Genomic DNA, 72089 nt, shown 5'->3' with positions numbered 1-72089 from the left:
GAAGGTGCTATGGGTAATGTTCATGTAGAGTCTAAAAAAAATTTGCCCTGCATTTCATGACTCCAAATCTTTTAAAGATCTGATGCTATTTCCTTTACTGAGCTGTAATACCTAGATCAGAATCTGGCATAGGCAAAGATTGCCCTTGACAGGCTGGCTGCACCTTTTCAAGCATCTGGCAGTGACCTGCATCAGAGAGGGAAAACTGAGGTAGGCTGGCAGGCTGGCCACAGCCAGGAAAGGGATTTCAGTTCACCAACGCAAAAAGAGGAACTAGAGGATGCTCTTGATTTTTATTTTATTTTTCACTTTCTCTCCAGCTCATTTTGATTCTGTCTTTGGAGAAGTATAGTCTCTCATGACACCCAGGGTTAAATTTCCAGCATGATATGAGGATTAGTTGCATTCTCCTCCCTACACCAGTAATGAGTTGTTCAGCTCAATGCCTGCATACTGTGCTGAACATTTACCCCCAGGGTCTCAAGTATCAGCGAGGAGGGAGGGTGAGAGCTCAGGAGACTTCTTCAGCTTGAGAGATCCCAGGACAGGAGAATGGAAAATGGCAATTATTGCATGTGGCAGAGAGAAAAGCTCAGGACTGAAATAGCAGGGGGATTGCAGTTCAGGATTAAGTCGCATTGCCAGAATGGTATGGGGGAGGTATAACATAATGTGTACTCTCACTGTGCCCGGCGCTAGCCACTCTGAGTTGTGACCCTGCGATCCTGCATGTTGGACAAGGGCAAAAACACCGACATCATGGTAGATCAAACAAATTAGGTGAGCCCAGTTTTTAATACTCATTTCCATATGCATTGCTCACCAGGGAACCTTCCGTGGGCAAAAGCAAGTATCTGATTTGCACACTCAGATTTTGCCTTCGTATTCTGCACTGGCTCATTGCATGCAAATGTATGCATTCAGTTGCATGCACCCAGGTTTGGAAATCATTCCTCTGGTTTCAAGGAAGAAAAAGACAGAATAATAATCACTCCCTCCTTGTCCCCCCACCCTCCCCTGGCCTATTGTCAACAAATTTCAATTCATCACTGTTGATTTTGCTGAAACCTACTTTGGAACGTTACAGCTGGGATTGATGTTATCCAATGCCATTTTTATCAGGGTTTCACTGTGCAATACAGAGTATTCAGGGGAGTCACTGCAGGCTGCTGGTGCCCATGATTGCCTCTGACATGTACAGCTGAAAGGACTCTTATTCCAAGAATGATCTTCTTTTTCAGACTGTATTGAGTTGGGACTGATTTTGATAGCCAGTTTCAGTCAAGAATCATAAAGTTATTGCACATTTAAGACCGTCAGTATGAGAATCATTCTCTGTCTCTCTCTCTCTCCCTCCCCCTCTCACTGTTCTTTCCCCTCCCTTTCTCTCTCTCATCATTTCACAGGACTGCAAGGTTACAGAAAGGTCTAATCAATTGTCAAACTCTCCTTTATCTCTGAGAAGGTGGTAAAAAAATCTAACTGCCCTGCTGTAGGGGGTTCTTCTGACTACACAGCACCCTTTTTCACATACAATGCTACCATGATTAATGTCCTCCCACCTCAGACCTTGTTAAAACCTGTTCTTTAAAGCAGGCTGGTGCACCACAGTGAGAGCAAGAGCAAGGTTGCATAAATCAACGTGTTCTCACAGCCCCCAGGATATCCATTATAGATGCCAGCTGGATGACTGGAAGATAGAGAAAAATGAATATTGTATCCTGTGGCCTTTTGCCTCTAATGACCACTTTTCAACATTTTTGAAGGCATGATTAAATTTTGATAACTGGGGAAGTCACTCTGAGCAGGCTGAAATAGAGATAAATTGACTGAGGGTCTGACATCCCAGTGGAGAGCAGGCAACTAATTAGTGTGTGAATCGCACTCTGAAAGAGATGTAAAAGGGAGGCTGGTTTAATCAGAGGAGCTGCTGAGGTACAGGAATAGTCAGGGATAATTGCGGCCTAGGTAGAAATCACAGGCTCAACGAGCAGCTTTTTCTGTCCGCTTGATTGGCAGCCGCTGACCTAGTGTCCAAAACCTTTGAACTCTTACAACAGTAACAGCCTTGTCAAGGCAATTTGCTTGCAGCTTTCTATGACCAGTTATTTCAGCTGTGAAGCTGGGACACCCAATTTGAAAGGGCACTTTGCTCCTCTGCTGCAGTGGAAGCTGGGCGGAACAGCCTCATTATTTTTGATGACTTTACTTTTGAACCCTTTATCTCTCCCCCTTTTCCCCCCCTCCTCTCCGCCTCCCCCTGCCCCCCCCAAGTCCTCTCTTCCCTGATGCACTCCACACACTGCATACGTACCCTCTCCCCGGGGACCTTGCTGTGCGGATGAAGTGTCAGATCAATTTAGCTGTTGATTGCAGCAAGGGAAACCGGGGCAGGAGGAAGGACAAACCCCCACCACCCCGTGTAACACTGTGGTTTTATTGCGGGAACAGAGCTTCCCCGATGCCTCAACTGGTGATGCTGTTGGGCACAGGAAACACGAGCATATCTGGAGGTCCTTTCGCCGTGTTTAGAGGAATTAAAGACAACATACTTAATCCCTTTAAAGAGTGGCTGGGGTGGCACCTCCTTTAGCTGGAAATGAAGGATATTACATCTGTGCAAGAGATTACTAAGAAAACGTCTTTCCCATAATGCTTCCTATTTACCCAGCACACACATGTAGCATTTTGTTTGTGGTAGCAAGAATGTTCCGACTTAAACTGGTGTTTAGGGGAATAATAATAATCCCCTGAAACCGCAGTAGCTGGTGAGGCAGATTTTTTTTCTTTTTGTTTTTTTTTCTCTGGGAGGGAGGGAGGGTAGCTGAAGAGAGAGCGAGAAGATAGAGTGGAAAGCTTGCTGTCTTATTCCATTTGGTAGTGTGAATTAGTGTTGTTCTGAATTATTTTTTTGCCTGGGGCAGACTAGTTTCTCTTTTTAAACTGATCAGTCCCCCTGGGTCTCGTATTATACCAAGGACCAGGATACCTGATGTGACTGGGTTTTGATGTGACAGCGTACTGTTTCTGCAAAGCCTTCAGCTAGGATTTTCAAAAACACAATTTTTCACATGAAAATGAGGGCCAGTTGTAACTTGGTCTACATAATTAGGCCCCTGCTGTATATTAATACTTTATTACTAGGTGGTTTAGTCTAGTGGTAGCTTGGGGCATGGCTACATGAATAAGGTAAGCTCAGTTGCTGATTGATAACACGCTGGCTACTCCATGGTCCTTGCCCGTGTCCACGCTCTTACCTGCAGTACATGACTGAAACCGCCGCGTTTATGCTCACACAAATCTCCGGTGAACAGTATGAGGCTGTCAAGGCAGGACGGCTCCTGACCCTTCAGGGCTGCGACTGTGTCTCTCCTGCCATTTCTTTTTGAATGGAGGAGGGTTTCTTTATCAAACACATGGGAAGACTTTGGGCCCTCTTATAGGCTGCTATAGCTACTTTTACTTTTGTAGGACATAGTCTCCAAAATAGGTACTTTTCAACCTCTGTGACTCTGTCCTCTCACTATGGAGGTATACATTGCGGGGCACATGAACATCCATTTCTCAAATATTCTTACAATCTAGAGAGGCAACTTGGAGGCTCTTATCAGAAAGATGTGATTGTAATAACTTTCCTGAGATGTCACAAAATTGTCAGGCACATGAGGAGAAACTTGATTTATGTTTAATTTTGGATTGTTGGGAAAGCCTTGTGGAAGGCAAGGAGTGCAGGTGTTTTGCTGAACCAGGGTGAAAGATCTCAGAGTTTTGACTTTCTGGGTCACTACTATCACTACTGCTCAAAACAAATAGGGAAAACAAGGTACAGAAAAGGTAAGTGTTTTGTCTAAGGCCCTGCAAAAGGCCAGGCATAATGCAAATCATTATGGCCTAATTGTTGGCTTCCTTTCCTGATCTGTTTAGGAATACTAGAAAGAAAGAATGAAATCTTCAAATTGCTAAGTAGACTGGGAGGAAAGGCTTGGACTACTGTGTGTATTAAATACAAGGCTTGTGAAATTAAAAGAAAAAACTCCAACAAACCCACCACAACTAGAATGACACCAGTTTGTAGCAAAAGTTATTTATGCATCAGGACATTGGCTTCTATGAAAAAACAAGAGACTGGCATGCCAGAAATATGGGAATCTTATATAAACATTGCTCATAAACAAACCAAGAATTAAAAGGTGAGCTATACAGCTCAGACACCTTAAAAATAGATGATTCTGGTGATGTGTTCCTGTGTGTATTCTTCGTTCAGAATGAGAAATGTATTTGAACAGACACATACCTGCAGCAATGATGATTGCATGAGGAAACTTAATGTTTGAGATGCGGAGCCACTTACTACTGTGTTAATATCAGCGGAACATAATAAAAAACAAGAGTTTCAATTAATGACCTTTCCTTTTCTAACAGTTTTCCCTTCATGATTTCTGACTTTGGCGTCAGATTGTGCGGCAAAAACGTTCTGAAGGTATGAGCAATAAAAACAGATGCAATAAATTTGTGTAGGCCAGGCAACTGTGATGACTTAATTGCTACTTTAGTGAAAAGGCTGCAGCCATTATGTTAAATTATTAAAAATAACACCCACTGTAATTTATCAGAATTTTAGCCATTACTGCATTTTTTTAAAAAGTATCAGCAATTTTAACATTACAATGCTTGAGATAATAAAAGTAAGCAGGGGTAGTTTAAGTATGGCACAATGGCGGTAGATATAAGATATATATACTTACATCAGCCTTACCACTTCTTACAGCTTTAGCTCTTGTGGCTGGAAAACTTAGAAGAAACATACATTTTGTGCCCATTTGAGAGGAAAAGGGAGGGATTGCCATGGCTAGGGAGGAGGCTTTGAGGCCAGGAACTGCAGTCCCCACTTTCACATGCTTTTGTTAATAGTTCTGCTTTTTTCTTCTCAAGCAGAACATTTATGTGAAGATTAAGGCTGTGTGAATGCATGCCAGTTGTTCATTTGCCAAGCAAGGTAACTGCAAACTTACACTTCGTTGGGGAGTGAGCTATCTCTGCCTGTGTGTTTATAAGACCTTGTCTATCCAAACTCTGAAAGTAGCAGCCTTTATCAAGAAGGTGGTCTTCAGAAAGCAAGACTTATGTTGAAAGACTTATGTCTTGCCATTTATGAATATCTGGATATTTCAAATATTGCAAGCGAGTTTTCTGAGAGGCACCCCGGAGACACAGGTGAGTCTTGAGAGATGCTGCTTAGCAGAGGAGGAATAACGTATACGATCCTGATTTGCACTCCTTTGAAACCTCTGCCTTGATTAACAGAAATGTTTTCATGAGTGAAATGAGAGCAGTTAGAGTTGCCAGTCTCTCAGTGCTCCCATGACCAGCACAACCCAGGAAACTTACTGCTTTTGCTTTTAAGCAGAACCAAAGGTTCTCAAATAACCACACACGTCAAGGAACTGGGGCATACGGAGAATTACCAAAGATGGAAAGACTGAGGAAAGAAAGGGCTGGAGTTGTTAGAGTCAGTTGTAGCTGTACAAAGGGGCTTAAACATTGATTTTACTGTGTGTGCCAGTTATGATGCAAGTATCCCACAATCCCCCCACTCATGCTTCAAGGAAGAACGGGGGGGAGCAGAAAAAGCATTTAAAAAAGCTATGACAGAAAATGGCATTGCTATCTGGAACTCTGGCAATATTATAAAGCAGGATTTTAAAACAAAATTTTGCAGTGGCTGTATGTCCTTTTCCCAGATAAGTGTTTCCACAGCGTACATATTTATATGCATGTATATATAAACACGTGTTTCAGTATGTGTGCATCTTTACATGGAGATACATGATTGAAGAAATTAATTCCACTTAATAGCAATCTATAAAATATTGTGCCTTACATGGCTCATTGTAAAACCTGTCATAATGGCAATTCAATTAAATGATACTGCATTATTATTCCTTACCCTATGTGAAAAATCTAGTGGAAACATTACTGAAATTGGGAGAAACCATTCTAAACATCAGCAGAAAGAACTGTTTGATTAGAATCAGAACAGTGCCTTTCAAAACCTCTGACAGGTAAATTATGAATATTTACAGATATGCTTTCATTATATAATGTTAATTTGAAGTAAGCAGTTCAGACTACCCATGGGGCTTTAAAAATACCAAAATATGCATTCAAAGACTCAGATAATTGGCACATATATTTCCCAAAAAATAAAAATAAGAGCTTCAGGTAGTTTTGACATCTCCTTCACAAACATCTAAAAACAACCTGGAATTTGTCCCAACTCCTCATTTCTGCATTAATACAGAGAATAATGAGAAGCATCTTTATTTCCCCCCACACTGAATCCTAACTTAGAATTTTTTTCTTAAGTGCAACTTGTGCTAGAATTATTGCAGTTTCGGAATCCTGTTTTCTTGGAGATTTATAGCTACCACAGTCTCCAAACTGTATTTGCTGAATTTACTGAGTTAACTCTTCTGTGTGATAGGTCAACACATTTTAACAAATGTGGTGCTCAGCCACTGGGAGAAAAATAGAAGATCTCTTTTAAAGGGCTACAAGGATGAAGATAATTACAGACGAGACAGAGCTCTTAAATATTTTTCACTGAGTGAATTACATACTAGTTGGAAAACTAGTTGGAAAACACAGGGCTAAAGCATGGAGAAACAAGGCATTAGAAATGTTGTTCAGAGGACAAGATATAACAATAATTGGCACCAAAAAAATGAAAAAAAGGGAAAGGTGATCCAATACAGTTATATGACATCTCCAGCAGGTGAGAAGTGCACAGTCAAATTTACGATCACTCATGGGTTGTTATGTGGCACGCTCACATTCACACATACATCCAATAAATATTCAATAGGTGACTCTATTCTTATAAGTTTTAAAGTTCAAAAACTTGCATATAGCTTTAAAACTAAAAATCAGTGTTCATAACCTGGCTGCAGATCTTGATCCACAATCAGGGAACTATGCGGGCCCCTCCACGTCTTTGAAGCACAGGGCTTTAGCAGACAGATAAGGTTTTTAGTTCGAAAATGCAGCAGAGTGGAAGTATGTTGTTTAAAGAGTTGAATGGTGACTTACCTCAGTGAACTATGGGGCCACGTGGTGGGTTGACCCTGGCTGAATGCCAGGTGCTCACCAAAGCCACCCCATCACTCTCCTCCTCAGCTGGGCAGGGGAGAGAAAATAGAATGAAAGGCTTGTGGGTCGAGATAAGGACCGGGAGAGATCACTCAGCAACTACCACCATGGGCAAAACAAACTTGAGGAGAATTAATTTAATTTATTACCGATCAATTCAGAATAGGATAACGAGAAATAAAAACTAAATCTTAAAGAGCTTCTCCCCCGCTGGCACCACCCTGCTTCTTCCTGGTGCAGGGGGACAGGGAACGGGAGTTGAGGTCTCTTCATCACACTTCGTCTCTGCCACTTCTTCGTCCTCACACTCTTCACCTGCTTCAGTGTGGGGTCCATCCCAGAGGAGACAGTTCTCCGCAAAATTCTTGAACATGGGTCCTTCCCATGGGCTCCTCCAGCGTGGGTCCCTTCCACAGGGTGCAGTCCTTCAGGAACAGACTGCTCCAGTGTGGGTCCCCCACAGGCTCTCAACTACTGCCAGCTAACCTGCTTCAGTGTGGCCTCCTCACTCCATGGGTCCACAGTAGCTGCCAGGAGCCTGCTCCAGCACAGGCTTCCCATGGGGTCACAGCCTTCTTCAGGCACCCACCTGCTCTGGCGTGGAGTCTTCCATGGGCTGCAGGTGGATATCTGCTCTGCTGTTAACCTCCATGAGCTGCAGGGGCACAGCCTGCCTCACCATGGTCATCACCATGGGCTGCTGGGGAATCTCTGCTTCAGCTCCTGGGGCACCTCCTCCCCCTCCTTCACTGACCTTGGTGTCTGCAGTGTTGTTTCTCTCACATATTCTCACTCCTCTCTCCAGCTGTGGTTGTGCATGTTTTTGCCCCTTCTTAAATAAGTTATCCCAGAGGTTCTACCACTATCCCTGATGGACTCAGCCTTGGCCAGTGATGGGTCCATCTTGGAGCCAGCTGGTATTGGCTTGATCAGACATAGGGGAAGCTTCTAGCAGCTTCTAACAGAAGCCACCCCTGTAGCCCACCCTGCTACCAAAACCTTGCTATGCGAACCTAATGCAGGCCAATTTCTGAAGAGACATCACACCCGCCTGTGGCATGAGGGAGCACAAACTAGTATAGCTTGTGTAAAAACTGTCATGTGAAGAGTTGATCTATCCTCGTGAGTAGAATATGTGTTGCTCTTTGCCAGGTAGTATTGATAAAGAATAAGGCATTGCCGTGGCTTAACCCCAGCTGGCAACTAGAAGCATGCAGCTACCATCTCACCCCCTCTTCTTTCACCCCCCACTGAAGGGTGGTGAGAAGAGGCAAAAAAAAGAGGGGAAAGGGAGAAAAAATCCCCTTGTGAGTTAAGATAAAGACAGTTTAACAGAAACAGTAAGAGAAAAGGAAAAATAGCAACAATAATAAGAATAATAACAATGACACAGGCCACTCTCACTGCTCAGCGAATTGTCATTGTCCCGAGCAATGATGGCGGATTCTCACCCTCCAGCTAACCCCCACTTACATACTGAACATGACGTCTATGGTAAGGAATATTTCATTGGCCAATAGTTGTTCTGTCTATGCTCCTATGGGAAGCTGTAAAAAAAGTCCTTGAATAGTGTAAACATCACTTAGCAACAACCAAAACCAATATGCATTATTGGATTTCCTTTCACAGCAACCACTAGAAAGAAAATTAACTCAGAAGTGGCTGCCACCAAAACTACCCTATATCTTATAATGCTTCATGAGGGTATATCAGAGGAGTTTTCCAGGCTGTAAGAACGTCATCTCACTTCATTGTGGTAATTATTTTTTTATTTCCTTCTGTGGCTAAGCAGGGCAGGTTTTGGTATTTTCTGTGCCATGAATAGTTACAGTATAAAGTAAATTAGACCCAAGTAGCAAATACAAATAGAAGGAAAATTTTATAGACTTACATATCAAGGGTTAACACTGAAACCCTGAGCAAAATAATTAGTGGACTTTCCTTGCCCTTGGAAATGTGGCTGGGCTCAGCTGGAGAGAATTATGCTATTAAGAAAGGGACTATGAGAAGTGCTTTAATTTTTACTACTGTCTTGTTTCTGTGTTGACCTGGGAAGTGGAGGGAGGGGGAGAGTAATCTGGCTGTGAAAAGTCCTTTTGACTCGATTTAGCAGCTGTTACTTCTTCTAACCTTACCTTTCCTCAGAAAAGAAGACAGATTGATGGTAGTGGAATGTAAGCGTTCTTAGATCTAACAGTCGAATAAAGATAACTTTAAGCAATTATAATAAAATTCAGAAAGCAGAAAGGAAGATCAAATAACTGTGATGCAAGCCATGAGAAAACTGGAGTTTATGCAGATAATATAAAAGTACAGGACAGTGAAAGGATGGGAAATCCCTTTATTTCTAGGGCTGGTTAATTGAGGTCACATAATTAAACATTACGGCTGTCAAGGGGGACAGCAAGTTATATTACTTTTGGCACAAAGCTGCCAGTGGCTATCACTGGTAGCTCTATGCCTTTTTGGATTGTCAGGGAATAATTTTAATACATATGAAGTTATAAATAGACGGGTGCAATCTGATTTTAGACATTGAATTTTCAGTGTGTGTACTTTTACTGGAGAAGTGCTGCGGGAGGGATGTCCATGCTGCAAGACTACTAATCAACTTGTGCTCATTAGTTCATTATGTAGGTGCATAATTTGACAAGCAACACTGGGAGAGGTTTACTTCTGAAGATGAAATGAGTTATTAAAAATATTACTGACAGTACTCAAAACGTATTTTGAAGTTTTTAAGGATTATCTTGGTACTCGGGGAGGAAAAGATGATTGGGCTTCTCTACCTGTGCCTGCAGTGCTGCTTCAGGTGAGGATGAACAAAGAGGTTTAGGTAGTACCACAACTCAGCACTGTAGTGGAGAAAATAGGTACTCTGCCTCCCACTGTGAGATGAGAGCCCTTCTGCAAATAGTTTCCTTGTGGCCAGCTGTTCCAAAAGGAAGAGAGTGAAGAAAGTAAAATGGTGTTTCTCCTAAAAATCCATTTGTCTCATGTCTTCTCCAAAAGAGAAAAGTATTTTCACAGGACCACAAACTACTCGTTACTGAGCATAGAAGATAGAAATACAGCTAATAGAACTGACTTTTTGTTTTCAAGTGCCAGGTAACTGTTGAGCTGTTTTAATGATTCCTTAATGCATTTCAAATATGACCATTGTTAGTGCAGGGTTTTATTGTGCTTACCTTGTGAAACATTCGTGATTTGCTCCTAAAATAACTTAATACTTTACACAGAGTTTTGGGACAGCTTATCCACAGTGTCTGGCTTCCTCTTGAGTGCAAGATAGACAAAAGACTACATGAGCTGAAATTTCAATATTAATTCAATTAACTGTCCTAAGGTAAGAAATGTTTTCTTGCCTCTGAGAATGAGATTCGCATAGATGGAGTTATTTAATTATTAAAAACCAGACTGTCATAAAGCCAAACATTGCATTTGGGTTTCTAGCTTGGAATCCTTTGCAATATTTTGAGGAAAAATCCCTTCTTACGCACACTGCTTGGTGAATTTTAAGCCACTAACAGAGTGTAAGGCAGTGGGCCATCTCCACCATATGCTATTACAAAAGAGAGAAAGACAGCAAATATTCAGGGTGGATGAGGAGAGCATATTAGGCATGTAACGGCCATCAGCCTGCTGTCTCCTGGCAGATACATCTGAATGCTGTGTCTGCTGTGGTAAGAAGCTGCAGTGGCACACCCAAACTGAAGATATAACCAATAATCCTGTTCTGACTGCTGTTGATAATACCTCCTTTTTTTTTTGTGTGGTAGTACTGGAACTGTAGCTGCCTTTCTCAACACTCTGCTTTTCACTCCATCTTGTTTCTTTACTTTTTGCAGGATGTACAGATGGAAAACAAGTATTGGGTCATCTGGTCTTAGCTTTGTTATCACCAGACTCTAAATACTTCTGCTACAGGATTGTGGATATTGTAGTTCAAAAATAAGTTGAAAAAGGGAAGTAAGTAGTAAAACATCTATTTTCTGTTGCAGACTCTATTTCTTTTGCTAAAAATGTCAAATATGACAACAGCTTCTTTCTCTTTCTGCTATTCTGTTATCGTATTTTCTCTTTACTGTTGAAGGAAAACCATCTCCAACAAAAGGGGAGAAGGCAGTGGGAAAAGGAGACTCAGAATGTTATTCCTCCATTGAGAAAACAAAGTCAAATAATCCTTGCTAGCAGTCTTTACTCTGACTGCCATCATTGACAAGAAAATAAATAAACTCTGCCAGCAGAAGTTACAGCTAAGGCGGTCAAAAGGGCAGGAAGGTATTGGAGAAAGGCGAGTATCTGATGTGACCATGTCTAATTCAATACACACAATATAATTATGGATGAAAACTTTAACAGTAGAATGTAAAAGAGTATGTGTGGCCTAATGTGGTCAATACTGGCTCAGTATATGAGAATACTTTCAGTCATAGCAGGCATCTGTGCCATCTGATAAGTGCTCCAGGAAGTTAGCTTGAAGAGCAGCAAACAATCCCAAGGAGGTCAGCACATATATTGAGTAAACATGAAGAGAGATCACCTTTTATTGCTTTATTCCTTGCTAAGGGAAGTGGTTCAAGTGTGAGCATGAAACCTGATCATGAGACAAGCTAGGAAAACCCCCCCACTTTCGACACTTACAGACCTCCTCTCTTGTCAACTAACAAGTGTTATGTGAAGACTCCTTGTGAGTCCCAGGATGACAGCGGCAATGGGAATGATGCTATTCCCTGGAAACACCATTGCAGAATCAAGTTGTCAATAGCTAAATAGGACTGCTTTCACACAGCTGTGCACAGGGAGAGAGAGGTGGACAGAAAGACAAATTCTATCACTGGTCTTGAGTGCCGAGTGAGAGCAGCTGCTGCATCTTCTCCATATACACATTTAGTCCCTGAGCTCCCTATATTGCCTTGGTATAGCAGTTATAACATATATATATATATTATACATACATATACACACAGATATACTCACCGAGAGCAATGCAAGGCCTTTGGGAATAAGCGTCCTATATAAGTGAGGCCTTCTATCTACTTTACTTTTTTACAAACTTCTACCTACTCAGTAGAAGTTTGTAAAAAAAAACCTCCTCACCCAGTGAGTGAAATAACAGACAAGTTATTTTACTTGAATAATACATCGAGCTCCGAGACCAAATTCACGCTGGTTATTCATGTGGATGGGTGATGAAATCCTGAAAATTCTGGGATGTGCAGTCTCTATTGTGGTTACCATGGCTATTACAACATTACTAGGCAGGTGAACGTGGAATTGTCCCCTGAAAAACCATCAAAGGCAAAGCAGTGAAGAGAGCTGTTTCAGAGAATGCTGTTCCTTTGGGTGTCATGTATCTGCTTACATGGACATTTGTGTTTATCTGTTTACCTATATAGACCATCCCGTGTTCATGGGCAGAACATTCTGTGGAATGGGAAATTGCCACTGCATCACTCTTGATGGACTATAGTTCCTGTAAGGACTGACAATTCTGAATCTGTAAATAAAGTTTCTGCCTAAAATAGAAGGCTTCTGTTCAGATCTTTTCTGATCTGAGTTAGTGTCTGATGGATCTTGCTGTGAAACTGTATGGGTGCTAACCTGCTGCCTCCCGTGGGTGCCTGTGAAGCAGAAGCAGCACAAAGGGTCATTTAAAAGAGTATGTCAGTGTCTCCTCCGCATGATTTAAACTACTGTTAACTCAAATCCTTTGGTACTGAGCTTTACAATCTCCTTCCAGAGTTTCTCATAAAAATGGAGAGTGATTGGTGAGAGCTTAGGCACTGTGGGAACCTGCCACAATTAAGCTCTCTGGGACCAATAGTCTCCACCTCTATCCTTGGCCTTTGGTGGATCCACTAAGATCTGCGTAGCTTGGTTTTCAACATTGCCTTTTCTTGAGGCCAGGCATTCATATTTATGCCTAAAGGAAGGGTCAGGAATGATTTAGCTTCCAGATGTGTTTCTCAAGAAGCACTACTGTGTTAATCGACCTGCCTATGGTGATCTTCAGACTGCATATAAATTACATTCGAGTGCCCAGTTACTTGAACTCGCTTAATAAATATCTAGCCCTTTTCTGAAACACTGGAAACATAAGGGTATATTCAGTGGGAGACTAATGATTTGGCTGTACCAGGTAATTCCCTGTTATCAAGATACCCAAGACTGCATAGCTTTTGGAATCACAAAATTATGGAATATATGTCATCTGGACTGATCTCCTGCTCAAAGGAAAACCGACTTCATGGTCAGTTCAGGTTACTCCAGTTGTCCAGTCTAATTTGGAATATCTCCGAAGGTATTCCACAGCTACTTTGAGTAACCTGTTCCGATGTTCGACCATCCTCACTGTGACTTTTTTTTCCCTATATCTAATTAGAATTTCCCTTGATGCAGCTTTTGTCCATGGCCTCTTGTCCTTTCACTGTGTACCTCTGAGAAGAGCCTGGCTCTGTCAAAGTAGTCAAAGTCATCAGTTAGCTCATCTCCCCTTAGCCTTCCCTCCCTTCTTCATTCAGACTGAAGGAACATAATGGGTAATTATGTTGCTTCTGGTCTGCACCAAAGTTAGTAAGAGAGATGTGAATTCAGTCTTCGCTGATTATTCTTCTTTCTCTCATTGTAACATATACAATGATGATGCTGACAACTGAAACCTGTTGGATTGAATCTTTATTACTGTGTCAGTTTCCTTAGTGCTAGATGAAACCATATAAGGCCTCTATCTCTAGACAAGTGTCATTCTTTTCCAGTCTTTGTGTATGGGTGGGCGTCTTTCCCTGCAACTGTCATTCTGTGTACCTATCTTCATTATGGAGTGATAGGAAAAGTCTGCTTATTTGCATAAATGAAACAAGTAGAAGGTGTGCAGTAACTATATGGAATCTGATTAGGCCATGAAATTACTAATTGCTTTTGCTTCTGAAAGTAAGATAATTTAATGCTGAACTGCCAGGATGCTTGAGCAATTAACTTGCTTTTCATGTCTTAAAGTGTATTTTATTAATTCCTTTTTTTTAAACATCCTTTAAAAGATTTTCTAACATACTCAGTTTTAACTGCACATCTTCAGAACTATTACGTAATGATTCCTCGGTTTATTTTCTCACCAGTGTCACCATACTTGCTAAGCATAAAGGACAAACTTGGCTTCTAAATCCTGTGTTATTTTCCATGGAGAATTAGGATTAACTGGACACAAAGAACACATACCAGGGTTTAATTTCTTACTTTTCATCAATGTCATCAGAATTTTATTTTGTATTAAAAAACATACGGAAGATAAAAAACAATCTTTCTAGCATCCCTAATCACAAAGAAAAGCTTGAAAGTGCAACCTTAGTTTAGTACTTATCCACTTCTGCATGTTTCTAGTCTTCTTCCTCAAGGAAATATATCCCACTTCCCTAACTGTTTGTCCTCTGAAATAAATGATGGTGGGAACATGGGACTCTGGTGGCCTTTATTCAGTGTAAAAATTACTAAAAAATACATTATGGTTCTGCAGACAAGCCTAAGAAAGAACCTTAGCAACTGCAGATGAGATGTTCCTCACCAAGTATTCTCTACCCTAACTTTTTATTTTTTCCCCTGCATGGGAAACCAAGTAGATAGAAATAAACAGTAAAACTCAAAGAAGGTATGGTCCCTTAAAGAAACCTCACTGAGATATTCAGATATCTTACAGTATTGCCATTTGTTTAAAAATATGCTTGCTTGGTTTTTTGTTTCTTTTTTACTGTGGCAACTGTCTAATTAACTAAATGAACCGATCTCGCCTTTGCTGGTTTTTATGATTCTGGTACAAAGTATCTAAATGAAATAAAATATTTCTACTCATATTGATTTTGCATTTTGAAATAAAATGATACAAAATATGTTACTGACCCCCATGAGGTTCACTGCAGCTGAATGGTAATATCACAAAATTGCTAATAAAACTCAGTGCTCTTTTTTGGCAGCTGCTACAGAGAGCTCTCATGCTTACTTTTTGGAGAAGGAATTGGCTGTCCTTGTGTAGGGTATGGTTTCCTTGTAGCAAGGCTGAGGTTCTGCACCAAGTATCTTCCCTCAAAGGCAGTGTTGCTTCTTACATGGAAGGGGGCACTACGTGTGCTGCACCTTTTCTGTGGACAGTGAGTTTCAAAGGCTATCAATCCAGCCGCTTCTGTAAGCTCTAAATGAGAAGGAGCGAAGAGGAAAGGCAGAGACAGGGAAAAGGCACAAGACCTCACAGCCATGAATGTCTGTTGTGGTTTCAGCTGGGATGGGGCTGACTTTCTTACTAGCAAAATTAGGAATAAAGCTAAACCTGGCATTTGAGTTCCATGTTGTGGGAATTATTACAGCAACAACCCCCTGTTTCTAGCCTCCCCTAGCCAGCGAGGGGAGGAGTTCATTGCAATGTTAAACCCTATATCCTGGCCTAAAGGGACTAGGGGTGGAGATTGTAATGGGTATACCTTTAAATTGTTGTAACCCATGATTTGAGTTGCATATTGTAGGAATTGCTATAGCCTTACAAGAAGCAATGCAAGCGCAGCAGTGACCCAATGTGACCTGGCTTTGGTACCCAGTAACTCCACGCAACACCATATACCACCTCCCCTGCCTTGAAAGACTATTATGAGAGATGGAGTGCAAAGTCATGGACTAAATTAACCCAATGGATATTTTGTGGACATTTATGGACATTTTACAGACATTTCACAGGCATGGTCCATTGTCTAGGGGGATGATAACTATGTATTATACCAAAGGATGGGAAGGGGATTGGTTGTTAATAAGGATGTATTGGGTAGTGTGGGACATGAGCATGATGTAAATGGTATGGAATAACGGGTGGAGAATATCATGGTTTCATCTGGGATGGGGTTGACCTTCTTACTAGCAGCTGGTATAATGCTATGTTTTGGATTTGGGGTGAGAACAGGGTTGGTAGCGCACTAATGGTTTTGGTTGTTGCTAGGCAGTCAAGGGCTTTTCTGCTCCTCGCACCACCCTGCCAGCGAGTAGGCCAGGAGTGCACAAAAAGTTGGGAGGAAGCACAGCCAGGACAGCTGACCGCAGTTGACCGAAGAGATATTCCATATCATATGCAGTCGTGTTCAGCATATAAAGGTGGGGGAAAAAGAAAGAAGGGGTGCACATTCAATGTGATTGCGTTTGTCTTCCCAAGTAACCGTTACACGTGATGAAGCCCTGCTTTCCTAGAGATGGCCGAACACCTGCCTGTCAATGGGAAGTGGTGAATGAATTCCTTGTTTTGCTTTGCTTGTGTGTGTGGCTTTTACTCTGCCTATTAAACTGTTTTCGTCTCAACCCACGCGTTTTTTCCCACTTTTACTCCTCTGATTCTCTCCCCCATCCCAACTGGGGGGAGTGAGGGAGCAGCTGTGTGATCCTAGTTGCTGTCTGGGATTAAAGCATGACAATGACCAAGGACTGTTGGTTAGCTAATACATAGCCAAGTTGTTATGGTGGAGGAAAAATTCTAATCTCTAATATACAGTGCAAATCACAGCCTCCTGGGAACTTGAAATACAGACTAATATGAATAGTATAGTGACAACTTGCCTGCTTTCCTTCTTTATCCATCCATTTTCTGAAAAGGCCTACCTGAGAAAGCAGGAATCCCCCCATTTTCCTGAGGGGCAATTCAGCTCCTCTTAAACTTGCAGAATTCCCAGTAGCTGCTAAAAGTAGTGCCGCAACTTGTCGCACTCTAAAACATAAAACTGACACAATTACAGGACATAGATTGAGACGTTTCAATAGCTTCAACCACCCATAAGGACAAGCGAAAACCCAGGACACATGCCTCTTGCAGAAAACACCCTTTCTTTTGATTGAATGCCTTTTGAAATTGCCCTCATTATGGTGCAAGGTAACATGCAATGGGGTTGCCTCTCAAAGTGACCCTGTTAGAGATTGCCACTTGTGAGAAAATCCATTCAAAAGTGGAGGCTGGATTAAACTGTATAGCAGGTCAAATGGCACTAGTTAGAGAAATGAAGAGAGGTGCTTCAGTCCAATGATTCTCTGGGAAGTTAAGCAACAATAACAAATTCCATGAATACAAATGCACAAAGATCAGAGAAATGAAAAACTGCCAGAGACTGGTGAGAAAGATCTCCAAGCTTTCCTCCTTCCAGGTGCCACTGAGCAGAAGCATCTCTTCAGTCCTGGGAAGAATGATGAAATTCAGAAAATAAACATGCCATGTGGTCTGGCAACACCTAGATGGAGATCTGTACATAGTCGGTTTCATCTGGGCTGTCCCTAGATTATCCCACTCTTGTCAAGGCTGTCCTGCAGTGTAGAATTGCAGCTCTGTCGACAGTGAGGTTTGACTGGTACAGCAGTGGGGTTCAGAAGAAGACCCACTCTCTCTGTTCTGTCAAAGCCCAGTGCAAAACTCTGTTCATTTTATAGACAAGAAAAAGATAGATGAAGACAACACAAAGTTCTAGCATTATTGTCTCTAATCACCCATGAACAGACAGTCATTTTGGTGTGCCTCCTCACTCTGCAGAGATCACTGAGTTCAACAATCGGCTTTCTTTTAAATACAAGGCAGTTGTCCTCGTTGACCTATGATGAGGACAAGAAACAGCACAAAAGCTATTTGCAATAGTCAGGTGAAAATGTAGGGGAGATGCACTGGTTTGAAATTGTTTTTTTTTCTGGGGTTTCCTGCGATGACTTTCTGCTCATCATTTTTCATTTCAGAGTATGAGGACCAATCAGTCATCTGTGTGCTGTTCCTTTTTGCTGAACAGTACTTGGAAGTCAACATTCTCTGCAGGTTGCAGAATGAAACAAAAAATGGAAACGGTATGCTGCAGGTTATTTACAGATTGCTGCTGAGCAAATTTAATCACAGACCTCTAACTCTATCATCATTTCCCTTGATGAGAACATCACAGACTTAAATTTTGTAAAGGAGGGGAAAAATAGACATAATCCATGTATAACAGTAACAGCCAATTCTGCTGTGATGGGAAGAGGCACTGTATTAGGGCCAATACATTAGACCAACTTTCGCTTGGCAGCTGGGACTCTTAATGGCCATTAAAATTCCCCTGACATTTCCCTGAGAAGGTAACTGAGCCCCTCAAAGAAGCTTTCATTTTTAGCCCTATTGAGAAGGCAGGATACATCATAATCATCTTGCTTAGTTGCCTCCTTATGAATTCTTGGCATGTAACAAATGTTTGAAGTACAATAATACATATCTTGGAGTTCAGTGCAAGTGCCAGGTAACTTGTGTGTGTCGTGGATCATAGGAGGTTTCCAGTGATGATAATGAATTATCTGTGAGGTTCAGTGTGTCTCTTCTCCTTTTAGACCTGAATTTACCTCCAGGTTTGGATAAGAAACATATATTATTCCATCTATCACAATTTCTAACGAACAGAAATGAATTAATAGTTGCCAGAAAAGCTGGAAAACAAATGTCGTATAGCTGAAGGATGCAGTTTGTGGTCATCAGGGTCCCAGTGCATATGTGTATCATTGTCAGTTTGCTGGTGTAATAAAGCACAAAAGTGATTGGAAACCTGTTCCTTCTTTCTTGCTCATATCATCCAGTCTGTTCTTACTTTGATATTCTCGTTAAAACTTAACAGTGGCTTTTGGCAATAAACTTCTTAATTTTAATTATCTCTTGTGGTCTGCTCTCACAGTATCTCATCCTTCAAAACCCCACTACTGTTGCTCTGCGTAGTGGGTTTCCATGGCAAGGCTTTAGTAGCAGGGAGACTGCAGGGGTGGCTTCTGTGAGAAGATGCCAGAAACTTCCCCTGTGTCTGAGGGAGGCAATGCCAGGCAGCTCCAAGATGGACCTGCTGCTGGCCAAGGCTAAGCCCATCAGTGACAGTCATAATGCCTCACTGATAACATATTTAAGAAGGCGAAAGAAACCCTGCACAATGGCAACTGCAGCTGGAGAGAGAAGTGAGAATATGTGAGAAAAGTAACTCTGCAGACACCAAGGTCGGTGAAGGAGGGGGAGGAGGTGCCCCAGGTGCTGGAGCAGAGATTCCCCAGCAGCCCATGGTGATGACCATGGTGAGTCAGGCTATCCCCCTGCAGCCCATGGAGGTTAACAGTGGAGCAGATACCCACCTGCAACCCGTGGAGGAACCCAAGGTGGAGCAAGTGAATGCCCTCAAGGGATGCTGTGTCCCCATGGGAAACCCGTGCTGGAGGAGACTCCTGTCAGGACCTGTGGACCCATGGAGAGAGGAGGCCACACTGAAGCAGGTTTTCTGGCAGTAGTGAGCCTGTGGGGGACCCACGCTGGAGCAGTCTGTTGCTGAAGGACTGCACCCTGTGGAAGGGACCCACACTGGAGCAGTTTCTGAAGAATTACAGCCCATGGGAAGGAGAAGAATCCCCATTGGAGAAGTTTGTGGAAGACTGGGAAGGACCCCCAGCTGGAGAAGGGGAGGAGGAGGCCTCTGAGGAGGAAGAAGCAGCAGAGACACCATGTGATAAACTGAATCCAACCCACATTCCCTGTCCCCTGCACAACTTGTGGGAGGAGGTAGAGAAATCAGGAGTGAAGCTGGGCCTGAGAAGAAGGGAGGGGTGAGGGGAAAGTGTTTTAAGATTTAGGTTTTATTTCTTATTACCCTACTCTGATTTGATTGGCAATAAATTTAATTAATTTCCCTGAGTCAAGTTGGTTTTGCCCATGATGGTAATTGGTGAATGATCTCTCCCTGTCCTTACCTCAACCCATGAGCCTTTTGTCATATTTTTCTCCCCCCGTCCAGCTGCTTAGGGGAGCGATAGATTGGCTTTGGTGGGCACCTGGCACCTAGACAGGGTCAACGCACCACACTCTGCTGCTGTGATCGTACTTGATTTCCTATGTATTTGTACATACAGCTATCCACCATTGGATTTAAGGTCATTGACTATATATATTCTATGCTTATGTGTTTCCTCTGCTTCTTTTTGTGCAGTCTTTCTGGTATTCTGTGCTTTTCTTGGCCTCTGTCTCCTCTTGCTATCTGTCTTTCTTTTCCCTCTTGCTTGTTTCAAAATATCTCCCCATACTTGCAACAGATTCTGACTTAAGCCAAAACATGCTTTTTGTAAACTTCATACCTTGGGTTAGCACTAGCATTTTCTACTAACCCTAATTCCAATTCCCTCAATGCTTCTGTCTGCTTACTCAGAGAAGAAATCCTACAGGTTGCGACAGAAAAAGGGAACCTTTCTGTGAGGTTTCAGGCAGGAACCCCATCACTCTAAGAATAAGCATTTAGGTTCAGGTAACTAATCCATAATACCACAGATATCCACCAGGAATTTTTTTTTTCTTGTACTATTTATGTCCCTCAGCAACGAAAGTGCCTGAATCGCTGGAATGAAAATTATTGTTCCCTGGAATTTTGCTTCCTTCTTCCAGCCCATGAATACTGAAAACGGCCATCAAAACTCACTCCTTTCAAGACAATTTGGTCAGTGAGAGTGGAAGTTTTCACTGTGTTATTGTTAAGACTACTGTAGCTCCAAAAGTATTTACCATTTTTTTTTCTCTGTTTTTAAAATAAGCCCATATATCAGGCTGTCAGCTCATATGAAAAACAAACCAAAACCTAATCTGGAAAACTCTACATATGGCTTCCTAAGTGTCAGCCATGTGGGGTTATTATGACTAATTTAAAAGAAAGAGCCTCTGATCTCCAATATGACTCATTGCAGAGTGTCTTGAAGAGAATGGTGAGTGAAAATCTGTACCAAACGAGAGCCTGTAAGAATAATTGTTGAGTAAAAATGTCTTATTCTAATAAATTATATTGGATTAGGACATTATATTAGCTTTGACAAGCAGTGTGTTTCCTTTTGACTGTGATTTTAGTATTTGTTTTGGTGTCGTAGCTCTCTCGCTTCTACGTCATGAGCACTGTTCCATATGGGCATAACTCATTCCCTGAAAAGGTCCAACTGTTTTATTTCTACAGAGCATCTGAGCAGGACTTAAACAGTTCTATCTCCCCATGTAAATGTAAGAGAGAAATGAAGAAGCTATGATTTAAAAAAAGGCTTTGTGTTGATTGTCGCTGCTTTTTTGTTTCTTTTCTGTCTAATCCTGACGACTACAAAGATTTGTACGTAGCAGTAGGAGACTGTATTCATCAGAAAACAGATTAAGCAACCTAGCTTTGAAGCTTAGTGTACCTCTGCGAGTAGTAACAGGGATCTAGCATATTGACAGCTACTGCACTTGGCACATTGCACCATGATTACCCACTTGAACCAGGGCAGCGGGCTCAGCCTGGAAAAATCCTTTCTGGTAAGAGTTACCCACATATAGCACCGATATAGCATGAAGTCTTTCTATAGGGTCATCTGTTTGGTCTTTTTGGGCTACAATATTTCGGGCTGCTTCTTTTGCATTTTTGACATGCATTTCAGTGAGCATACTCCTGTCCACAAGGGGCTTCTTCATGGAAGCACTGTCAGCCCAGCACGGGATATGCTTGTACTTGCGGGAAGCCAAGGGGCCCCACCGTTGATGGGGTACGTGATATACTTACATCAATCCAGCCACTGTTTTGGACCATGGAGCCTCATATGGGCATGAGATGAGCAGAAGGCTTTATAGGAGCAAATTTTTACCCAGAAAAGGCACCAGAAGCCAAAGATACCTTTCATGTTACAAATAATTACTGGGAAAATGGAGGAGGCTTGATTGGACTGCTGCCTTCAGCTGGCTTTTAATAACACTATCTCCCTGTGGAGATGAGCAGTTTTGAACCAAAAGTATAAACACTGAGGAGTAACAGTGCAACGCATGCAGGTTTAGCAGATCCCCAATATCTGGAGGAAGGAAGTCACAGACTCAAGCTAAGCAAGAAAGACATCTCCCTGGGGCAAGCAGATGAGACCAGACAGAGCCATTCAGTGGCACACTGTCCTCATGTCTTTCTCATACTTGCTTTGTATCATTGCAGTGGGGCATCAGAAGGCAGAATTGTAAGGTAGGAAGCTGTCCAGTGGAGACATGGCAGTAGTTCCTCTTTCAAAGCATGGTATTGAGCTGAGGGAAGGTACCAGAGGAGCTTCTGAGGTGTTGTTGTAGCTTTTGGCAGGTAGCTACATACACTCCACACCTGGTTTGCTGTTACTTGTGAACTGGAAGTTGAGTTGAGAAGACTCAAAAATTATCAGCAAAACCTTTGCCAAAGTACATTTTCATTACTACCTGTATGAGTGGAGGATGATGTGAGAAACAATTTGGGTAACTGTCGACACACCACAGTCTGTGTAACGACACCTGCTTTGTTGTGGTAGTCTTCTACAGTAGCTATGAGGACAAACTGGGGGATCATTTGCACCAGGTTGGAAAAAAGTCTTTTTTATGTATAGATCAGGCTCAGGTAGCCAAGTTTCAATCCAGAACAGAAGAAGTAAGAAATGAAAAATTTTTCTAACAACGAAATACAGCTTTTCTACCAAAGGCTTAAAAGAAGTAAGAAAATGTTAACACAAATAAAAGGTGTGTTTTCCCATTTTTAGAATTGCAGTGTTCCTAAAAAGCAATGACTGTAGCTTTATTTCAGGAGCCTCCCTCAGAAATGAAATTCCATGCCACATTTTCTGGATTTCACCCTGAGTGTGACAAGTAATTTTCCCTTCCCACTTCACAATGGCTTAGGGAGCTTGGAGATAGGAGGAAATGGTAGCCTAGGACAGCAGAACAGTCCCAGTGTTGCACTGAACCATTTGTTTAGGTTGCAGGATCACTGGGGATTCTCTATGAGGATGACATGGCTATTACTGCAGCCTTCTGGTGCCATATATTCACCTGTGTCAGGAGGTGGTTTTTCTGTCTCTGTAAATGAATGCAAATTAATGGCATTAATTACTTAGTGGGATAACTAAAGTACAAATAGTGAGTTACCAAGGGTTGTGCTCTGCCTGGACTCTCTGGGAGCTCTCTAGGCAGGTCACTGTTGTCATTCTACCACAGGGGAGCAGAAGTGACGCAAGTGCTGAGCATGCCTCCAACAGACACAAGACTTTCCAGCTTTCCTTTCTTTCCAGGAAAGGAAAGCCTGAATCCACTTTTCCATTGCTTTTCAAGGACTCTGAAAAGTCTTATGTGTACCACTCACTTTAAGCAAGGAACTTATTTCTTTGAAAAAAAAAGGGCTACCACACAAATGAGTCCATTACAAGAGTCAGTTCTAAGGAAAGCATGGTGCTACATGCACACAGCACAGTTGTTGCAGTACCACTCTGATCCAGTGCATGTAGGCTTTTGTAGGTTTGTGTTACTCATGCTCTGGGTGTATGTAATGGGATGTACTACTATAAATCAAAGTTTGTACATTTAATTTTCTTTCATTTCACAACTGGAGCCCATGCACATGTTAGAGGTGGAATGGTATTTCAGCTTTACTGATGGCGACAAAGGGAGAAAGGCAGTTCCTGTTTCCTGAAAGAAGGTACAATAGGTGTTGTTCAACTGCATTCCCTGGCTGCTATTACAGTGCAGAGGAACAGGGAGGCAAGAAGATGAGCACGAACATTCATCATGCTGGCTAACAGAAGCCCTTTGTTGCTGGAACATCAGTGTTTCAGGTTTTCCATGTTACGAAGAACCACCCAACCTTATCGATTTCTCCTAAGGTATCAGTCACATCTTTCATAACGGTAGTAACAAAGATTACTTATTTCAACTAAATATGTCCTCACTAGTCATTTTCTCTTTTGTCTGTTTCTGAATTTCCTTCAGCAAAAAATTGGAGCCATGCGCAAACTTCGTATAACTGTAGTAATGAGGATTCTCCAGCTTGACCCCCAGCATTCTCATTAAAGCTTACGGTGGCCAAGGCCAGTGATGGAAATAACATAATTTTAAATTTAGAGTCGCAAGTTATTGAGCCCACTTTACCTTCTTTATTTCTTCAGATAGCTGTTTATACAATAGTGGAGGTTCAGACTTGACATTAGGAAACATTTCTTTACCAAGAGGGTAGTCAAACACTGGAACAAGTTTCCTAGAGAGATGGTTGATGCCCCAAAGCCTTTCAGTGCTTAAGAGGCATATTGAGATAGAGAATAATTTTTTTGATCAAGAACATTTCATAAGACCTGTACAAGTTTATCAGGAATAAAAGTAAGAGGCAACTTTCAAATATGGAATAGTTGAAATGACTCTTCAGGTTCTCTTATCCAGTAGCTTTTAACAGAACATTGTCAATGAACAATATAGTATATGTGATATGAAAAAGTTTGTCTCTTGAAAGGGAGAAGGTTCGTGTGGTTTCAAATTCTCTTAGAGGAAGGAAGCAGCATCAGGTTGTCAAGCTATTTCTAGGACATAAATACAATGACACTATACTTAATGTTTCTAGATTGATTTCTAATGATTTCTAGGCACGCTTTTATGTGACGTTTACAGTGTTATTTCACCCTCCCTCCCAAATGCTTGTGTGCAGTTTATTCTGAAAAGTTACTGAGCTACAAAAATACTGTTCTATTTGACAAGAAGAAAATACAGAATTGCAATTGTAAGTTGGTTTTTTTTTTTTTTTTTGGGAGGGCAATAATTCCAGCTATGAGCAATTGGGGAACTCAGTGGAGTTATTTTATATTTATGCAGGGACATATAGAGACAGAATCTGGAATTACTAATAGAAGAAAGAAAAGAAGTTTATTTATAAACAAAACATTACCTTTTTTGAAGGTCTACTGTAATAAATGATATCTACTTTCAGATGTCAAAGTCATTGCTAGAAAATAAATGACTGAAATGCTATTTAAAAAAAAGTGGTTACTCTGGCCATGACGGTTTTGAGGTGAGAAATTGTACTAATTTTGCTGCAATGTGTAACTAGCAAATAAGAAAGCCTCACTTTTTAATGCTTACTTCAATGATATGATGTAGTATTGCTCACTTTATCACCTATTATCCACTAGGTGTTTTAATTAGGCCATTTCTCAATGAGCTGATGATAAAAGAAAGAAAAATGTGGAGGAAGAAAGTGTCTTAGTGTCCTGCCTTTTTTTTTTTTCTTACCGTCTTCTCATGGTAATACATATTTTATGGTTTTTGTTATTGCTGTAAAAAATGAAAACTTGAGAAAGGATTCCATCGATCCATACAAAAATTTTTTTCATCCTAACTCCCAGTGAATGTCAGTTGTTGATCTCCCACAACTCACACATGAAAAATTATCTCAGCCATCATCTGGAAACCATATGCACCAGAAAAAATAAAAGTAAGACAATGTCTGGGAGATAATATTTCATATACATTTTTAAGTACATACATATATATTTAACTGAGATCAAATTTTGGGTTTTTGGTTGGTTGGTTGGTTGTGGGTTTTTTTGTTTTTCTTTTTTTGTTTGTTTGTTTGTCAGCAGTGCCTGTATGTAAGAAAGCCTTACTTCCTGTAATTTGAACACAACAAAAGGATGATCTGATTAGATAATGGAATAAGCCCATTATTATTCTAGTAAGCCTAACTGTCACCATTATAATAGGATGAAAATGTATTTAATCACCTTTTTTTAAAAGCCAGGGTACCTACAAAAGTCATAGTTCATCTTACTTTTGGTGATGTTAATCAGTGGCAGATTTTGTGTTGGCCGAAGCTGAGATCCTCTCAGGAATTTTATATTTTTGTATTCCATTACTGATTATTCTTTAACTCTTTGCACTTGAGTGATATGCATTGAAATGTCACTAGGAGTCATTTCACACTCAGATCAGTCTATTCAGGTATAACATTTAGGGCACTGTATAGTAGGTAAAGTCAAAATCAGTCTCAAAATATAACTCAGTAAATGGAGAAATATGTCAGGCCCATCAAGATTATTTTGGAATATTTTCATTAATACATAGTCTGGGGTAGCCTTAGCCAGTACTGTATCCTGCTGCTTTCCATCAGCTCCAAAATTAGTATGTCTATACCAATTTATTTGTCTTTCTGTCTGTCAATTTTCCCCCCACCCCCTTCCTTTCTTCATAAATGAAACAGGGAATGCTCTGTGGTTTTTTGGGCCAAGAAAAAGTGCATGGCAAGGCTTCCACCAGTGTGGGTACATTCTTCCATTTCCTCTGAGGACAGGTTTGTCTCACGTGCACTGCTATTTAAAGGAAGCCCTGCCATACGCTGTTGCGCAGGCACACCTGAAAGTTATTTGGGAAGTGAATGATGGTGAGGCTACTGGGAGATGCCTGTAATAATATGCCACTAAATAGCATGGATAAGTTTGCTTCTTTAGAAGCAGCCTAAGGCTGATTGGACCATCAGCTCTGCCACGGTTTTGCCTCTCCAGTGTCATGAGAAGTTGAGATTCAAACACATTTCCTATACAAGAAAACCATGGACCTGATTTCCAAGTTCCCTGTACAATATACAGTGATTCACGTTGGTGTTTTACACCCACTTTACAATGTGGCACATACAGGAAACTGTTGAAATGTAGTAGATTTATATAAGGTATATTTATCCTCTTACACACTTAGATTTGCATTTGGTTTACATTATTCCTTTGCTATCTTTTTACACATTTTAATTGCATTATGGGGCAGAAATTTGGTGAAAACTGAGCATACAGAAAGGAAAAAAAGGGAACCAAAACACTTTCAGACATGTTTATAGCACCTGGAGCTGTGCATAACAACGTTTTTATTAACTGTTAATTTCTAAGAAGATAGGGAAACACTGTAAATGCTGAGGAAGTATTTCAAGTACATTAATCCATAATGACAACTGCTTTTCATATTAGAGCTTTGGAAATTAATCAGTGAGCTAAAATTCAGGAATTTTGGTAGAGGCATGATGAAGTGGCTATCACTCAAAGAATATATAAAAGATGCATTAACTATAGTCCATACTGACTCTTTATTCAAGCGAAAATTGTGAAACGACTACAGAGAGTTTTGTCTAAGAACTGACAGATTTGATCTACAGACAGCAGTAACTTTCAGTAAGAAATGCTAACTTGAGCTTGTGGATTGAAACTATATTTACATATATTTTGACTACTTTGTAGGTCTGTGTGTATGTACAGCAGAATATCTTGGAAACAGAGGCAAATAGATATATATTAGAAGTAGGGACATTTTTCACGGACTAACAGGCTGTATTCTCATTTTCTTTCAGTAATGGGCATCTTCACCCATTACCGGTGTTTCTTTGTCAGCAAAGTATCCTCAATTCAGAGCACATATGTTTTGCCCAGGAAATTCAAGAGCGAAAAGCTATATGAAAACTCATTCTTCCCCTTTCTTATTGGCAGGAGTTTTTCATGCAGTTTGCAAGGTCAATAGTCTATTTTCCTAGCACAGGTCATTCTTGAACTTATTTTCTTAGAAATAAAGAATTAGATCTATTTTTTTGAGATAAACACATGCACACACACAAGTCTGAAGTTGACCGGATGAGATCTCCCCACACGAGAAGAAGTAAAAATGCCACAGACCAAGGGCGCTCATCAGGAATAAGCAATGGATGTTATGTATTAAGCAAAACAGAAAGATTGCAACTGCAGCTTAGCAATTCTGTTTGAGACAGGAAGGTTTTGTGTTTCTTTGGCTGAAGAACTACAGGCCGGTCTACTCTACCCAGGGAACTACAGGCTGGTCAGCCTCACCTCCATCCCTGGGAAGATGATGGAACAGCTCATTCTGGGCGTCATCTCAAGGCATGTGGAGGAAAAGAAAGCTATCAGAAGTACTGAGCCAGTAGTGTACCCTTGTAGCCAAGAAGGCCAATGGCATCCTGGGGTGCATCAAGAAGAGCGTGGCCAGCAGGTCAAGGGAGGTCATCCTCCCCCTCTACTCTGCCTTGGTGAGGCTGCACCTGGAGTACTGTGTCCAGTTCTGGGCTCCCTGGTTCAAGAAGGACAGGGAACTGCTGGAGAGGGTGCAACAAAGGGCTACAAAGGTGATTAGGGGTTTGGAACACTTCTCCTATGAAGAAAGGCTGAGGGATTTGGGTCTCTTCAGTCTGGAAAAAAGACGGCTGAGGGGGGACCTTATCAACACTTATAAATACTTAAAGGGTGGGTGTCAGGAGGATGGGGCCATCGACAGGACAAGAGGTAATGGGCACAAACTTGAGCATAGGAAGTTCCACTTAAACATGAAGAGGAACTTCTTTACTTTGGGGGTGGCAGAGCACTGGCACAGGCTGCCCAGAGAGGTGGTGGAGTCTCCAACTCTGGAGACATTCAAAACCCGCCTGGACGTGTTCCTGTGCTACCTTCTCTAGGTGACCCTCCTCTGGCAGGGGGGTTGGACTAGATGATCTCCAGAGGTCCCTTCCAACCCCTACCATTCTGTGATTCTATGAAGAAACAAAATGTCAGATACTTTGCAGAGGGAAATTCCACTGATGTCAACGTGGAGCTTGACAACAGGTGCAGAAACTTAGAGGAAAACGGTAGGCCAAATTTTGGTGATACTGCTGTGATTCACTAATGCAAGAAATCTGCAAGGAACTTTACATGCAGTATAGAGTCATGATAAGGTTAAGTGGCTATGATGTAGTTGTGCTCCATGTATTTAAAATTGGTGTTTACATTTCTGTTGACCTGTTGGTGTCATTGAAATTTCAGTTTGGGCTTTAATATATGTCAAATTTGAGATCTATTATCTAATCATAACGGGAACTTTATCTCTGCAATGAAACCATTCACAGGTTTACCATACCAGTGCTTTCCCTATCATTTGAGGTGTTTGGCATTGTCCCGACCCAGTAGAGCAGGTATTTTGGCACATGCTTGGAATACAGTGTAGATTTCATTATGTTTATAGAGTTATTATGGTGATAACCTTGATGGGAAAAACACACGTTAGGAAAAAAAACCCACAGCATTTTCAGGAGAGGATTTTAAAACTGCCACTGGAAGTTAGCTGGACAACTCCTACACATCTTCACAAGTTCATTTATGCCTCTTGAATATTTTTCCCTAAATTTACATTTTGTGAAAGCCTGGAGCTAAAAATGTGAGAGGTGTGAGTATCATGCAATGAGCCAATTCTCTGCAGGTTGAATGTCCATGGACAACAGGCTGCAGCGGCTAATTTATTTCATTATTAGAAGGAAAAAAATGGCACCATCTAATAAATTAAAAAATATTCCACTAGTACAGAGCCATGTGTTATACCAAACACCTGATCTCAATTACTGATGGGGCATATTCATCTCTAGGAATAAACGGTTTAAGGATGAAGAACAAATGGCTATTTTATGAAGGAAATGAAACATTTTCTATGATTAATAGTAAAAATAGACAGGCATCTAAGAGGAATAGTAACAATATTTCATTGATCTGTGGAATGAAGCATTCTGATACTGCATGGTTAGAGTCACTTGAGAAACTACTGTAAGAATTAATATTTATCTCCTTGCACCACCAGCTGTTTATGGGGTCAACAGTGTGAGCCATGCTTTTTCTGCTGTTATTCTTCGATGTACTGAATCTCGAATGCAATGCATCTAGAAATAGAATTTCAACACAAAACCCCCTTGATTGACTAGAGCCAGAATGTCATTTTCATAAGTACTCCACTCTTGTGAATGCACAAAGAGTGCATATTTTTACTTGCAAATTGCTTCAGCAGTGTACCCAAGTTTTATATGTATGAGCACACCCTGTCATGTTTTGCTGCTCATTTTGTTGTTATATTCTTAACAAAGGAAGAGATTGCGAATTGCAAATCCTCTAGTTGATCTGAGAGAAATCAACTCTGAATACAACTTAGAATACAAGTTAGAGGAACCACACCTAAAATTTATAATAGAAAGCTTCAAGTACAGTTTTGAGAAAGAGTATTTTCAATAAATTTCACAGACTAAATGAAGTATGCAGTGCACACCCGTCTCTCAGGATTAATTCTCAGGTTACAGTGAGCTTGGAAAATTGCTATTTCTTGACCTAAAAGGAGGTTAAAACACTTTCACTGGAAATCGATTCACTTTAAAGTATTTAGCACTGTTCATATTTTGTAGAAGTATATATGACAGGGCTGGTTTCAATTGGTACTTTATGTAGCAGTTGTGGGAAGCCCATCATACATAGAAAGAAATCTGAACGAGTGTTTAACAAGATGGGCCATTTTGTTATTTTTCTTCTTAAATGCTAGCTGAAAGAGGAGCTGAAAAGTACAGATGTGCTGTATGTCTTGTGTTGGTGCACATGGCTGCTCCACATGCTGAAGGAAAGTGATTGTTACAAAACCCCTTTGCTATCAACCTTGCTCTTTAAATAAACATGACAGTCAACATCATCAGACGCTATTGCATGCTGCACAACATAGGATGCATCTGTATGCTTCATGCTATACTTCCAGTGAAACTGTGGTTGGACCAGGACAATTCTGATTTGAAGTGATATATTACAGATTCAGAATAAAGACTGGAAAAAAAACAATAAAAATTTAGACCACTCCTTCACCTGGGTCAGGGACACTAAACATATAACATTCTTGACAAATGTTTGCCTAACCTTAACCTCCACTGATAGAAATGACCATTTGTGCAGTGGCATTATCAATGGAATTATTCAAAGGTGTGCAGAAAAAATTAACCATCTCAACTAGAAGCAGAATTAGACTGTATAAATCCTCTGGAATGCTGTATCTCTCTTTCAGAAGTTGAAACACAAACTGAATTTCACCCACACATCCCTTTACTTGCAAAAAGCAGTATCTATTGCTATTTTACAGGAAGGGTAAAAATAATGGAAAAAAGGGCAATACGAGATTTTTCATATAATGAACAGTTCTAATACCTGTGTGTTCCTGTGGATATGTTTACATGAAGCAGCAATTTGGTGCAATAGGAATTGATCAAAATTGGAATATGTTGCCCAGGGTAGCTATGGAGTTTCTGTGTTTGGGGGTTTTCAAGCCTTGACTTGGGCAGGGAAAGCCTGGTTTTAATTCATTGATGAATTGGATCTGGGCAGGAGGCTGGATTTAGAGTCCTCCCTTCCCACCTGAGTGATCATCTGATCAGGAGACTGGAGCAGCTTGTGCTGAGACCCTGGCACCTGTACTGAATACTGTTGGAGGTTGTATTTAGTCCGGTCTGCTGGACCAAATGTTGCTATCAGAGGTATAGTTTAAGGCTGTGTAAGGTTCAGTAACAGCTCTGGAGTGTTACGGGAGGCTGGGTGTGTTTGGTGAATCATAGAATCTTCATGGTTGGAAAGGACCTTTGAGATCATCAAGTCCAACCATACACACAAAAAACCCCCACTAAAATCTCTGCCACTAGAGCACGCCCTGAAGTGCCACATCTAGAGGTTTCTTAAATACCTCTAGGGATGGTGACTCAACCACCTCCCTGGGCAGGCTGTTCCAGTGCCTGACCACTCTTTCAGTAAAGTAATTCTTCCTAATATCTAACCTAAACCTCCCCTGCCACAACTCCAGACCATTTCCTCTGGTCCTGTCATTATTCACCTCGGAGAAGAGGCCAACACCCACCTCTCTACAACCTCCTTTCAGGTAGTTGTAGGGGGCAATGAGGTCTCCCCTCAGCCTCCTCTTCTCCAAGCTAAACATGCCCAGCTCCCTCAGCCTCTCCTCATATGACCTGGTCTCCAGACCCCTCACCAGCCTGGTAGCTCTCCTCTGGACACGCTCCAGCACTTCAATGTCCCTCTTGTACAGAGGGGCCCAGAACTGAACACAGTACTCGAGGTGAGGCCTCACCAGTGCCGAGTACAGAGGCACGATCACTTCCCTGCTCCTGCTGGCCACACTATTCCTGATACAAGCCAGAATGCTGTTGGCCTTCTTGCCCACCTGGGCACACTGCTGGCTCATGTTAAGCTGGCCGTCCACCAGCACCCCCAGGTCCTTTTCTGCCGGGCAGCTTCCAGCCACTCTTCCCCAAGCCTGTAGTGTTGCTTGGGGTTGTTGTGACCGAAATGCAGGACCCAGCACTTGGCCTTATTAAACCTCATACAGTTGGCCTTGGCCCATCAATCCAACCTGTCCAGGTCCCTCTGTAGAGCCTTCCTACCCTCAAGCAGATCAACACTCCCACCTAGTTTAGTGTTGTCTGCAAGCTTACTGAGGGTGCACTCAATCCCCTCATCCAGATCATTGATAAAGATAGCAAACAAAACTGGCCCCAAAACTGAATCCTGAGGGACACCACTGGTGACCAGCCACCACAAGATTTCACCCCGTTAATCACAACTCTCTGGGCACGGCCATCCAGCCAGTTTTTAACCCAGTGAAGAGTACACTTGTCTATGCCATGATTCGCCAGCTTCTCCAGGAGAATGCTGTGGGGGACGGTGTCAAAGGCCTTACCAAAGTCCAGATAGACAACGTCCACAGCCATCCCTGCATCCAGAAGGCAGGTCACATGGTCATAGAAAGAGATCAGGTTGGTTAAGCAGGACCTCCCTTTCCTAAACCCATGCTGGCTGGCCCTGATCCCTTGGCTGCCCTGCACTTGTCGTGAGAGCTAGCTCAAGATGATCTTCTCCATGATCTTTCCTGGTACCAAGGTCAGGCTGACAGGCCTGTAGTTCCCCCGATCCTCCTTCCGACCCTTCTCGTAGATGAGCGTAACATTAGCCACCCTCCAGTCATCTGGTACCTCCCCTGTTGACCAGGATTGTTGATAAATGATGGAGAGAGACTTGGTGAGCTCTCCCGCAAGCTCCTTGAGTACTCTTGGGTGAATTCCATCCAGCCCCATAGACTAGGTGGAAAAGCAGATCATTAATTACTTCCTCCTGGGTTACGGGTGGGTTGTTCTGCTCTCCATCCTTATCTTCCATCTCAGGAGGCTGAACACCCTGGGAGTTTCTGGACACAGGTTCAGTGTTAGTGTCCTCCAAAATGAAACTTTTCCACGCATATGAAAATGAACCAATATGCACTCATTAGTTGCATAAAGGAATTCACTTCAGAGTGACATTTTTCCTGTGAAACAGAGTACTTAAGTAGACACAAACCATGTAAATCATACTAAATTTGAAAATTTGGCACTTAGTCACCTTGTAGGCTTATGCTGTCTGTTTTCATTGCTCTAGTCAGGAGTGATCTTATGGAAGTCCTCCTCTCAGCCTAAGGAGTATTGCATAATCTGAGGTAGACTCTTTGAAAGGACAAGGAGTTTGCTAAACTTTGGATTTGATGCAATAGGAGGATTTGACTGGAAAATTGTGCATTCTCTCTAATTCAGTTTTAGCTGTGAATTTATTGAGGTGGTTTTGTTATTATTTATTATCAAGAAGAGAGGGAAGAAACTTAAAATTATATCATATAACTCTATTTTATTGCAGCATTTACCTGTTCTTCTGTTTGGACCTGTAATTTTCTTGTCGTTCTTCCTTAGCCCCTGAGCACTGACTGACAGGGAGACTTTTGTTCCTCTAGTATCACTTAAATAATTTTCTGAACACTTAGAAATGAAGTGATAATCATCCATCCCTCTCATGTACTCCTGAAATATCTGAGACATAATCAAAGTATAAAAGAGAAAAAGTCTTCCCTACACTAGAAACAGAGAGTCAGGAAGCTCTTTCCTACAAGCAGGGACTTTTTCAAAGCAATCTTGCTTTGAAATGTAGAGGAAGAAAGGCAGATACAGCTGTTTGAACTGCCCCTTGGCAGAAGAGCCATTGTCTGCAGCAGCAGAGATCTGACAGTATCTTGTAGAAGAGAAGGCTTGCAACAAGATATCCTGCATCTATTCTTTAAGATTTGACTCAACCTTTCCCATTCAAGGTTTTAGCATGACCCACAGTTTCTAAATTTAGGTGGGGACATTGCAGTCATTTAATGTGGTCTCCTGTCCCATATAAACTACCAAACCCCTCCTGATAATTTCTGTGGCAGATCCAGAGATTCAAGAAAGTTCCATGTCTGCATAAGGATGGGAAACAAAAGAATACAAGGAATAGTCAGACTGCACTAAGGTGGCAGAGAAATTACAGCTATACCCACACCCTGCTGGTTCTTAATCAAATGCATTACTCTAATGAGAAAGCAAGTTTTAGAAATCTAAAAAATGTAGTCAAGACTTTGCAGGTTTACCTTTTGTCCCATGAGCCTGAATACTTATAGATACATGATGCAGAGAACCCATAGAAAACAAAGATCAATAGCAATACTTGCTGTGGTGAGCTGACCCTGTCTAGATGCCAGGTGCCCACCAAAGCTGATCTATCACTCCCCTAATCAGCTGGACAGGGGGAGAAAAATATGACAAAAGGCTCATGGGTTGAGGTAAGGACAGGGAGAGATCATTCACCAATTACCATCATGGGCAAAACCAACTTGACTCAGGGAAATTAATTAAATTTATTGCCAATCAAATCAGAGTAGGGTAATAAGAAATAAAACCTAAATCTTAAAACACTTTCCCCCCACCCCTCCCTTCTTCTCAGGCCCAGCTTCACTCCTGATTTCTCTGCCTCCTCCACACAAATGGTCCAGGGGGACAGGGAATGTGGGTTGACTCAGTTTATCACATGGTGTCTCTGCTGCTTCTTCCTCCTCAGGGGGAGGACTCCTCACAGTCTTCCCCTTCTCCAGTGTGGGTCCCTTCCATGGGGTGCAGTCCTTCAGGAACAGACTGCTCCAGCGTCAGTCCCCCACAGGCTCACAACTCCTGCCAGCAAACTTGCTCCAGCGTGGCCTCCTCTCTCCATGTATCCACAGGTCCTGACAGAAAGTCTGCTCCAGCTTGGGCTTCCCATGGGGTCACAGCCTCCTTCAGACATCCACCTGCTCTGGCTTGGAGTTTCCACAGGCTGCAGGTGGTTATCTGCTCCACTGTTAACCTCTATGGTCTGCAAGGGCACAGCCTACCTCACCATGGTCTTCACCACAGCCTGCAGGATAACCTCTGCTCCAGCGCATGGGACACCTCCTCCCCCTCCTTCTTCACTGATCTTGGTGTCCACAGAGTTGTTTCTCTCACATAGTCTCAATCCTCTCTTTGGCTGAAATTGTGCAACATTTTATTCCCCTTTCAAAATATATTATCCCAGAGGTGTTACGACCATCACTGATGGGCTTGGCCTTGGCAATTGGCAAGGTCCTCTTAGAGCCAGCTGGCACTGGATGTGCTGGACATAAAGGAAAGTCCTGACATCTTCTCACAGAAGCACCCCCTGTAGTCCCCCCGCTACCAAAACCTTGACATGCAAATCCAATACGCTTGCATGTAATATGTGCCCTGTATTCACAGACAAAGGAGAAAGATGTCAGAATATGAACAGTAGATGAAGTTCCTTGTGACATCTGTGAAAAATACTATTTCCCCAACCAATCCATGGCAGATTGTTTATGCACATCATTTAAAAAAAGTAAAACATTAGTCTACCTGTTAAGATTCCTTGCAAACAGCAGCTGCTGTGTGAAATTCTCCTTCTTTCTGCTGAAGGCTGATTTTTTTTCTGCTTCCTTGTACCAGCTTTGGAAACATTGCATTATATTGTATTGACAGAACTCTAGAGGCATCTCCAAAGACAAACACTTCCCCTTTTGTTTTTCTAAAAAGCAGGCAGTACTGTAGGTACTTTTTTAAAAAAATAAAAAAAGTTAAAAAATTAAGTTGCTACTTTCCAGGAAATCTGGTTTGTCATTGTAAATATGTGTGCCAGACAGTCACAGCATTGTCATATAAAGTGAGCTACTGGTAATTCTGATGGCTTATGACTGGTAGTTTCCTAAGACAAGGGTCTCTTAATACGCTTAATGTTTTTGTGTCATTACCAGGCTGGTGGTCTGCCATAGTTTTTTTCCACTCTAAAAGAGCTGTAATGAGACTTTTCTCTAAACCCCTGTTCTGAGGCTGTTAAAATTCTGAGTTACTTGATAATTTGGTCATTTTATTATGAAGTTTAGGTGTTTCAGTCACTTTGCTAAGCACTGGTAAACACAGAAAGAACAGACAATGTTCAACACTGGAGACTGCTTCTGAAGACCTGGCCTTTTTTCAACAAAGAGTAAAGTATCCCTCTGATCTAGTGCTTTTGAATGCATCTATTGACTTCAGTGGGATGTATACGCACTTGAAGTATGCAAGTATTGAAGACCCGTGATGAACTGGATCCTAGATGAAGAGTCATGAATTAATGATGCCATTTTTAGGCTTTCTTAATGAGAATTTTCTGTGGCAATGATTGCTTAAGGTATTTGATGCTATCCCATAGCATTTATAACATCTGTTCTATGGCCAGTGACAAATGCTCTAGGTCAGCCACCTTACTCTGGATGATTTAGGGTGCAATCTTCTGTTTAAATGATCCAGGTAATTCTGTACCTTAACATCTGACTTCGAAGAGATTAATTTCCTTTTAATTTGTTCCATATCATTTGTGACTAGAAAAAAAATGTGGTAGATGTTCAAAACCTTTGGGAAGTATTAGATGGTGTAGACGTAGTACCAGCTATTGCAGTTTTGGAAGGTACTTAAAACTACAGGCAAGGAAACTGAATTACCTAGGATTAAAATACCACTGTATATTTAGGATATGGTTTTGAGTGAATTTGCTCTAGCTTTACAGCTCTTCAACAAAGTTGATTTACTACTGATTTCAACTTGCAGAAGTAAAAGAAGAAATTAAATTCTTAATGGATCACTAAATATTGGTATTGTTAATTTCAATTGGAAGCATAAGGAAATACTATTTCTAAGGCTGATGTGTTACTAGACTGACTTTTAATACCACTCGGATAAAGTTTTCATTGTAAACTTAGGAATACAAACAAGTAAAAAAACCAGTAAATATCTAAGGGAAACAATAGATATATTCTTCCATTTAATCAAGAATATATGACAAAGTCAAAAGTTAGTATGGAGTATCTGATAAATTAGTGTTCTTTTATTAAGTGGTCTGATATCTTACTTGCTTTTATCCTTGCAAACAATGGCTACATGTTTTGATTTTCATCTCATAAACAAATGTCCTGAAACAAAGACTTATGAAATCCTTTTCCTTCAAAATATATTTCTAAAAACGTGCCACACAATGCCTCAGCCATGTTACAATTAATTTCTCTACCCAATACAGGGAACTACTGTAGTGTCTTACTCTCACCTTCTTGCAGCTTTTGGCAAATGTTGACTTTTTAAGGGCAGTCGCTGTATTAACATTGTAACAAAATATTTAAAATGTACATAAGGAATTTATGGGCTTTTCTCCATGCTTTAAAATACTAGGCACTTAAATAACTGTTTCTTATTGACTTTTGACTACATTTAACTTCTTCATATCTCAGTCTGAACTGAAGCAGAAACCAGTTTCATGTCCAGACAAAAACTTTTTCTCTAATCAAGTTAATATTCCAAACCTTACAAGAATTTGAAGCTTTGTTTAGATTTAATTAAAAAACTTTTTCATATTACCCGGTAAGATGAAGAAAAATATTTTTCTCTCTACCCTTTTCACTGAGTTACTATTCTGTTCTTTTGGCTGGCAGCATGTTTGACTAAAGTCAAAGGGTTGCCTGTACCATTTGAATGTTGTGCTGAACAAAGTGAAGCCGTCAAGTGGTTCCAAAAGATTTTATTTTGACAGACTTTATGCCTCTTCAGAAGGGAAAAAAGGACATGAGGTGAGTAACCTCAAAGGAAAACAATCTAGACAAAGTCACCACAAACCCTTACATGTTTGAGTCCTTTCTCAGTTGTGTTAGGCATGTGGAGTTCCTTTGACTACAGAGCATAACTGATCTATGAGAATATAAATAAGAAAAAAATCAGGCCTAATTTTTTTATTTTTATTCTTAGAAAGGGGCAAACATCATCTAAATGCATGTGGACATGCAGACACACACAAAAACACACATCCACCTGCACACACTCAAATGTTGCCTGAACTAAATTGAAATTTCATTCCTGAACATGAGATGAGAATTTAATCAATTGATCACCATTAATCTTTCATATGGGGAAATCTTTATGAATCAATCTGTCAATTTGTAATAAAACATACAAGAGGTGTACAAGAAGACGGTCTCTTCCTAAAGACACTAGAGTGTTTCTACTTTCTTATTTGTGTTTTCCTCATAAAGGTCCAGGAAATTAATGAGTTGCTCAACTATGTGAGGCATTCATATCGTGTTATGTCCTCCTGAAAGGACTTGATATTCATTTGTTTTATATAGAAAAGTATAAAGATTCAAAATCAATGGTGCTGTATGAGAACTGAGGTTTTACTATAAAAACAGAACAATAAAAACAAGTCAAAGAATCTTGTCCCTTAGAGCATAATGTGAGAAAGATCAGAGAGATATGACATCACAGAATCACAGAATGGTTGAGGTTGGAAAGGACTTCTGGAGATAATCTTGCTCAAACCCCTGGGCCACCCAGATATGGTTGCCCAGGACCATGTCCAGATGGCTTTTGAATACCTGCAAGGATGGAGGCTCCACAACCTCTCTGGACAACCTGGGACAGTGCTCGGTCACCTTCACAGTGAAAAAGCTTTTCCTGTTGTTCAGAGGGAACCTCCCGTGTTTCAGTTTGTGCCCATTGCATCTTGTTCTGCCACTGGGCACCAGTGCAAAGAGCCTGGCTCCATCCTCTTTGCACCCTCCCTTCACGTATTTGTACACATCAATAAAATCCCCACTGAGCCTTCTCTTCTCCAGGGTGAAAAGTGCCAGACCTCTCAGCCTTTCCTCATAGGAGAGGTCCTCCAGTCCTTTTATCATCTTAGTGGTGCATCACGGGATGCTCACCAGTATGTCCGTGTCTCACTTGTACTGGGGACCCCAGAACTGGACACAGTATTCAAAGTGTGGCCTCACCAGTGATGAAGAGAAGGGAAGGATCATGTCCATCAGCCTGCAGGCAATACTCCTCCTAGTGTGGCCCAGGATGCTGTTGCCTCTTTTTTCCCTTAAGGGCACACTGCTGACTTGTGTTCAACTTGGAGTCCACCAGGAAGGCCAGGTCCTTTTTTTGGAGAAAAAAATATCCCATGGAAAGCACCTGGATGTTTATTGGATGCAACAGTGGGCAAAACCCCAAGCTCGCCGCACCGCTCCGCCGATGCACTCGCAGGCTGCAGCCACAGGGCCGACCAGGCACTGCCCTGTGCTCAGCGGGGCTCACTGCCGAGAAGCTCTGGGACCCTGCTGGGAGGAGGCACCCGGAGCTGTGCCCGGCCTCTGGGCTCGGTGGCTCCCCACAGGCCCCCTTCTGCCAGCGTAGGGGCCATGATCAGGGGCCCAGCTGTGCGGGTTGTAGTGCCGCAGTGGGGATCTGCTCCAGACACTCTCTCCGAGCATGTCCCTCCAGCAATGGTTGGACACAGTACAGGAGTGGGCACAGTACACCAACGTGTAATGTGTTCTCCTCTCCTCACTAGTTCTGAGGATAGGGGACTGATCACCCCCTGAAACCTGGAGGAAACACCTCCTAATGCCTAAGGACACCATTAGCCGCCTTTGCCACAAAGGCACATTGCTGCATTATGGTCAACTTTGTGCCCACCATGAGCCCCATATCCTTTTCTGCTAAGCTTCTTTGGTGTCCCCCAGCATATACCAGTGCATGATGGTATGCCCCACCACGTGCAGGACTTTGCACTTTTCTCTGTTGAAATGCCTGAAGTTTCTGTCAGCTCAATACTCCAGCCTGTTGAGGTCCTTCTGGTGTCACAAGCACTCCTCCTAATTTCGTGTCATCTGCAAACTTGCTCAGGGTACACTCAACCCCATCATCCAGATCATTAATGACAATGTTAAATGGGACTGCACCCAGTACTGACCCCTGGGGTATACTGCTATCTACTGGCCTCCAAATAGATTTCATGACACTGATCACCAGCCTCTTGGCCCAGCCATGCAGCCAATTTTCAACCTGCATCACTATCTGCTTATCCAGCAGCCTATGAGGATCTTATTGGAGACAGTGTTAAAGGCCTTACTGAAATCCAGGTAGATGATATCCACTGCTCTCCCCTCGTTTACCAGGGCAATTATTTCATTGTAGACATTTATTAAATTGTTCAAACATGTCTTCTCTCTGGTGAAGCCGTGCTGACTATGCTTGATGGTATTTTTGTCCTTAATGTGCCTGGAAATGGTTTTGAGAATCAGCTCAAATCAACTCAACCCATGGTTCCCAAGGACTGAGGGCAGGCTGACCTTGCCTGTAGTTCCCTGAGGCTTCCTTCTTGACCTTCTTGAATGTAGGAGTGACATTTGTTTTCCTCCAGTTCTTGGGCTTTTCTAGTTGCCGTGATTGATCAAAGATTATTGAGAGTGGCCTCACAATGACGTCAGCCAGCTCCCTCAGTTCTTGTGAGTGCGTCCCATCAGGGCCCAAGTACTTTTGTATGTCCAGTTTGCCTAAGTATTCCCTGATCTGATCCTCTTCCACTAAGGGTACATCTTCCTTGCTCCAGCCTTTCCCTGTAGTCTCCAGGACCTGGGATTCCTGAAGGCTGATCTTGCTCGTAAAGACTGACTTAAAGAAGGCATTCAACACTTCAGCCTTTCCCATGTTCTGTGTAAGCAGGTCCCCCAACTTATTGTGCAATGCCCACATTTTCACTAGTCTTCCTTTTGTCACTTGTGTCACCTATAATGTAAGTCATTTTTAGTATTTAGCGCTACACAACTCATTAAACCACAGAATCCATAGACCAAAGTACTGAGGCAGAAAATACTGAACCTAAATTCAGCTCTTAAATCAGAAGCTGTGGGGACAAATAAAGACTTCAAGGTTATTTCCAGGGTACTCTAAACTCAGCTGACAAAAAGAATCCCTAGCCCCCAAAACAAAACAAAAATCTAGTAAAGAATTTGTAGCCATAAATTACTTTAAGAGTCAATCCACCAACAAGCTCAAAAGCTTTACATCTTAATTTAGGTACTTTTGCTTTAGTAATCCTATGCTGTGATCGTCCTGTTTTCTTCTGAGGAGCTGAAAGACTTCAGCCCGGATTTCCTCTTAGTCTGGAAAAACATTAAAAATAGGAGCAGATTCAAAGGAGCTATGTGTTTTAACTTATGCCTCCATTACACATTGTCTTTTTTCAAACGGAAGTTTATGCCCACAGAAAGATACCACAGAAAAAAGTTTAAAATAGTTTTTGGAAAACTTTAAAATTCATAATTTTGTATCTTCTTCTTACTTGCTCATGTTGTTCTATTCCATCATACAATGGGTATGAGAATTGAAACTTTAGTATTGTAATCAAACCAAGTACATTAAAATTAGGGGCAAAGTATTGTTGCTAAGGTGACTGGGTGTGAAATTTAGTGCTTTGAAAATTGCCAGGGTGCATGTTACATTTGCCTAGAAGACCAGACAAAAATCCATTCAATAATAGCTTACAGAATGATGCCAGCTAGCTTAGATCCAGTAGTTGTGAGTAAACATCCCTAGACAAATGGTATTTCATTTAAAAATAGGGCTTTTTTTTAATCCACTTACAGAGTGTATATAGCTGCACTATTGATTTTTTTAAGACATACTTAACTTTTGCTGCTCACAACAATTTAGGAAGCCAAACAAAACCCAAAGCTTCCCTTTTTAATTTATGAAGTTTCACTGAGAACTTAGAAAGAAATGACAATGGAGAAAGAGCTGTTACTTAAATTTAGGAATCAGTTTAAATTTGCATAAGGAAATATATCAGAAACCTGAAGGACTGAAATATGCGTCTATGAAGTATTTCACAGAATCTTACCAGAACAAGATCAAGGGCAATTTTAACAGAGGAGTGTTCCAAAATAGGCAGAAAAGGGATACACAGATGATTTTTAATTAAACACATCTATTTTCAGATTGATTTATCTTGCTCTCTGTAGACCACAAAAAGAGACAGTGTTGAGGCAGGCACTATTTTCTACATTTTTGTGTCTTGTCATTTTATTCTGTTTTGCAATTTTATGATCCTGCCCTAAGTTAGGACAGTCTGGGGGTTTAGATTTTAAACTTAGACAAAATCATTCATCTCTTCCTGTGTAAATAGTTCATAGGAGACATTGTAAAATTGATGATTATGCTCTGTTAGAAGGCAACATGCTTTGAAATAAGTATTTTTAGGTAAAACATCAGCTACAGTATGTTGTTCAAACTACTTACATAATTATAGTCTGGAAGTGGTATTAAGGTTCCTATTTATATGACTGATTTATAGTTACATTTTAGTGCAAATGTTCCTGGTGATCTGTTAATCCTTAAGTGGATTTTTCAATTAGAGACACATCAAATTTGCTAGTAACTCACATATATTTGGACATGAGGTTACTGTAAGCAACGAGGTGGCAGCGGTATGTATTTAAGATCCTCCGGTGGTACAGCTCTGTGTGTATTTAAACATGTATAGAATCAATTCTGACAAAATCTCACTTCAGCTATACATTCTCTACATGCGGACAACATCATAGCTTATAGCAGTTTCTGATCTTAATGCATGTGAAGCATGTTTGTCAGTGTATCATTTAGTGTTCAATAGTTATCTTCCGTTAGGTGGCATAAACATGATTGCTGGTCTGTTCAAATGAACAGAGTGATTGTTTTTATTTTCCTCCAACTTTGAGCAAATTTATACTTTACTTTGAATAAGCGGATAAAAAATGTATCCCAAAGCCAGCCTGTTAAAACGTTTAAAGTATTTTTGATCAAAACTAAGGAAATGTTTCTGCATTTTCAAAATGCAAAACATCTGCAACACTATCTGAGCAATAAATAGAGTCAATGCCAGAAGCTGACAACTCTGGAACCCCAAATGGAGATGGGAGGTAGCAGTGTGTACTTGGTCTTTTTCAGGGATCTGTTTAGGCTCCAGGAATCAATCCCTGGTGATTACTAGACAGTTGAGATGGCTATCTGACTGTAAGTCTGAAGAGTCACAGTTTATCTTGGCCTCCTGAATATGAATACAGAGGAAGAAGCTTCCAAACCAGCAGAAGTACAGCAGTATTTGGAGCATTATGTGACTGATTCAATTCACTGGGTCTCCAGCATTTGGGATAAGGAAGGATACTGGTATCAGAGAGGGTGTTTTGTCACCAAACACTTCTGGTGTATGGAGCATTTATTGAGATGGTGAAATATGGAAGTATCATCCCTAGCTTACATTTCCTTTATTGTAGGGTGTGTAGCTTTTATGTGGGTGATGGATAAAAAGCTGCTGGTGCTACTGAAGCTTCTTGCAATGAGTTAGGGTACTTTATGGTGACGCAGTCAAGTAACATGTAGAAAAACCTGAAGTTGGCTTTTTTTCTGTTGAGCAAGAAAAAGGAACCTGCACCGTCTCTATCAGCCACAGGTAGAAAGAGGTAACTTCAGAAGTGTCAGAAGCACCGGAAGTTCCCACTGCAAATATCAAACTCTAGGACTCAAAAACAAGGAGCATTTTGGAGTATTCCCAACTATAACAGCTCCTCTGACTGAAAAAGCAGCACAGAAAGGTGCAGTATGTCCCAGACTCCAAATGCAGCTCTTGTCTATCTGCCAGTCTACCATGAGTCAGCTAACACAAACTGCCACCCTGATCCAGAGCAGCTGTCTAATTACAATTTTGTTATTATTAATTACCGAGTAGAAAATCATTTGTAATTAGCTCAGACTAAATCATAGTTTAAACAGCCAAAAATTACATTACAAACTAAAGTGTAATTAAAGCACTACACTAAAGTGTTTATTTAAACCCAGTTTAGTTACTGCAGATTTTTCAATCAGGTTCTCAGGCTCATACATAGATGTAATTAGTCTCCAGTACTGACAGCATACTGCATTTATTCATTAAGCATCAATATTGTTGAACAAATGTAAATAAAATTTAGACAGGAATTCTTTAAAGGGACAGTCATAGAAACATCTGGGTGAGATAATGAGACTGAGAATGATGTGAATGTTAATGAGCTTTCGGTGTTGCTCTGGTATCCATAGAATTTTTGGAGGCACACACTTTGAACTCCCACTATTTACTCCGGGGTTTGCAAGCACCAGTGATCCTGCTTTTACTGCTGCGTAGTTGCTTGTCTAGACTTCTTCAGAGGACCTATGCACTCAGCATCCAGGCAGATTCCCACCAAGCACACAGGATAGAGATTCAGGTGCTTCATACGTGAGCACTGGGAAGGAAAAGAGCACACAGCAAAACCACTGACATTTCTTAATGTAATTCACTTGATTTAACGTAAACCAAAAGATCTTAAAATATACAGTAAGACTACTATAGGCAGAATTTTTTTCTTCCAGTTGTTGTGTGGAATGAAACTCCTGCTATCACACACACTACTAGCTTCAGGGGTCTAAAAAAAATAAATTCTTTTTTCCAGTCCTATTCAACATCTGTTCACCATCATCAAGGGAAGTTCTCGGAAGTCATGTGCTCAGGTGAATAACAGCTGCAAGAACTTTAATGCATGTACTCATCCCGTCAAGAAGGATCTCTTGGTAGATTAATTCACTGCTTGTTGCACTAAGACCTGGGTTTCAGGATGAATAAGAAAAGTTGCTAAGTCTGGAACAATGATGGTGGTCCACGCTTTTGCATCTCAAAAGCAGCAGAGGTCTCTATTTCCATCACCTTGTTACAGCTGGAGAAACCTGGAGGTTGCCAATGGTCTCCTGGGGTGCATTAAGAAAAGTGTGGCCAACAGGTTGAGGGAGGTCATCCTCCCCCTCTGCCCTGGTGAGGCCACATCTGGAAAATATAAGGAAAAACTTCTTCACTTTGAGGGTGCCAGAGCACTGGAACAGACTGCCCAGAGAGGTGGTGGAGATTTTCAAAACCCGCCTGGATGCGTTCCTGTTCAGCCTGCTCTAGGTGAACCTGCTCTGGCAGTGGGGCTGAACTAGATGATCACTGAAGGTCCCTTCCAACCCCTTCTTTTCTGTGATTCTGTGATTCTGGTTGAGTTTTGAGTCTCCAGATAAATTAATGACCATCATCACCTTTTGTTTCTAGTGCAGGGTATACATTTTCCTATTAACCTTTGCTAGTGTAAACATATAGCAGTGTAAATGTATTTCATAAAATTGAGTACAATCACACTAAAATAAAACACGTTGAGAATATAAGTTATGGCTTTTAGCACTTTTCAGGAAGGTGCTCAGGTACAGGGTAAACAGTCATGCAGCAACGTTTGCAGATGGCATAGTAATGTATACCTGCCATCTGAATAAAATATTTAGGTAATATAAGTAGTTAGAAAATGATAATTTTTGTCACATTATCACTTAAGATATATTCCCGTTAGCAAAATGGCAAGTTGCAATTTTTAATTAAACAATAGCATCATTAGATTTTTGTGGCAAAATGAAGCCTTAAGCTAAGCTAAAGGATACTTAGAATGCTAATTGTATTTGTTACTGAAATGTTGCCATATTCTCTTTTTGTCATTGTTGTTGTTGTTTGTTAGTTTTATTTCTTTTTCAGAGAATCAGATCTGTTAGTAAAACCTGCAGCAGCTTACAGCGAATCAGATGCTTCATGACTAGTGCTGTGCATCTTGCCAGCAGACTGTTAGAAGGTGCCTTAGCTTGGGTGGGAAGCCAATTTAGAAAAAAAATAAATTCAAAAGCTTTAAAAGCATGCTCTGTTTTATTTTAATCTTGGAGCTTTCAAAATTTGACTTTCCTAAAAACAGGTTTAAAATAAGTGCTCAAAATAGTGTCCAAGTCTAGCACAGGCTCTCCAAAACCATTCACTGGCAAACCCATCCTGGCTTTGTAGGTGGCCTGAAATATCAGTTTATAAAGAAGTTCTGATGAGCTTGAGTGTGTGAGCGCACATCAGCTTCATAATACAACGAAGTGTAAGCAAATGGATTTCCACCTGCTGTTTTGATAAATACTGCTTATGTCAACATTGCAGTCACTAAAGTGTGTTTATAATTTGTTAGACTTGATGTCATTCTTATTCTGTGGTTCTCATTCATGTCCTCAGCTCTGTCCTGTAAACAATTTCTGACAGGAATTTGAGAAATAATGCACATTCTTTACACTTAATACCTCCACATCCAAACCCTTTGATGTAATGTAAAATTCCTCTCCTCCTTTTCCCGTTTATTGAAACTGGCTCTGTGACAGCCTTGAGTTCTAGACAAGTTAATTCAGTGACCATCCACTAATAAGACTTAATGAAAAGAGGCTTTTACCTATATCACCACATATACTGTATAAGTTGTCTCCTTGATGAAACTTTGAACACCATAAGCAGAAGGCCAGCAAGGAAAACTGTGCATCTGGAAGTGTTAAAGATTTCCCAGGTATAAGAAAGGCTCAACAAAAGCCCTATCAATCCTACTTGAATAGGTAGTTACATTATTTCAAGAGTGTATGAGGCACCAAGTTAGATATCTAAAATCCTAAGTTCCTGGGGCAAGGATATATCAGGGTCTGCCTATTAGCTGGTTCAGATGTTTTGGCTAAAATAACAGTGCAGAACCAAGACTCCTCAGGATAGTGATTGGCTTATATTCCCTCAGTGTGTGGGCAAATCTGGGCTCTTGGCAGGAGACTTAGGAAAGAAGTCTAAGAAAAGTTTGAAGATATCCTGGTACACAAACCTATTGTTGTAAATGCAGGTCTGTCCCTTTTTCATTTAAGTTCCAATAGCCTCAATTATGTTTATGCTTCCATATCTCATATTTTCTATCTTCCTACCCAAGGTAGGTAATAAACAATGTCTTGTATGACCACAATAAATTAAACTAGAGTCTTGGTCATCAGGTTGAGTAACAGTAATGACCACTTTTTCTATGCAAGCCAGTATGAATCATAATATGCAACGGACTCCTCAGTTCTGAGCAAATGCAGGCCAGTTGTGAACCTTATATGCAGAATGTGGCCTTAGTTTTGGTAGACCAGTTGATTTGAAACCATGACACCTGTGTTTCAAAGTGAAATCAATTACATGCTTACTGTAAGCCTTTGTTGCAACAGAGTTTAATTCCATCTCTGTTCAACACTATGTGCATATTTAACTTTAAGCACATGTTGACTATATCTTTTTGAGAGGAAATCGTATTTTTTTCAAGGAAACTAGCCACCAAATATGATATTTGGTGTGTTTTTTCAAGGTGGGGGATGTTTATTTTCTTTTGGATGACAATCCCCTTTCAGGTTCTTTCAGGTCTCTTGATTAAAATGATTGCCACTGAGGAGGGTGTTCTAAAAATTCTAAATAATATGTAGGAGAGTGAATAAAGGAAAAAGCTTTGTCTAAAAATTTTACTGGGCTTCTGCCTGATTCAAATTGGAAAAAGAATGCTTGGTCCATCAACTGTTTAAGGGTTAAATAAAAGCCTTGTTATTGAATTATAAAGACTTAGTTGATTATAAAAATCTATACAACTTTAGGCCTTTAAATGCAAACAGTAGAAATAGTGCTTCTCTCAATATTCATCTTACAGTGTGTCTGTTTGCTGATGTTAAAGTGAATTTGACATAATGGTAAGTAGTTCAAACAATCTATATTGCTGGAAGCTTTCCCTCACAAACTATTGATTTTCCTACCCCATCCGCAGCATGCTCAGAAACACTTCCCATTCTGTTTACCATTCTGTACAGCTAGAATGCATGGTTTCACACTGTCTAATGGAATTAAGCAAACCTTGGAAGGCATTTGCTGGAAAACTTGATATATTTATTCGTAGCTCAGCATAACAAGGAGAAAACCTTTGCTAATTTAGCACCAGAACCACAAGAAGGTGTTTTTTTTTGGTAACCTCCTGTTTTGTCTGGGGAGAGGCACTGGTGTTACCAAGCAAGGACCATATCCTGAGGGAAGCTCAAAGTACCATGCCTGAAGATTAAAATTGTCTGAGATCATCCTCTTCATGTCATGAACAATCAGGGTGAGTGGTGAGCTTTTGTAAGTCCGAGTGTGATATGGCTCTACACAAAAGATTGTGCAGGACGGATGTCCTACGTGCCATGTTAAATTCCTATGGGGTAGGAAAGGAGTTGTTCTGGGACATTTGAGAAGTTCCACAGGGAGCATGAGCTTTGCTGTGGCAGAGAGAAACCTCTCGAATAACTTGAGGAGCACATTTGGACCTATCTAGTCTACAGATGACATAGATTTAAAGAGACGTGCCACAGTGACTTTTGATGGCTTGAGTATTGTGAAATACTGGTATAAATGTGTGAGGAGAGTAAAGTGTGAAAGAATGTAAAGAGAATACGACACTTCCAATAAATACAGTTGTGTTGTGGCTGAGTTGCAAGTGGGATCTTGTTGGAAGAGCTATTATTTCTGCTACTTTGCTACACCTTTTAGAGAATGGATGTGTTGTTTTGGAGGCCCAGCTTCTTCCATACCCATTTAGGCAGGTTGGGTATTCATAAAGTGTTCTAATAAATGTTCAGCTCTACCTTGCTTTTGTTTATGAACAGATCATCATCTCAAATAAAATATTACCTATTGCAGTTCTGCTTCGCCCCCCACATCCCCCACATCCCCCACACCCATCTCTCCTTGATGCATTAAGACTTTGAGCACAAACTGATATGAATCTTGCTTTCTCTGACTCTCTCTCTCAACCCCAAACATGGATGTGTGATTTATCCTGTTGGGAGATTTCCAGGAAATGAAAAAAATAGGAGTTTCTTGATCCTACACATGCGACATGTTAAAACTCCTCAGAACTTAAAGCAGAGAGAGGCTTTGATCCTGGTGAAAAAAACCAGACCAATGGACAGGGCTTTTACAGCCAGAGGCCCCAGACATGTCTGAAATGGTACCCATATGATGAGTCCTGCTTTGTTCAGTAAACGAGAAAACAGGCTGATGAGAGGGAGTATGAGTGATAAAAAATAAAGATGAAGAAGACAGCTGCTAAAGCACATTAAAACATTAAAGAAGACTTTCAAAAAGATCTCCTATCAACTTTTCCAGGTGCTTTTGGATGACAAAATAATTTTGTAATGTTGCTAGTATATTGCAATTTTTTTACAAGGGCAAGGGAATGGTGTCTGGACAGACAGCTGAAGTGCTTATTGCATTTTCCTTGTGTTTTGGACATGAAGAAAAGAGCCCGTTATAGTCTGATTTTCTTCTTTCAGTAAAGATATCAATGGCAATATTGTATAGCTGTGTTATTTATATTCATTCAGTTGTTTATATATATTTTTTTTTCCATAGCTGTATGATTTGTTGTACTATTGCAAACTAATTCTGATCTATAAATAGGAAAATATATGCACATATTACTCTTATAGAGGTTTACAGTGGCAAAGAAGTAATTGCCTTCTGGATTGAGAAAGGCACCATTAAATAGTATTATTACCCACTGGAGATCAGTATTTTAACCAAACAGACCAATGGTTTTACCTATAAACCAGAAACTCTAGTCTATATATGTTTTATTATACCTTTTAAAAATGTGTTTTCCTGTAGCTTCAGCTACTTTCTACTTAGGATTCTTTCTTTTAGCTTGCTCACAGGCCTCGGTTCCACAGGCTGGAAAATGTTTTTCATTCTTTACACATTAATGGGGATTATAGGTAATAATAGCCATTTCTCTTATTTTTTTAGTATTTATTTTAGCTATTCCTTCAGATTAGGTATTTTAATGATGAAAAGGAAAATACCATTAAAGTGTAATGCTAAAATTATTGTGTACTTTTCTTCATGATATCATTTTCCCAGAATCACAGAAATGCTGTTTGGAAGAGACCTATATGTTCTTCAGACCACACTCCTACAGGGTTGTCACCAACACTAGACCAGAACAGTCATAGTGTTGTCTATCTGAATGTGGAAAACCTCTGAGATGCCTAAGCCTCTGTAGGTGGAGCCTTCCTGTGTCTTGCTACCCTCAAAGTGATTTTTTTTTTCCCTGATGCTCAACCTGAACCTCCCAAGTCATTGTCTGTGGTCATTTGGCCTTGCCAGGTTGTCCGACACTACCATTTCCTGCACGAAGAAAAATGTGTAGAAGAGCAACTAGCAAAGCTGTGTAGAAAAGCAACTAGCAAAAACATCCATGCTCATCCACATAAGCTATAGAACCAGCATCTTGTTTTCAGGAAACTCACAAACTCTGCTTAAAATTCAACAGGGTGCGGAGAACTGTAGAAGGAGAGAGCTGACAATGTAACTGCTGCTATATTGCTTAGAAAATCAGAGACTTCTTGACTTTGTTATTTACATGATGTCCTTTTGCATAGGTGTGATGCTTCTTGTTTCTCGGCTATCTGGGGTTTGTTCACAATTAGTGGTGCTGGCAATTACAACTATCCTACCACTCCATTGTCATGAGTCGCTGGCAAACAAAAATGTGAATGGTGTCTTCTATCTCCTGAATGCAGAATAAACTGCAGCAGGAGACATAGTTAGTAAAGACAAAAGATTTGGTGGGCATTTATTGGGCATTTGAAATAACAACTCTGATGAAACAAACCTTTATGAATATAAATAATAGGACTAGCTCTTAGGAAAGTTGGGCATATTTTTGATCAAAAGACTGGGGCCATGTGTGGAGTGAACTTTCACCTGAGAGTCTTGTAGTTTCATTTATAATGAAATAAGTGATTTTGATGAACATATTTAGACTGTATATCGCTTCCTGGTATGTTCTGATCTATTTTGGCATACATATATATATATATCTAATGTCTCTCCCAAGTAAGATAGTTATCAGATTTCCACAATTGCTATATTTAGCAACTAGTATCAGTATCAAGCCATAAAGTTAATTTTGCTTAATATGATTTGTCATACTCCTGAGAATTAGTTCTAATTATATTCATTATCCACATTGGATGGTGTATTATTCAGAATAGAACATTTCATCATTCAAACTAGGAGAAAGTTGCTTCCCTGTGCTGATCAGGACTGAAGCAATTTTTTTATGCAGACAGGGTTTTTTTTACCTTTAAATTAAAAAAGCTAATGTTTTTGAGGAGAAAGGGAAATACAGAACAAATATTTCAGTAAAAAAACCCGAACCAACCAACCCCCCCCAAAAAAAAAGAAAAAGCGCTTTTTAATATAAGTATCTTTCAGTAGCAAAAACCTTTATGAAAACTATTGTTATGAAGACAAACAATATCAGTCTCCTGAATTTTGAGGAGAGAATAGTGAAAACAAGAAGAATTAAAGGTAAAAATGGGTAAATTTTGTCACTTAACCTGCAGCCACTATTAAAAATAACAAAGGAGTAGAAAAATATGTTAAAAATGGTTTGTCATAATAGGCTTCAGAAGAACAAGAAACAAAAGTGTGTTGTATGTCAGAGCTCATATTTTTTTCATCTGCAATTGAAAGTACCATTATACACCTATCTCTGTGTTGGGAACTCACTGCTGAAGAACAGTGGGTGCTGGGGTAAATTCACTAAAAAATGCTCAGTGCTGCAGGACAAGTGTATGAAGTGAATAAATTAGCTGGGGAAAACAGGCATTAATAAGGGACACGTCATGCACAGCAAACAAATGGAGGTAGTGTACAGTTGTGCTTATGATTTTGCTTTAAATTGTCTACTAGATTTTATCGTACGAACACTTTTGCTGAGAAGCCACTCCTCAGCTCAGGATTGAAAGCCTGAAATAGGAACACCTTAGACCAGCTGATTTGCGTGTCAGGAAACCCCAGATTTGTCTAGAAGGCATAAAAGATGGAGTATGAGAAAATATCCTGCGTATTCAAATACAACTTCATGCTCACACCTAAGTTTATAAACATAACTTTTTTTTTTAACCCACTCTCTTTTTTACTAACCAGTCTCTTACATAGTCATACACAAGTGAAAAAATACATTTTTGTTTTGATTATAGCTGAATCAAGTGTTTAATTCAATTACATTTCACTTTTCATTCTTTCTGTATCTAAAGATATAATTAATTTCTGATATCAGATTGCAGCGCAATGCTCATCAATTTTCTCCACTTAACCACTTTTAGGAAGGCAGTCTTATGACTATGATGATAAACAAAAAATTCACGGACTTGCATGTTAGCGGTACCTTAAAAACAAATAGCTGATAAACTTCTGATACTGATGAGATCCAAATTTACTTTGGGATCATGCAAGCAATCCATACACATAGACTTCTCTTCAACAACATAGAAAAGCAAAACTGTACAGGGCCACAAGATGAGTATTACCAGATACAACAGTAAGACCAGATTTAATAAAGTAGGTCTGTTTTGCAGAATAAGCATTTCTGCTTTTAAGTTCAACAAGTCAGTGAGGAACATGACAGGAACAGATTTAATTTGATGCCAGGAGATATAGGATTTATCTGAAGTAGTTACCCTGCTATTCAAAAGCTATTACCATAGCAACTCAGTATCACCTGACTCTCATACATAGATTGGGCCAGATTCTGTTGTCAGTCTTGTCAAGGTGTATCTGAAATAAACCCTATATGAATGATCAATGAGTGTGTATTACATGGAATGTTGCAGCTGGGGACAACCTAGGCCATCATACGATAGGTATGCTGCCCTCTAGAGTGAACTCATGGGATATATTTCAACTAATCAATGTTTGGGGCCTACTCTTTTCCAGGAAAACATAAGAGGGGATAGTAATCATTCTGTTAAAGCTGGTTATAAAAACATTATTATTTTAACAGATCTCAGAATGTACTGAAGTTTTCCTCAAATAAATGAAACACATGAGTTGCACAACAAGGGATTTGCAAACAAAGGCTCTGATCCTGCAGAGATATTTGTACATGTTTAAAATGACGTTCTTGCACTCCTCCCTGGACAACTTGGTATAAGCTTTACAGAAATTAATCTACAAATCTTTGGAGGACTGGGTCCTAATTTAAGCTCTGATGTAAAAAAGGAGAGTACCATGACTGGAGGAAGAAGTAAAGAAAAGAGAAACACTTCATCACATATTTCTTGTATGTTGTGATCTGATTTGCAGGAAAAGAGGCCTATTAAGTGCTGCATTGTCATAAAGCACAGCCCATGAACACAGTGTCTGGCACAAAAGAGGAGTGTATGTATGGACTACCATTGTAATTACAGTAAGCGGCTGCTCAGCCTGGCCATTAATGAGGTACAGCCCGGCTGCAACTCTGGGGAGCCGCTGTTGGTGCCAGATGAGCTTCACTCAGTCCCCACATCTGTGAACATTCCAGGTCTGGCAATTTACTGACACTATACTTTGCTGGAAACCTGAAGAGCAGGTAGTCTTTCCCAGAAAGGCCTGACTGTGCATGTCAGGCAGAAAAGCAGCTGGGTTTTGTGTGGAGCCTGAGCCTGGACTGCTCTTCAAGATTTTGGTGCAAGAATCTGAGTCCTAGAAATCCCTCACATATAAGGTGAACAAGACTGAATCATGGAGTGTACTGAAGATTAGTCCATTCCCTTTCTTGGTCTTTTATAGAGAGAGTGCGGTCACAGCAAATATTACTTAGGAACTAAGTACCCCTATATATTTTGTAGGCTGTAGCTTTTAGTGTGCAGAGTAAACAGTCAACTAGAAATAATAATACTGGGTGACAGAGTAGGACTGAATGCCAGAGAGAGATGAAAGAAAGGTTATGAGGCATCAGACTCCACATACAGCCTGGTCTGGCAGTTGTCCCATGAACAGTCCCATTAACTCCCTCTAGAACCACATCCAGGAGTCAGAGAGCCAGAGATCAATAGGAATATCCAATTTCACGTTCATGTGCCTGTAGTAACAGAGAAGTCTACACTGCTCTGAAGGTATTTAAAAAGAAAGACCTCAAGTTTGGCTCCTTTTGTGGCAACAGAAGTTGCTGAGAAGGTTCCCTTTCTTTTTATTAGTCCTCTTGAAATGGTCATGCCTGTATATGTAGTTATAGTACAGAGAGAGGAAACACCCAGGCAAAGCTATCCTTATGTTCAATTTGCTCAAAAGTTTTTAGATCCTGCTTTGGTTCTTTGTGCGTATGTGCGTGTGTCATCAACCTTAACAGCAGATCTGGAACAGTGGGTGCAGACTGGTGGCTTTCAGTTTCCACATAAACCTGTGCACACTTAGGGAATTCAGTCGCGGCATTTGGCTCCTCTGTAGGCCATGGTGCTTTTCACACTGCATTTTTCTCCTAGTAATGAGATCCACTCTGGTTACTGCTGCACAGGTGACAGGTTAAAAAAATGTCGCTGGGTGATTGAAGGTATAGTGACTTCCCTTTACTGCAAATATGCAGCTCATGTACAGCCAGCAGCTCCCTTTAATTTGCAGCATGTTCTGAAATATTATTGATAAACAGCCGCTGTGTGGCTTAGATGCTGTCTTTCACTATCGTGTATTTTTAATATTGGGGTGGGGCAAAATCCTCCATCTCTTATTTTATTTTCTTCCTTTTCAATCCTACCACACGCAAAAGTCCATCAGGCTAATACTTCAATGATTAACTCTTCTGACTTTCATTTGAGGCGGATAAAAAGTGCTAGTGTGTGTGCCTTTGAGAGCAATGTGAGGAGCAAACCTTTAAAGAGCTTTTATTTCTGTCCCATCATCTCAAATTATCTTGTTTACCCCCTGAATTCTGAGCAGGTACCATTACTGCACTCAGTTGTCCACATCACTCTTTTGAAGGGAAAATTAATTCTGAATTACTGGCCCTATAACTGCCTACTTCTTCACATCATCTGTCAGCAAAATAAGCAGACAAACGCTGGCTAAGTGGATTTCTGTTAGCTGCCATTCAAAAGGAAAGGGACAGGTGTTGAATGAAGCTTCTTTTTCCAACTGCTAGTTAACAATACATATAGGAGAAGTTTAATTGCTTGCATCCACCTGCACCCTTGTCATTTCTTGGCTTTATTGATTTTAATGAAAATATTAAGTGCACTTCAGGAGCAGCAGCTAAGTGACATGTTGATTGAAATATACATGAAAATGTATAATGGAAGCACACTATTACAGTTTTAATAGAATCTGAAAGAAGTAACATCTAGAGCAGCATATTCCCCTGCGATTCTTATGCATGTAGCAAGTTCTGAGCTGAGTAATTGGAAGACGAATAAATGTTTGGTTGTTGTTAAAGAAGCCTTTCACATTAATAACCTAATTTTCATGGAATAAAGTGACCCAGTCTTTTTGGCATATTTTATTCCATTAGGCACCCTTCAGGATGCCACATAAACACAACAAAATATGTGTATGAACACTGTCCAAATCACGATAGTTCAGCATTGTAAACAATGACAGCTTTGTAGTGGAGACATCAGCTCTCTGTTCCAGTAAAAGTGTGCAAGTGGCTTGGAGTTTGCCTGAAGCTACATTCTCCACTCTTACGTTTAGAGGACCTTGGACTTAGGGGAACAAGCAATATAAAAGCAAACACATCAACTGTGGTTCAGAAATACCATTCAATGAAAATTGTATTTTTAGTTCTTTGTATTCAAGTTTCTTCCTGGTTATAGTTAGTGTATCTAAAGTTAGCAAAGAGTTAAGATACATAAACCCCTTTGACTGAAGAAAGATTCAGTGCCTTTTCCATGATAGAAGTTCCTTAAGGAACTTCTATTATGCTAATGTATGTTTATCATGAAGGAAGCTACTTCTCACCCCCAGTTCAATGAATCTTGCATGTTTTGAAACCACAAATCCCACACAGCTGTGAATCCCAAACTAAACTATTTTACACATTTAAAAATCCATTTCTGATATTCATCTTCACATTAATTACTACAATTTTCATACCTTTAGAATCCCTAGTCAGAAATTTCTGTCCCTTGCTGCTTGGTGCCGCACAAGCACGGATCAGAAAAATGTCGCTACTCAAAAGGGCTCACAATCTAAGCATAAAACAAGACAGACAAGTTAGTAGAAGACAAAGAAACAGGTCATCATAATTGCCAAAGTTCAGCACATAAACTGCCTGCTTGTCTGTCAAGTTCTTTTATAGGACTTGTGGAAAAGCACAGATTCAGGGAAAGATCCTGAGATGGCTTTAACGGTGTTCTTGGGCAAGTCTCCCCAGGGTGAGGAACAGGATGATGGAAAAAGGACTTTCCTGAACACTTAATAACGCAGAAATGACCACATTGAGCGTGCTATCCTGTCCTTGTTGTTAATTAGGTTGACTACAAGAACAGAAAAAATGCACAGTATTAACTTCTCCCAGTACTCTCACAGACTCTGGGAAGGAATCTGAAGAGAGAGATCTTATCTAGGTATGACTTGAATAATTTTTCTTTATTGAACTTGCTTAATGACTCTCTGAAGACCTGCACATTTTGAGCCCTCGCCCATTTTTCCACACCTTATCTACAGGAAGAAGTACCTCCTTGAGTTATCTTTTAACATATTAAAATAACTTACTGTGCCTCATTCTTGCACTGGAAGAGACGTTCCCCATCACACCTTTCCAGATTTTACAGTCATCTTCTATAGCTGAAGGGTCCTTACATAAAAAGCACTTTGTGTGTAACTTTGACTCTCTGTTACTTTTCTGTACTGCTTTTCTAGTTCTACCATATCTCTTTCAATACGAAGAAGCTAGAACTATGGACAGCATTCAGAGTTACTAGCACAACAGGGAATTACAGAGAGGCATAAAGCAGTTTTTAATTTTTTCTCTGTGTGCTTTCTTACTGACTGACTCCTAGCAGTCTAGTTGCCCTTTTAATGACTACTAAGTATCGAGTCAACATTTTCAAAAACCAGCTTTTATAAATTGAAGACTTTTCTTCTCAGCTGTAATAATCCAATTCCTAACCTGTTACATAAGATTTGGAATTTTTCTCCTGTAGATATTACTTTACATTTACCTGCACTGAATTTCATTTGTCATTTTACCCTAATACTCAGGCTTTCGTCCAGCTCTTAGTAAGTAGCCCTGGTCCTTACCAGCCTGGAAAGCATAGTATCATTACTGTCTTTTCCAGATCACATGCAAATATGCTGATCAATACAGACTGCTGTGGGATTCCACTAGTAAGCTCCTTCCTACTTTTTCTTTTCTATTTTTTATTTTGTTACATACATATAGGGGTATATTTACTTTTATTCCAAAATTACCCCAGCTTCTTTGTCAGACATCAAAGAGGGGTTGTATGAAGTGTCTTTTGCATACCAGCTGATCTATCTTGTGTTCAGTGCCTCTTTTAAGAAATTGCAATAGATTAGCGAGACATTATTTGCCTGTGCAGAAGCCACATTGATGCTTCTTCTATACATCATGTTTAGCTATGTAGCTTATAATTATTCTTTAGAATAATTGCTATTGGTCTGTCTAATATGCACATCAGGCTTCCTGGTGTGTAATTCCCAAGATGTTCCCTACAACTTCCCTAAAAATTTTTTATCATGCTGGCCACCATCTATTCCTATGACACTGACAAGAGTTTTAAATGAGAGATTACATGTTGCTGTTAGTAGCTTGACTATTTCATCCTTGAGTTCCTTTAAAGCTCTTGGGTGAATACCATCTGGTCCTGGTGATTTGTTATTGTTCATTACAAGCAAGTGGGATGTGCAAGTTGGACTGAACATCTCAACAGTGAAGATAATAGAAGGGGACTAGGTTAGGAGTAGTGGAAATATCTGAAATGTAAAGATAAGCAGTTTATGGTTGACATAAAAGGCAACCGAGGAGGATTCGGTGAGAGGGATATGGTCACAGAGATGGTTTTAGAGAATGATCTCCGTAGGAAAACTTTGAAGAGATCTAACTGGGTAAAATTTGCCAATGGTACATCAAAGTACACAGGAAAATAAAGATGAAATGTTAGCAGAATCTCAGCAATGAACTGCAGAAGAGTACTTAAAAACCTGTGTTTATAAAAGCTGTGGGAAAAAATTCTGCATATGACAGCTAATTGACCAAAATAATTTGTTATGGTTTGAGTGTCAGAACCTGACCCATGGGGACAATTGTATAACCAAAAGGGTACTGCCTTGGTATTGTAGCCTGTCTGCCATTTTCTGAGATTGACAGAAAAAAGAAAGGTTGTAAAAGAATAGGGACTGAGGCACAATAGCTTAAAATGAAGGAGGGCTGTCTGCGTGCAGAGTCATACAGAATAAAGAAAACTCGTGACTGAACATGGGTGGGATCTCCAGGGAGTCCTAAAGAAAAGTTAATTGAAAGTAATGGACATTGCATTTAGTAGTGCTGACATTGTGCTTTATTTGTCAAGTAAAGTACTATTATACTTAGAAATGCTTTGCAAAGGCAGTTTGCTCATGTCAGTCATAAGTCTTTTGAGAAGCTGAATTACAAAAGAGGAGCTTCACCCACTTCATGTGGTTCTGGGTAACTGTGAATTTAAGCTATGTAGGAAAACCGGGAAATAGGCCCAGGACAGCTCTACTGTATATTCCAGCTGTTGAAAGGGAGAATGGATAACGGAACTGCAACTCTGAAAAAAGCACTGAGGATATAAGAGAATGTCTGACTATGCTTTAAAATCCAAATTACTCCAGATGTCCTTTTGGTGAGTGGTCAGTAATATATAGTCTGCCAGATTCTGACCAAAAATGTCATCTTAATTTTCTGTTCTTTAAAAAGTAGACTTAAGAAGAAAATGCTCCCATCTTAGTTCACAAGTAGCTATGCTTCAGTATAGAAAAAAATATTTTATGAACTTGGTAGATATTGTTATTTATGCTCATTGCCTCTCACGCATGCTAAAAATCCAACTATGTGGATATGGGAAAGAAGAGGACTCTGAAATCCATACAACAGTGAATACGACTATCAGGAAATGCAATGTGAACAAACAAGAAGCATTCTTGTGATTGTTCCATGCAAAAAACAAACTTGAATAAGAAAGTAGAGGGGAAATACAGGCCTAAGCAAGATAATTCTTGAAAAATTACATGAAAAAAATATTCTCCTTTCCATACATACCAGTTTGTGGAAACATTCAAACACATACACTGTCCTTTTCACATAGTCATTGGAGGGAGAATGAAGAATTTGTTTGCATGCAACTGAACCTCTTTGGGATACTGTGTGCTCTTAATTTGCTTCCCATAGTTAGATTCTTCTCCCTACAAGGGCAAGTCTCATGTGAGTGAACTCTTTAAATAAATATGAAGCCCTAAATCTTTTCATCATATAATTTCCTAAACATCACTTTCACTTATTACTTTGTCAGCATATTACAGGTGTTCACATAGTCAGATTCTAGCTGGGTGTCCTGACAACCTTACATAGAAAAGGAAGCAAGTCTGAAAGATAGAGAAATGTTTTTACTAATGACATTAATACTTCTTTTGTGTGTGGAGGCTATTGTATTTGAAATAATAATGTGACAAAGAGGGCATTCTATTTAGAATAATAGTAGCTGAATTTATAACAAGTATGACGACTTTGGAGATAGGCAGATTACTAATTTTGAAAAGAATATTCATTTAGTAAATCTTGAAACAAAATCCAGTCTATTATGTATACTAAAGGCATTCAATTTTGGATATGGTTCTGAATAAATTTTTTGTTAGTATTTGGATGGATTTTTCTTCAATACTATTGGTGGAATCAGCTTTTCCTTTTTCACCTTCTCTTTTGCAAATGTTACTTTTTCAGGTGACATTTAATTCAGATGGTCAAAAAGCTTTTGCATGCCGATTGCCAAATGAAGTCATAATGCATGCCTTAAAAAACAAGAGACGTTTATTGAGAAGAAAAAAACATGCAATAATACCATTTATTTAGAAATACTTTTGTAAAAGGATAACTAATTCTGGCATTCTAATTGAAATGGATAGCAACTTTATCTTGTTTTTAATAGTGAGCATAGCATTATGGGCTATATTGGTTTTGCTTTTTAGTGACTTTGTTAGCGTTCAAGGACTGTGGTAGTTGGGTAAGATGCAAAAAAAGAAAAAAAAGTAAGGTTTTGAAAATTCAGAAGTTTTGTTATTGTTTTCATTGGTGTATAGCTGACGAGACTACGTCTGATGCTGGATATCCTGGTCATGAATGACTATTCTAAAAGGAACAGATTTTCAGCTCCTGGTATGGCGTATTGGTGCAGTATCCTCAAAAAGGAACCATTCCTTACAAGCTTAGAATGTTCTCTTTGTGAGTTCATACCATTTTCTTAGTGTGCTTCACAAGGCATTTCTTACACAATGAAATTAAATCAGTCTACAAAACAAATGCTTAAATATTTGTTCAGGATTTGAAGGACTTATTTTCATGTATACTTTCTTTTTCTCTACCTGCTACTGTTACCTTAATTTTGGTTTTAATCTGCAATTAATTTTACTTCTTAGGAAAGTCCAAGGTACTAATTTTGACTCAAATATTCTCATGTAAACCTCATAATATTTTGAGCTCCCATAATATTATTCTTCTGTTAAATTCAGGACAACTAATGGCTTAGCCAAAAAGAGGAGATCTGTTGTCCATTTGGACTGATGATTAGGATTTTGAAAAGAGTAGGGGAGATGAAATAGAGTTCTTATTTCTAGCTTCTTGTGCAGATGTGTGGGATCATCCATGATGTGAATCACAAACTTTACTCACCCCCAAATTAGCAAAGATGATCTGCTTCAGCAATGGGGTAATTTCTCCAGAGTGCGGTGCTGCAGTCAGCATCCAACTGTCAAAGCTTAGCCACAAGCCATCAACAGATTTACGGTGGACAGCAAACTTTCCTATGAACCTAGGTAAGTTTATTGGTTTGGAAGTTATAGGAAAGAAATGTCAAAAGTGAAATCTTGATACAGCCTGTATTCTCAGCAAATAAAAAATGAACGCAGTTCATTACATTTTGGTAGGATGTTATTTAAGCTCATGTGAAATACCTTCTCTAAATCTCTATATAAACACAAGGCATGTAGGTATTTTGATTTATAGCTGTATCTCACTTGGAAAAATTCCACTGCTGACTGTGCCCCCAAATTTAAACACACTGTGTACAAATATGGAGAAGATCAGTGAATGTCTGTAGATTCTGTAGATTGCATTACCACCTCTAACTATTCCCATGTGTTCTTTAATTCCTAAACTCTGAATAGAAACTGATATTTAGCCAGTTTTAATTCCATGTGATTTTTTCACTAGTGAATAGAAATCTTTGGAAAGTAGAAAAACAGTGGTTTAAAACTGTTGCATATATATCTCATGGCTCATACAACTGCGTTGGTTTGCCAGATTTTTCAGTAAAATAATAGAAAATAGTCATTGTACTCCACCTTTCTATTGTAAAGGTGGATGTTCTGGGGAAAAAAAAAAAAGTGTTGTCTCTTTTTCAGCCTTCAAAAGCAGAGTTACTGGCTTTATCTCTCAGCTTAGCTGCTGGTTCACAAAAATTTGACATATACATTTTACAGTTAGGTATGCATGAAAAAGATGGGATTTTGGGTCTGTTTAATGACTCTTATCCTGTCTAATATTAATTAGTAATAAGGTATGATTCTATCAGACATCTGGTGTCTAATCTACTGTGCCTTAATCATGCAAGAATATATCTGTGTGCAAAAATTGTGACACTATTAAATATCATGAGTTAACAATTAACACACTGCAAATTATTTTGTTCCTTTCAATGAGTAACATTAGAGAAGGAAAAGTTAGTCTTAGCAAATACCTTTTTGCTAGCTCTGGGGAAGATCAGCTACAACAAGAAAAGCACTTTCATGTGGAAAAAAATAAAACAACCCTTGAAATGTCCAATGAATATTTCATAACACTTGTGACTTGCAGAGTGTTCTAACATGTCTCTTTGTACTCTAGTCAGCACTGGGTTAGAGAACGTCATCTTTACTCATATCAGTAAACATCAGTCACGTACAAAGGACTACATTTGAAATTGAAATGTAGGCTACACTTGAACCCTATAAATTCTCTTTACCTTTTGGAAAAACAGTAGGGACTTCTAGGGACCAACTTTCCAGAACCTGAAATGTCTTGTTTATCATCTTTAGGATAAAAAGCCAACCATTTAAAGAAATTTTTTCCTCTTCTTATAATTTACTTCCAATATAAATGAAATCAAATATTATTTATTGCGCTGTACGCAGTCTATCCTGGCATTTCATAATTTCCCTTCCTTTCCAGACTGCCTCTCTTCGATGTGTGTCCCATATATTAAAACTATCTTAAACTAGAGTAAAGTAACTTATCACTAATTTAAAGAAAAGCAATGTTATAGCAAAGTTATGATGGCAGTGTCTTTTCAGGAAAAAATATAAATCCACGGATCTTTAATAGAAACTTAGGAAAGATAAGACATAGAAATGCACAATTAGTGGAAGATGGGAACCTTAAATTTATCCTCCAGTCAATGATTGTCTAATAGTACTAATACAAAGTAGCAGTTGTAGCTTCAGATTAGAGTAAGCTAATTTTTAAAGACGAATAAAAATAAGACATTATATGGCTGTCTGAGTAAAAATTAATTTTAAAGAATTACGGAATTAGGAAAAGTTCTTTCTTACGACTTTTGTGCAAGAAATCCACTAATTGTGAAACAGGTCTGTGCAGGGGAAGTGCACAGATCATGCTTAAAAATGAATAGGGTCACAGAATACAAGTTCTCATAAAATATAATTTCATCTCCTCTGCATCAGAAGCTGCTGCATTTCATTCAGGTGTTTCTTTTCCAAAGCAAGTAACTTCACTGTGATTAATGAGTGACTTGTGTGCCACCTAGCCCCCAGCATTGCCTGGCATCTGTGAGTGGGAGGGATATTTACTTTCTCATAAAGGAAAAAACTGAACTACTCAGACACTATGCTATGAATTTCTGAACTTATGATGGAAGAGCTATGATAGAGATTCAGCTGTTATGTTGATAGGTAGACACAAGTTTGGATTTTATTTGCAGTTATTTTTTTTTAATACTGTTTATATACAAGAATGAAACCTGTCCAATAAATACTGCTAACATCAGCAAATGCAATAAGAAAAATTATTCAAGTAGTTTAGTATGCAATTCTGCCAAACAGATGAATTTTTAAACCTCATTGTATTGAATGAAACACAGCCGTGCTGTGATTTTAGTTATGGAGAAATGCTGTTGGAAATCAATAAAACAGCATGTTTTCCCCAACACAACAGTTTTCTAGTCAATAAAACTATCAAATTATGTGATGTAAAAATGTGGTATTTAGGTAGATTTCTTGAGAATGAGAGGCTAGCTTTTTTTTCAGACAGTTTATGGATAATACTTTTCCAACTTGCTTCCCAATACGGCTTTTAATTTGATAACATTTAAATAAAGCTCTGAATCAAGATTACAGATATGTCAGGCCAAAAGTACCCATCTTTTCCCCAGCAGTTCCCAGTGACAAATCTTTATATAGCACTACCTGTTCTTGAGAAGGTTCAGTGTGCTGGAAATCTAGCTTGCTTTATCACAAAAGTCTTGGTTCTGAATATGAGTTATATGCTATTTTACAAATAAAAAAACCCAACACTTTCTGAAACTCTCCCGAGTTACAACTTATTTGTGTATCTGACTTGAAAACAAGGGTTCTGGTTCCCAACTATTTTTTGAGGCTTTGAAATGTGAAATCATTTCACAGCAGAAACAATGTTATACACTGATAGTCCTCAGAGGGTTAGCCTGGCCCTAAATGGGAAACAAATACTATTGCAGAGCCAGGCAGCCAGAACTAGCACGTTTCTTTCTTGAGTCCTTTATGTGTGGCAACACTGAGCATTCCGCAATAAGTGTATTGCATACACTTATGTATATGCATTGCAAAACAGCACCTCAGCTGGGAAGTAAAGGGAAAAAAAGCACTCAAATTGATTTGCATTTGCCAATGAAATAAAAGTTATATTGGCTTAAGTAATGCTGCCCTTGAATGTCACTGACCAGTGACATAAAAAATAGGTATCTTGTAAATACTGTGTCCTGCAAGAAGCTATAATGATTCTTCCAGTGCTTGCCTCTCACAGAGAGAGAAACCTGGGGGAAACAAGGACTCCGTGTGTCGCGCTTTGCAGTCAACCGCAGTCCTGTTGTGAGAAGGAAGGCTCCTTTCCTCACCCAACTCTGCTGCAATGTTGTCTTGAGAAAATGCTGCCTTCAGCGTGGGCCTGATATTTTATATATTATGCGTGTGTACATACACCCACTTATGTGTATGTATGCTTGCATTTATATACACCCACTGTAGATGTTCACACACACGTTATACGTATGCACACCCTCGTTAGAACATATGTGAGGGCAGAGCCTGTAAATCATAAATGAGACAACTGCTGACACACAGTGACAACGGTGAACGAGCTAAGCCATTAAAAGATGTAAGTCTGGGCCTGTTGAAAATTCTGGGCAGGGAAAATAGCACATAGATCGTGCTATTCCTAGTCATGCAGGGAAAATATGAAGGAAAGAAGTGACCTTGCACATATTGGTTCTGCCTGAGAAACTCTAAGTGTGTGAGGGAAGAGCTGAAGGGAAGAAAATAAAAGACAGGTTATCTGTATGTAGCTACAGTAAGCGCAGTTGGATCCATACAGTGGGTCCCAATCACCATTATCTGGGCATAGAAAGAGAGCTCTAAGAGACAAGGTTGCATTAAGAAGAAATGTGTGCTTCCTTTTCATGGGAATGGATTGCGAGGATGCTTTCAGTTTTGCTCTCATGACTTCTCAGAGTATCTCCTCCTTGCAGAGGAGGGTGGGTATTCCCCACACTCTGGGCAATACCTGGGCTGTGCTTCTCCCCACCTCTCATGAGCAACCGGATCTCCAAAGCTCACACTTTTCTGGAAGTTGCAACAGGATCAAAAACTCCTGTGGAACTTCCACAGTAAAGAGGCAACTGCACCGACCTTAACCCCCAGGAAATCCTTTCGACTATAAAATCATTAAGCATCTTTGACACCACAGAAGTAGAGCCTCAAGGTATAATTATTTGTGTTGAATTTAATAAGGCCAGCAGAGGTGGAATTCAGGGAAGAGAATGCTATTATCATGGGACGTAAAGCACACATTTTAACAAAAAGATACTTGACAACTTAGGAAGCCTGTATAGTTTAAATACAACTCTGCTAGCTGATTGAGATGTTTCTCAGACTTCAGTGGGGCAGCACTCATTTCTGGAGGTGCTCCAGCAGGCTGGTACACCTTGTGAGTTCTCTGAACATCTTGCTGTTTTCTGAACAGCTTTGCACTGAGGCTAGTGAAGATGTCAGAGACAATCCTGTGGGAATTCAAGGTCTGCTTCAGAACTCATTTTTGAGACTTCTGTGAGTAGCTGGTTTGCTTAGCCTTTTTTCCCCCTAAACTTACTCCACTGCACTCCTTCAGACAAATAGCAGAATGAAAGAAAAATCACTCAGGAAGTGAAAACAGTAGGTGCAGAATAATATGTGTGTGACATTCCTCACCAAAAGGCACACTGAAGGAGATACAGATAACATTTAGTGTTCATGTTGCAATGCTTTAAGTAGCTGAGTGCTCAGCATGCCGCTAGTGCTTAGGCTGCTAGTGCTTAGCATGTTGGGGTAAATAAAAATGTACTACCTTGTTTTTTCCGAAACTATTCTTTCCATCCCTCCTCAAATATAATCGTTCTCTAATGAATCTATAAAGACAATAATCCCAGGATCTTTTTTCCTGAACAACTCCAATTTGAGTTGCTTGGAGATTATTTCTTGCTGAAATTGCAAGCTATTCTATTTCCGGCACATATCATACAGTTTTCTCAGTTATATGCAGGTGACTTCATTGCCTTTACTGTTTTTTCATTTAATGGGCTGCACAGAGGTAACTGGGGACAGAATCGTCTCCTCTGTGAATCCCCATGAACAGTTCTGTTGATGACAGACACACTACGTTTGTAGTCTGTGTCCCAGAAATAAATGAACTCTATCATACAAAAAGATTCTAAAATATATTCAGAGCAGAAATGAAAGAAGCCATTTTGACTTTAAATTTGTATATGCAGGAGCAAAGGTAGATCAGAGGAGCTGAAGAAAGGGTTTTTTCAGAGCAGAAGAACATCTGAGTATTTGCTATTCAGCTCAGGCTTCAGAAAAGGGGAGCAATCCATGGAATCCATGAAATATAAAATGTATTAGGAAGGCTTGCACTGTGATTTTCAATGATATATGAGATCTAGGTCTTTTCCTTTAGCAATTCCCGTGTCAGCTTTCTCTGGTCTGCTTGTGAAATCCACCCTTTTACATGCGTGTCAGAACTTGTGAGAAATCAAAACAGACCCTGTTACTTGGTTTAAAAAGTATCAGGTGTATCTTAAGGAAGGTAAATCTTCAGAGAGCATCAGATATGACTATGGGAGCTGATAAGAAAGATGTTCCTTTGATAGCACTGACGGACAGGAAGAACACAAATGTGTAAACCTCAACATTTGGATCCTGATTTTTCACTTTTGTTGTCTCTGCCTAGAAGCTGAAAACAAGCAAACTCAATTTTATATATTTATGTGTTTATGTTATTTTCAGTGATTCTTGTTCACTCTTTCATGCTTTGGCCATAACTTCTGCATTTCTGTGGTGAGGTGGACTGTGGTGTATGATTCTGCAAGATTTGGTTTTGGCGGAGATTACAACCTACAGGACAGGGTGAATGCATGAAGCACTTTTGGAGAGCATGAACGATGCCTTGTCATGTTGTTTCCACCAGCTAATCTGATTGTTGTAGTGTTGGCTAGGTGACTTGTAAAGGATAATTCCAGCAGAAACTGTCTTAATCACCTAGTTTCTACTTGTTTGACAGTATTCTACTTCCCTGAGCAGGGTATTCTCATCACCTTCAGACTCTAGTTTGAAATAACATTCACTGATGGCCAGTATTTCAAATTTCAGGTATGTCTCACCAACTTTTCTACCATTGCACAAACACTTCCTGGTATTATACTGACATTTCATTTGATATGTCCTAAAATTCCATTTACTTTTCTCATGATTCAAAGAAACATACACACTTTTTTTCAGTTGATACGACTAACAGAAACTTTTCTAATTAATTCCAGTGTGCATCACTTTGTATGAGCATACTACAAAGTAGAGTTGCTGTTACTCATGTATCCAGGATGACTTGAAAGCAAGTGTATTGGGCAAACAAACACCCATTCACCTCCCATACTGATGAAATATTCCAGCATTATGTCATCAGTAAAAGTTGTTAGAAGTCTTCACTCTGTACTGAAGTTATTATTGAAGTTAATTTTGGTTCCAGGGCAAGAAACTCCCCTAGTCAACTCCCTCTAATCAAATAATTCTTCTTCAAAACAGAAATGTCTGGTTAATTTAAGACAATGTACATTTGACAATATGAGGTTGTATTCTTATTCATTCTTATTCATTAAATGCATTGCATTTCATCACATCACCATTAATTTTTTTTCTCTGTTTTTTTTTTCCCAAAACATTGATGTTGTGTTAGCTATTTATGTCACCACTACAAAAACATGTCTACTATCCAGTTTCTCCCCAGTTTATTAATGCAAGTGGTATGTTAATATGTTATATAGCACTACAAAACACCACCCTTTCCCCTTCCCTTAATAATATCCTTCCCTGTGTTAAATCCTCAATATGGAACAATGGGAGACATCCCTTTAGCGAGCACTTTTGCATATGCACATCTGAAGATGGGATTGTGCAAAAATCTTCTTTTTTTTTTCTTTCCAACTATATCAGTTAATATCAATCATTATGATTTCCTGCAATTCTTACCAGGTGTATTTGTTTTGGCTGGAGTAGAGTTAGTTTTTCTTCATAGTAGCTGGTATAGGGCTATGTTTTGGATTTGTGCTGAAAACATTGTTGATAACATAGGGATGTTTTAGCGATTGCTGAGGCTGAGCAGTGCTTATACAGCTTCAAAGCCTTTTCTACTTCTCACACCACCCCACCAGCAAGTAGACTGGGCTCCACAAGAAGCTGGGAGGGGACACAGCCGGAACAGTTGACCCCAACTGACCAAAGGGATATTCCAGTTTGTATGAAGAAGGAAGGGTGGGACATTCAGAGTTATGGCAAGCAATTCTTCTTCTTCCCACGCAAACATTACTTGGGATGGAGCCCTGCTTTCCTGGAGATGACTGAACACCTGCCTGCTGATGGGAAGTAAAGCTTGCACACGCGGCTTTTGCTTTACCAATTAAACTGTCCTTATCTCAACCTGTGATTTTTCTGTTACCCATCTGATTGACCCTCCATCCCACTGCAGGGGGAGCGAGCGAGCCGCTGCATGGTGCTTAGTTGCTGGCTGGGTTTAAACCATGACACCAGTCTGTGTCCAAAACCTGTGGGGACCACCTTTTAGAAGAGATAAATGTCCTCAATCCTGGAGGAAGGAAATACTTTAGAAGCAGAAACCTTACCAACAACAAACTTTTTTTAATTACGAGTGCTTTTTTCCTACTGCTAATTATTATAGCAAAGTTTTATAGTACAGCACATTAGAGTGCATTACTGTACTATAGGCTGCTTTATGTTATCCTGCAGGTTCAGTGGTGAGGACATAGAGTCCAATGGTAAGACTTGCATGCAGCAGAGCCCGCAGTGTGTCTGCTGGGGAGTCAGGGTGGGCAGGCAGGGATTCCATAAGGCACAGCAGCAGCATTGATTGCTCCAACCCAGAGGCTGTACAAGTGAATGACTGAACTCCAGAGGATTATCTCCCACTGAAATTGAATATAAGGGGTTAAGAGCCTTTCCATCTCTCTCGAGTTCTGTAAAATCAGCCTTTAATTTGAGAATTTGCTGTTCCATCCTTTATTCTTCGACACACTCCTATTTTTAATCCTTTACCATGTGATGCAGCATATTGTCCAGCAGCCACTTAGCAAGATTGTTGAACTCCTTTCATATGTGGTCTGTGCTGGATGATGCAGCTCACATTTCTTTAGCAGTAAAGGAAAAAAAGAAACCTTGAGTCATTCACAATGACCCGAGGTTCCTGTGTATACTATAAATACTAGCAAGGACAAGTCTCTTCATTATATAAAACTGGAATGAAGTTCTTCCCAGTAGATTGCAGGAGGCTGAAATGAACCAGAATGCATTAGGCTTGACATTACGAGGGCTAGGTGAGAGAATACTTCAAGTCGTCTAGGAATGGTGTCTCTCAACTGGAGAGCTCTCTTTGTATTGCATTTCCTGTTCCCTGTTGTCATTTGTTGCGCACCTATGACAGGGAAACAATAACACTGCTTATGCACACTACACTACATTTGTCCAAGCTACTCTAGCCTGTCTGTACTTTTAATATACATATAGCCACACTATGTATTTTTATTATGTGCATTTACATAGACTATAGTTATATGGAGAAGCATGCCAGGCTGTGGATAAAAGCTTTCTCTGTTATTCTCTGTCCACAGCACTTTGCAGAAGGGAGAAAGAAACGCAAAGAAATGCATATATGTATGCATGTGTTCATGCTCTCAAATACACATATATGTTCAATACTGGCATTAAATCAAGGACAAAATTTTCAGGGCCACACTTTTGCATTCTTTTCTTTTTTTTTTGCAGTAATACGGAAGAAGTAATTTTAACATTACCTTGCAAGAAACAGTGTCTTTAAAAATCTATCCTACACATACTTTTGCCACACTGAAGTCCTCCTTTTGGGATATAAAAGTTTTAAATTTTTTTTAGTGTCAGAGGGGAAAGAAGACTTCTGCAACATTTTGAAAAGGAGAAGGAAGTAAAGGAAGCGAGTTTGATTTTGCTTCCAGTTTCACTGAAGAAGAAACCCCACAACTATTCCCGGAAGTTACTAAGATTGACATGCAAGTTTTTTAAAGTTATAAAAAAGATATCTTAAAATTTTTCACCAGCTCTTTTTAGAGCAGAAAGTGAAACAGATTTATTCCAGAATAAGATCTAGTTCTGTCTCCTTTTATCCTGTGCCTTCTTGTTTTTCCTTTATTTTTCTTGACTTATTCTGTGGGAATAAGTACTTAAAGGTTTTATCTGAAGGCTATTCAAATAAATGGGAGCCTTTCCACTGCGGGAACACACCACACCACTGTGTAGGGAACGCAATGTACATACAAAGGACTGGCTCCTGGTTCTGTCTGTTAACATTTCTGTAACTTCCAGGAGAACAACCTAAATGCAATAAGACCTGATTTTCCATTGCCTTGCACCTTGTGTAGCCTTTTGCATCTCTACCTTGTAGGAACTGATTCTTAAAAGCACTCCTGTTGTGGTTGGCAATACAAATTATTGCACAGCGTTTCATTGTCTCTGCCAGAAAGACAGAGAAATAACTACAGGATACAAGTAGTTGAAAAGAGATTTTTTTTTTTTTTTTTTAAGTTTGCTCTCTTGTTCAGCTCTTTCTTTCAGGTGAGAAGTCTAAACAATAAACAGGAAATGTAAATGCATAGAATCAGATTTGTCTTAACTGAACAGACACTGATTTAAAGAAGTTGTTCCTCAAACTGTGCCCCTTTTGTATACAGCTTATATTGCAAAGGAAGAGAGGAGCAAGCTCAGTATCTGTAAGATATTGATGACTAGAAAAAACTTAGCTATTGAGATTGTAATTATTTCACAAAGAAGGTGCAGTGATTTGTTTGGCCTAATGTCACTACGTTATGCAGTTTCTACATACGAAGCAGGCATTGCTTATTTTGTTTCATTTGTTGTTGATTGCTGCATAAAGAATTTGGTAAATTCAGCTTTGTTCTTTTGAATTCATAACAAACCATCCAGAATAAATGTATTAAACAGTAGCTTCATCATGAAGGGCTCTAGATGACTCAGAACACAAGAACAAATTGGAAAATAAATATTGTTATTTGTGCGTTGTTTGTCATTCATAATCAAAGGAAAACACATCATAGTCTGAGAGTTCTTCAATTTCCTAAATAATTGAAAACATTGGACTCTGCAATAATTATCTGCAGTAAGTGGCATTAACAAAGGCATTATTAATTATACAATGAGTGGGCTTTGCAAGATCACTTAGAATATCAAAACATTAGGTGTTATTTTTCATGGCTTGGAAGGGTGTTCATTCATAATTAACAGAACAGCCTCTGGGGGTTGAACACTTAAGATTTCAGAGAAATGTTGAAGAATTGCTTTATCTGTTTTCAGATGACCATCAGATATACACATTGTATAGACCTGAAACCTTATTAAGTGGATTCTTTCCTGGTATCCCAGTATTTGCTCATTCCGGTGATTGCCACTAGTATCTTAGGAAGGTGCGACTAAAGTTTCCTACCCAAACTGAAGAAAAGGAATGCAAGTAGGATATAAAAGAGGATAAAATATTGAAATGATCTGAGGTTGTTTTAGCAATAAAGTTGCCAGAACGTCATTTCTGGGATGAAATCGTGCACCAGAAAGAGGAACTGAGTCCTAATACTCAAGGAAATCAACATCCAAGTGTTCCTTTACACTCAAGAGCCTCTTACATGATCTGACTTCTCCCCAAAGTCTTTGTGCTGCTCAGAGATGTCTGCAGCTCCCTCCCTCTCCGCTACTGCACTCACATTGTGCTTGCTCCGATTTGCTTGAGCAAGTTTGCCACAAAAATTTTAGGCTTTTTTTTCCATTTTTGCCCACGGAACAGTATAGTCCATTTAGATATCTTCCTTCTGTAAATGTTATAACGAATGCCATTTTTGGAAAATCTTTGTGTAATATTTTGATCCTATAGGCCATAATATGTTGTTTTCACTGTGTGTCTTCGGGTACTTTTTCCTCTTGACAAGTGGTTGTAAAAGGCCAAGTCCTGATCTGTTTCATGGGCTAAGTCTTTGTTATAAATTCTCGTTGTCTGGTTGATGTTAAAAAAGTTGTCCTCAAAGGGGAAAGGAAAACAGGATAGACAGGAATTTTTGAGCAGGCAACAAAAGCAGCAAAAAAGTAGCTCTTGCCATTTTGAGTATATGTTGTTTGTTTGTTTTAGATTTGTTGTTCAGTTTAAAAGCATATCAGATACACGCATGACTGTGACTTGCTATTATCACTCTAATCTTCTCCCTTGTGATTTTTGCTAGTCGGAAGATCTTTGGAGAGACATATTAAAGCCCATTTGTGTCTATTAGAATTTGAAATTCATCTTTTCTATCGTCTCTGTGGGTTTCGTTGTTTCTGTTGAAGAGATCGAGCATTATATCTAAAGCTTGGTA

This window comes from Chroicocephalus ridibundus, chromosome Z (assembly GCF_963924245.1).
Source record: "Chroicocephalus ridibundus chromosome Z, bChrRid1.1, whole genome shotgun sequence".
NCBI classification, from domain to species: domain Eukaryota; kingdom Metazoa; phylum Chordata; class Aves; order Charadriiformes; family Laridae; genus Chroicocephalus; species Chroicocephalus ridibundus.
The sequence above is the reverse complement of the archived record's forward strand: the minus strand, read 5'-3'. Positions refer to the sequence as shown.